At 35.9% G+C, this 72,089-nt stretch overlaps 5 protein-coding genes across 5 annotated transcripts in view; 2 read left to right on the top strand and 3 right to left on the bottom strand.

The window, feature by feature from the left end:
- Positions 1-3,229, top strand: part of LOC103958830 (protein trichome birefringence) — a 3,338-nt gene extending 109 nt beyond the window's left edge. The window contains exons 1-5 of the mRNA XM_009371151.3: positions 1-1,147; positions 1,430-1,622; positions 1,742-1,935; positions 2,032-2,190; positions 2,484-3,229. The exon at positions 1-1,147 is cut by the window's left edge and continues 109 nt beyond it. Coding sequence (XP_009369426.2) covers positions 174-1,147; positions 1,430-1,622; positions 1,742-1,935; positions 2,032-2,190; positions 2,484-2,853 — 1,890 coding nt within the window. The 5' untranslated portion in view covers positions 1-173 and the 3' untranslated portion in view covers positions 2,854-3,229. The remainder of the gene's footprint in view (positions 1,148-1,429; positions 1,623-1,741; positions 1,936-2,031; positions 2,191-2,483) is intronic.
- A 10,388-nt stretch (positions 3,230-13,617) lies between these two features.
- On the bottom strand, positions 13,618-16,665 carry LOC103958842 (homeobox-leucine zipper protein HOX11). Its single transcript, XM_009371160.3, has 4 exons — positions 16,217-16,665; positions 15,388-15,710; positions 15,156-15,235; positions 13,618-14,211 (listed from the first exon to the last, which is right to left on the bottom strand). Exons 1-4 carry the CDS (start codon positions 16,512-16,514, stop codon positions 13,878-13,880), a joined length of 1,035 nt encoding a protein of 344 aa, XP_009369435.2. The 5' UTR covers positions 16,515-16,665; the 3' UTR covers positions 13,618-13,877.
- A 29,091-nt stretch (positions 16,666-45,756) lies between these two features.
- LOC125470849 (ORC ubiquitin ligase 1-like) lies at positions 45,757-47,991 on the bottom strand. Its single transcript, XM_048570518.1, has one exon. It carries the CDS (start codon positions 47,390-47,392, stop codon positions 46,154-46,156), a length of 1,239 nt encoding a protein of 412 aa, XP_048426475.1. The 5' UTR covers positions 47,393-47,991; the 3' UTR covers positions 45,757-46,153.
- A 1,259-nt stretch (positions 47,992-49,250) lies between these two features.
- On the bottom strand, positions 49,251-52,718 carry LOC103958862 (peroxidase A2). Its single transcript, XM_009371182.3, is given in 5 exon segments — positions 49,251-49,462; positions 49,464-49,795; positions 49,890-50,055; positions 52,130-52,324; positions 52,425-52,718. Coding segments are annotated over 5 exon segments (1,017 nt in total). The 5' UTR covers positions 52,662-52,718; the 3' UTR covers positions 49,251-49,375.
- Positions 52,719-61,015: 8,297 nt separating this feature from the next.
- Positions 61,016-63,527, top strand: LOC103958871. The gene is made up of 4 exons (XM_009371195.3): positions 61,016-61,534; positions 61,745-61,833; positions 62,358-62,428; positions 62,587-63,527. Exons 1-4 carry the CDS (start codon positions 61,238-61,240, stop codon positions 63,324-63,326), a joined length of 1,197 nt encoding a protein of 398 aa, XP_009369470.2. The 5' UTR covers positions 61,016-61,237; the 3' UTR covers positions 63,327-63,527.
- Positions 63,528-72,089: the final 8,562 nt, after the last annotated feature.

The raw sequence follows: 72,089 nt of genomic DNA, 5'->3' as shown, positions 1-72,089 counted from the left end.
TTCTCACACAACGCAGACTCTCTCTCCTCCCTCTCCTCTCTCTTTCTCTCTCTATAGGGGGCACCATTTCTGTCCACTCTCTTTCTCTCTCTCTCTCTCTAAACTCCCAACTCGCCCACTTTTCCCACATCTGCCTCCACATTCCACAAAAACCAAACACAACCACCGCATTCATGGCAGAGGTCACAAAGCAGCAGCACCTCCCCATCAACGGCGGAACTCTGATCTCTGACCTCAAGAGCCTCTTCTCTCTCTTCAAAACCAGAAGAACTGCGGCTTTTGCATATGGCTTCATGTTTGCTTTCGTCGCCTTTACTGTTTTCTTGGCCTTCAGTCCCTCACCCAACTACACTTATCCATGGTTCGCTAACATTTTCAGTACTTCCACTTCTACTACTTCCACTACTGGTTCCAGTTCTTCGTTTTCCTCCGTCTTCTTCCCCAACGGTACTTCTTCATCTCCGCCGCAGCAAAATCAATCCTTTTTTTCTCCTCCGTCGCAAACAGAGCCGTCTAGATCTGCTAACACCACCGCCGCCGCTCCCGCTGCCGCACAATCTGCCTCTGTGAATAAACAACCGCCTGTTTTGACAAACCAAACGCAACCCACAATTTTGAACCCAAATCAGACCTCAATTGTCGAGCCAAAATCTCTAGTCACACCCAAGAATAGTACTACTTCACCCGAACCGACAACCCTTTCGAAAAACCAGACTGACAGCACCCACAATTCTGATAAGGCCACGGTTTTTACGGCCAATCAAACGGGAAACACCGCCCCCAAAACCCCGGTGGCGGCTGGGAACGGAAGCTCCGATTTGGTGCCGAAATCGGGTTTGGAGGACAAGAGCGTTGCAGAGAAGGGTGTGGAGAAGAATATAACTGCTTCCCTGTTGAATAAACAGAGCAATGAAACGAAGTCCGGCGTGTCGGTGGAGCAGAGGAAGCCGGGGAGTGATGATTTGGTGAAGTCTTTGATGAATTGTGAGTTGTTACATGGAGAGTGGGTGAGGGACGATTCATACCCGCTGTACAAACCGGGTTCTTGTCCTCTGATTGATGAACAATTCAACTGTATTCTCAATGGTAGGCCTGATAAGGATTATCAGAAATACAAATGGAAGCCTAAGGATTGCACTTTACCAAGGTATGTGATCAATTTGTAACTTTACATGTTGGAAGTTTGATTTTTTGACCATTTTTTGAGTTTGAATAATATGGTATTTGAATTGCGTTTTGATCTACCTGAGATGCTTGTTGGGTAACTAGGTTTTGATTAATCGAAATTCATGTTGATCTGTTGTCGATTTTCGGCTTTAGGTATTGGAAATTCGGTTCTGATTTTAGCATTGAAAATGATCCATGACTCAGTCTTATAAGGGTTTTGCTTGACGAAGACTTGTTAATATGAAATGGTTTTTATGACCAGGTTGGACGGAAGTCATATGTTGGAGTTGTTGAGAGGAAAGCGCCTGGTATTTGTTGGTGATTCTCTGAACAGAAATATGTGGGAATCTCTGGTTTGCATCCTCAGAAACTCAGCGAAAGATAAGAGCAAGGTTTTTGAAGCAAATGGGAGAACCCATTTTCGTGGGGAAGCTTCATACTCCTTCATATTCAAGGTAGGATAATTCGATTAAGCATTTGTTCAACTTATTCTTATATTAGATGGAAGCAACATTTCCTCAAGTTAGTGAAACTTATGTGCTCCATTTCCTGTTTGGAACGAATGGATTGGCAGGATTATAACTGCACAGTGGAGTTTTTTGTGTCTCCCTTCTTAGTTCGAGAATGGGAAATGCCGGAAAAAGATGGATCAAAGAGAGAAACACTTCGTCTTGACTTGGTAGGGAGATCTTCTGAGCTATATAAAGATGCTGATGTCGTCATCTTCAACACCGGACACTGGTGGACTCATGAGAAAACCTCCAAAGGGTGAGTTTATTACTATTTTGATTCAAATTTTTTTTAGCATCTTAATTTGTTGTTTAAACTCTGGCCATTGGAACTAAAATAGCATAAAATTTGCAGGAAAGACTATTACCAAGAAGGTAGCCATGTCTATGGTGAACTGAATGTTCTTGAGGCGTTTCGGAAAGCATTAACTACATGGGCTAGATGGGTTGATGCCAAAGTTGATCCGAAGAAAAGTATCATCTTCTTTCGGGGCTATTCTGCTTCCCATTTCAGGTAAACTTGACGCAATCATAGTTTAACCTAGATAGTGTAGTGATAATGCGTTGCAGTATATCTTGCCTTCTATGATTTGGTTCAACTTCAAACTAAAGAGATTAGGCATTCTTATTTTCGTGCCGATGCTTAATTGCTTATGATATTTCATCAACATTACCAATTGAAAATTAAAGAAATGTGCATGAATATGTTCATTGCTGTCTCCTTCGAGATTTGTTAAAATTCAGCAACTCTTCAAGCTTTACGTACATGAAAATAATGGAGACTCGTATTTATTTTTCATCCTACAGCGGTGGGCAGTGGAATTCTGGTGGCCAATGTGACAGTGAGACAGTTCCCATCTTCAATGAGTCGTATCTGAGGCCGTACCTGCCCAAAATGGTGGTACTGGAGAACGTGTTGAGAAACATGAAAACCCATGTCACATATCTCAATATTACAAGAATGACAGATTTTCGGAAGGATGGGCACCCATCAATCTACCGGAAGCAAAAACTGTCTGAGGAAGAAAGGAGATCACCTACAAGCTTCCAGGACTGCAGCCATTGGTGCCTTCCTGGTGTTCCAGATGCTTGGAATGAGGTTCTCTATGCCGAGCTCCTAGTAAAGCTGTACCAAAATAAGCAGCAGCTACTGCAACAGCAGAAGAAGAGAGCATAGGTAAAAAGTTACAAAACTTAAAAAAACCACATTCATACATGCTCAAACTTTTGAGTGATCTAAATCACACTCAGCAGTATACTCTCTCTTTTTCCTGCCCTTTTTCGACGACATTATCGATATAAAAGCATCAAAGCATCCGAGGAAGAGTAACTTATTGCACAAATTATGTGATCAAAATACCAAACTTATTTATTTATATGAATGAAGAGAGCAAAGGGAAGAGAGAAGAGGGTAGGGAGTTATTTTGGCCAGTGATGCAATTTTCACTTGTAAATTTCTTTCATTTAGACTTAAAAAATCACAGGCTTGGAGAATTGTACATGTCTATACCCTATTAATTATTTAGTTTATTTTATTTTAATAATCTTGCTTATTCTTCATGTCATCCCTTATAACTAGTGAAATGAAACCCGCCCACTCTTTTTCTCGCCCTACACCTCCTGTTTAATTTTGTTCGTTGTTATCTTGTTTTTATATATTTCCTATTTTTTTTTTTTTATAGATTTAGCATGTCCGTGATGGATGTGATTGTTTGTATCTTAAAGTTGCAGTGTGTTTACTGCTTTTGAAGAGGACACATGCTATATAATTAATCTGTTAATACGTAGTTAAATAGTTGATTAGGTTTATGCTCAAGAACTGTTCCTAACATGTCACATGGGATGTTTGACCATAGATCAACATTGTCGTCAGGCAATTTAGGTTTCTTGTTTGAAATCTAATTTCTTAGCTGTTGACACGTCTAATTATATTATGGCTACCATTGACCACCAGTGTACGCGACAAATAATTTGGCTTCAACAAATATTAAGAATAATTTTCAACCTAATTAATGTTATTAATTTTATATTAACAGAACGGCCATGGTGGCTTTGTATATCTTCCCTCCCTGTCTTATGCATTTGGAGGGAGAATTTTGCCGAACCGCTGTGGCCCCTTTTATCTCTCTCGCACATGCCCAAAGTTCCATCTCGCCGCCGCAGACTACTCCTTTTGGTTGGGTCAGCGCTTTTTCCTCGTTTCTTTTTCTAGTAGTTATGCCCTTGGCCTTTTCTTCCGTCGCCCATGGCTGTCAGTTTGAGCGGCCACGACTTGCTTTCCTAGCATTTTTTGCCACTTCGTGACATTCTTCGCGGTTTTGGCCTTTTCAATCCTAATCCTTGTCCTGCAATCCTCCTCTTTCAAACCCTATCACTCATCTTCTTCCATCTTCTTCATTTACTCATTCTGATATCCCTTCCACAACCTAGCTCAAAGCTAGGAGTTCCCCGCACGGCTCTGCACCGAGCTGACGTACTGAAAAATTGGGGCCAAGCCCAAAGCGAGGGTGTTTTAGATGCCCCCTTAGCCCCATGTCCTTTCCTGTGGTTTTGGTTTTTGACTCTACTTGCCTGGGCATGTGTTAGTGGTTCATATGTGATGACTCTTCTCCAATGTGACGGTTTTGGTGCTAAAATTTGGTTGGATAGATCACTTTGTTGCGGGTTATAAAATATTATGATGCAATACCTTTGTCGACTTCAAAGCGGAGTTGGTTTTCTACGAGCAACTACCCATGTGGCCGCTGGCGAGGTGGTATTGTTTGCGGCAATGGCTGCATTTTGTCTGTACAGGATAAAATTTAGGACTTCTTTTTATTTTTATTGTTTTACCTTTTTGTTGAATGGGCTTTGGCTGTCTCCAATTTTATTGGGCTTATACGTTGTACCTGAAATTGAGTCTTTGTCTTCCAATGAAATCTATGTTTTTCCACCAAAGAGGAAGAATTTTGCCATTTTGAGTTTTGTCATGGCCGACTGTGGGGGTTCATTGGCAGAACACCTCTTGGTCGTAATTTGTTTTATTCTTTTCACAACAATAACGCCGCGGCCGAAAGATTTTTGGCCAATTCACATACTGATCTAGATAATCATAACCAGGTCATTCGTTAGTGTCTAAAACTTCATTTGTGTGCTGCCACTTATTACTATGGTCTAATAGTATTCCTCTTTATTTGTAAGTGAGAGGTAAATTCGATTCTTACCAAAGACAAATACCACATTATTGCTAACTCATTGTAAAGTTAAGCTCATCATTCCACTTTTAGTATAAATAATATTGTTTGTTAAAAAAAAAAAAAAAAAAAAACACTTCATTTGTAATTTTGTATGCTTGAAAATTATAAAATATTAAATTTTAGTATGAGTATGATAGCAGCAGTCACCCATGGCAACGGGCCTATGGACTATAGAGCTTCATGGACTATAGGGCCATTACTCGAACTTCTAGCAAATTTGGTTAGTCTGTAGCCAGCTTTACCAGCCATGCAGGAGTTTAAATGGAGAGAAGATCTTTGTCAGATTTTCTTTGTGAGGATTTTATAAATCCTTCAATCAAATCCGTTCATCGTACATTATGCAGTTAGTTTTCATCAGGTATTGTTTATATTCAATTTTAAATAAAAAAATTTACAATGATTTCTGATCGCATGATGTACGATGAACTGATGTGATATGAGAATCCTCGGGATTCTCACAAAGAGAATCCTCATTCGTTTAAATGCATCCAAATCCAATAAGAAACATAAATAGGAAGACATGTTTGCATCTAGAGACTAGATTTGGTGTAGAATTAATCAATTGAGATCCATATTACGTTTGTTGTTCTTAATTAATGATAAGCAATGACACCAAAAAACGGGTACTCATGCGTAACCAGAAAGCGATGAGTAAATCCTTAAATGTGCTACACTTCTAAGCAAAATCAACAAGCTAAGAATGAGTTTGATAATTATTTCGTTTTCAGTTTTAATTTTGTTTACACTTAAAAAAAAAAAATTAAAAACTTGTTTAATAACTATTATCAATGCAAGCCACTTTTTGTTGAATTTTATAAATTCGTCTTGATTTTAATTTTTTGTTATCTAAAATTGAAAAGTGAATTAGTTATTTAAAAAACCCTAATGATTGAACATGCTCAAGACCTACCCATTGACGGAGCTACCATAAGCTCAAGACCTACCCATTGACGGAGCTACCATAAGCTCAATTTTGTTGTTGGGGGGGGGGGGGGGGGGTGGGGGGCAGATGCCCGCACTCCCCTTTTTTTTTTTTTTTTTTTTTTGGCAGAAAAAGAATATTCTTGTTAATACTAACACCACCTCACCCAGGATTAATGACTACCCCACAGCCCACATACAAAGACCCAAAAGAAATTATAGAATGATTGTGAAATTAGATGGAAGATAAATATGAATGTTCACATGGTTACATACATAGGTAGACGTATTTGATGATATTGATGGATTGTCTTCAGTTGCCTAAACTATTGAGTAGTCTGACTTTTATCCATATTCATTAGATCTTTTTTATCACTGTACTATTTGAACATGCCCCCATTCAACAAAATCTCTTGCTCGTCCCTGGACCTACCCAAAAGTCCTCATACTACCGGTCTTCATGAATCAGTAGTCATGCTTTGCTTGTCTTGTAATTTAACCTCATAGATAAGGTGTTTGACTTGTAATATAACCCTAAATGTCCATGCCGACTATCATATCGTCCTTGCTAGCATTCTGTATGGGCTTTGCTGAGCACATTTACAGCTAGCTATGATTTTCCTTCATTCACATATCAATTTAGTCACCCATCCAACAGCGGTTGAACCAAATTTCAGCGAAAATATGTTTTCCATGTTTAACTTGCTTTTCAAGCATTATTATATGCGGTATTATATGGTCAATTTCGATTGATTTCTCCATGTTCGTATGCCTAACTTTCCTTGTTTAATTCTTCAATCATTTTTGGGTTTCATGCATATTTACAGGACTTGTATGTTTAATTCACTCTATACTTTCAACCTCTCCATCAATCTTTCTTCTTACAGGTTTTACCCGTTTGTCGTAGACGCCACCAAACTCGGGAAGAAAATTTTAGTGCAGGTAAATGTCACATCACCAAGTGACGGAGTCATAAACCCATTGCAGGAGAGGCTATTATTTCAAATGAAATAAATTAGAAAAAATAGTTACAAGCATTATTAGTTGGAGAACAATCAAAGGTTTTATTTTTTACTTTGTATTGTCAGAAAATTTCAATCAAGCAAGTTGATGAAGCTGTAATATTTGTATGAAAGTTTAGTATTGAGATGATTATATCAAAAGAAACGAGTTTGTTTCGAGCTTTAATAAAAAATGGTTAATTAGATTCCAACAAAAATTTAAGATCATAGCTAGCTTAAAGCTATTACCATGAGATTTTTATTTCAACATAATTTGATTTTTCTCTAGATTATATGGATCTTGTATTATATGAATTGACAAGAAAAAGTTGGTTTAAAAAAATCGAAAGCTTGTTGGTATCAGAAGGCTTCTATGGTAAAATAAAAAGCTAGTTAAAACATCACTATATAGTGTTATTAAAATATTTGTTAATTATAACACGTGTATTGATTCTTTAATACTATATATTCTCATGTCCATTAAGTATTAGTTTTGTAGCTCACTTATATTATTAAACATGTATGTATTAGTAACACTACGTAGTAGTGTGATGGATATCGTCAACCAAACTACAAATTCCATGTAGTTTTCTTCAATCAGGGGGCTCAATGTGCTGAGGAGGGTGTTTTTTTTTCATCTACTCACAACAAAATTATGATACTCATGTAGTTGTTTCATCCTTATCCCCAATATATTGACCGAGAAAGAAATCTTTATCCTCCAATAAACCATAAATGACAAAAAGGTGTTGATTGATGTAAATATAAAAATGGAATGAGAGAAAACAAAAGAGCATGAATCTTCTAAAAAAGGAAAATAAATAACGCTTAATTGTAGTAATGCTGGTCTTTGAACTTTACCTCTAATTTAGTCTTTAAATTCTCATATTAATTTTTATAGTTCTTAAAATTAACAATGTGTTGCACCATTGATACTTTTCACTAATGCCGTCTTTCATTTTCGTTAAATCTAGGGATGTCTTAGAAATGTCAATTTAAAACTTCAAAAAAAAAAAAAAGAAGAAGAAGAAGCTAAAAAACAAATGAAAATTAATAAATTAATATCTAAAACTTAAAAGAAAATGAAATTTGAACCAAAAATACAAAATGAAAAAGTTTGTACTTTAGCAACTTGTAAATATTAGGCAATGCGATTTAAAAGTTGATAGGAAATCGAATTGTGGTTGAACTTAAACAACTATAAAATCACATATTGATCTACAAAAAAATTTCTTATGTATTCAATTTTCTTACTCAAAAAAAAAAAAATTGATTTTTTTAGGTTTTTTCTTTCTCATCTTTCAATTCATTTTTAAATTTATTTTTAGTGATGTGTGACGACCCGTCCCGAATTATTATATATTTTCTCCCCGAGTGTGGAAAATGATGATAGTGCCCTTATGGTTTAGTGACGTGGATGTACGTATTCATATTTAAATTGATTTTCTCGCTGACGTAATTAAATCGTACTCGACGTCACAAGCGCGTTGATGCAAATTAGGGTCGAATAGGTTCCTTAACGAAAATGTTACAATGATTTTAGAGCAAGACTTGGTAGAAATATTATTTTGGGCTGGTTTTATTTATGTTTGGGCCACATTTCTCGATTCTTCTCTATCCGTACACCCAAAACCCTCACACATACACACCCACTTTCATCAAAACGCCTCAAATCGAACATAAACTGGTCATCATTGTATTCCTTGTGACCTCACGAGTTTAACCGTACTATTAGTTCGAAGATTAGATGTCAAGAACTCGAGAAACCAGAGCTTCGGCGAGGGGTCCAATTTCCTCCGACGTGATCGCGAAGGATTTATCTGGTTTTGAGACTTAAGAAGGTACTCATCTAACTTCCCTAGTATTTTGGAACAATTTTGGAGTGGTTTGAATGTTGAAACACTCGGGTTCGCGAAGTTGCAAGTTTAGACGGATTTTCCAAGCTTTATTCTGATCTTTTCCTGTTGATTTTAGGACCTTAACAGGTAAGGTTATGTTCTATTATTCGAGGGTTTCAAATTCATATAAAATTTATGAATTTTGGTGGAGAAATAACAAAGATATTGAAGTTTGAAATTTCTCCAGTTTTCGGCGTAACAGATGGTGGCTGGTGGCAGCTCCGGTGAAGCCACCAGAGAAGGAAGGGAATATTCCATCAACTTTAACGGAATATACTGATGACGTCAGGTAACTCTATTAGGATTTAACGGAATATTCTTTAACGCCATTAGGGATTTCGTCAATGTGCCAGGCACGTGCATGCGCTTGGCCGGCGCACAAGGGCTCGTGTGACATCCAAAAAATTTTCTAAAAATATGGGGGTGTTCGTGTTGTCAAGTAGATCATTTTGGTATATTCAAACACCTCATTTGAGCAGCGTATGAGAAGTTATTCCTAAGGTTTGTGTATGTGCTTTAAAATTAATGTAAAATTAGTTATTTCGCATATAGGTGAGACGTACCTTGAGGACGAGCGTGGACAAGTGAAGCTAGGGGCTACGATCCTGCTACTTATCAGTGAGTGGGCATTTTTCTTTCTATATATATATGAGTTATGCCTTGAATGCCATGTCATAAATGAGTTGCATTTTGAGTATTGCATTGTTATAAAATGAGAATTATATTGTTTGATGCTGCGGAGATTCAGGTGAGTATTATGCGATTGAATGGGTTGTGTTGTATTTGTATGCATATATTTATTTAGAGCTCATTATGGCTACACTCGGTATTAGTGCTCCTGCTCGGCGATTAGGGCCAGCCTTCACGTGATCATTCACATCCCGTATCGCACATTCACCTTGGATCCAAGTCTAGTGCCAGCCTGTCGTACAGACCTTGAGTGTATATATCACACAGCCTTCACGTGATCGTAGCACTTGAGTGTATATATTTATACCTGGCCTGTCGTACTGGTCACATCAGGTGACTCCGACTCGTGTGCTAGCCTAGGTTGATGAGCTATAGTTCGAGTCGTACAGGTCATATTAGGTGACTCCAACTGACATGTTATTTTACATTGATTCTACACTTGGCTTGCATGATTTAAACGTTATGACACGTTATATTTTGGGTTTCACTGCTCTTGTGCGTTGTTTTATTTATATGTAGTATTATTTTATGGAAACTATACAGGTTTTACAGTGAGGGGTTACTATGTTTAGAAAAGATAAATGTATTTTCAAACGCTTTGTTTTTGCCCACTCACCCTTCTATTTTGTGCCCCTCTAGGTTCTAGGGAGCTGATCATCTTTGGTGGCTTACGAGGACTTCCGGGTGGTTCTGACATTTCCATAAATAAGTTTGTAGCTTGACTGAGTTACTTGCACACACTTGGTATTATCTTTAGTATAGCTAAGTTTTAGTTGGTTTTTATTAATTCACCTTTTCTTATTATCGTATACACTTATATTGCGCACTTGGCTACGTCACCCTTACGTGATGTCTCGACTTCGATCGGGGTGTGTCAGATGTGCGATGAAATTTGTAATATATCCCTAAATTTAATTGGAAAATAGACGGAGGTTAGTGAAAAAAATCAATGGTATAACACATTGTTAAGTTCAAGATTAAAAAAACTAATATGAGAGTTTAAAGACTAAAATTAAATTAGGAGTAAAATTCAAATACCATGGCTACTATTAAGCCAATAAATAGAGAGAGAGAGAGAGAGAGAGAGAGAGAGAGAGAGAGAGAGCATGAATAGCGCATCTAGTGGCTTTGTTTGTGGCAAAGGAAGGGGGCTTTCATAGTTTTAATGGTCTTGAACCATAATGATTGTTTAATACATTGGTGTCTGGAATAATGGTTTTGCCAACGTCGTTCATATTAGAATAAATTCCTTCATCTCAATGGCATCTAATCAACAAATAATGACGAGACAAAGCACAAGGAGAGATAGGATGACATTAAATTGACTAGTTGTAGATGAACGATTGTTATGGTTGACAAAGAATCTCATTTAGATAAAATTAAATATAATAAAACTAACATAAAAATATTGACTGTACTGATGACTTAGCAATCAACTAATGACATGGCAAATTTACAGTTAAGGATTGATGACTTGTCATTTAGTTTGTTGGTACTGTTGTAACTAATCCAGCTTGTTAGAATTGGTTGTTAAAGTTAGTTAGCACAGATAAGCTATATAAGCTCATATGTTGGTGTTAGATTCATTCATTCAAGTGTATCATTTTCTTCAGAAATACAAACTCTCTCTCAATTCATTGCTTTCATTCTTCTTCGATTCTCTAGTTGTTCTACATTTCATGTTTTCTTAGTTTTGTTATGATGGTATCATCGCCGAGGTGCAATCCATGGTGTATCTTTCACTGTGTTTTCTGAAGTGATTGGTGTTCTTCGAATCCAGGTCCAGTAATTGAGACGTGGTTGTCCAAAGACAATCAAAGAACATGACATCATACAGATTAGTTTTGAATGTTTATAATTTCAGAGTACATGTGCCAATCAGCTGCATATGATTTTCTGGAGTTCAATGTTTGAACTGATCCTGGTAGATGTGAGGATGCTGGTAGCGTAAAGACTCAATGTGATCACTAAAGAATCAGTGTTGTAATCGGCATATTATTTCAATACAATGATTAGTTTACGTTCAAGTGGGAGAATGTAAGAAACCTGATTGGACAAAATTAAATTGTATATAAGGAAGAAATGCAGTTGCCAATTGTCAAACTGGTGGGAGTTGTAAACGTGTAAAACTGCTTCCTATAATCAAGGAATATGTGGTGATTGTGATCAGGAAACAACTTGCAATCCGAAACTACAAATAATTGTAAAGAACCAATACTCCACGATAGATGGAAATTGGCAAAGGTTATACTTATAAAAGGACTCCCTCCTCACAAAGAAAAGGTTCTAAGTTAAGGGTTCTATCACCATCAGAACATTGAGTCTCGAGTGAGTAGAAGACTTCCTTTTGCTGAGATAATGACTGCTCCAAGTAAGTCTCTTTACTTCTGTATTGATAGTGATCTAGATAGCATGCTAACATTATTTGGGTTGGGTCTTACACTGAGATGATGGAAAGCGAGACTATTGCTCAGTGAAAATTCGGGGAGAGGTTCTGAGCTCCAAAAAGATGATGAAAAGTTGCACGAGACTATTGCTCTTTAGTTTGAAAAACCTCCCTCTTTGTTTTACATGGGGACTGTAATCTAATTGGATCGTAATTTTGACATTCATCATTTTCTTCTACTCATTGATCATTTGTGTTCCCTTATAGATTTTCTTTTGATTAATTATTTCTTAACGTTTCATAAAAAATGCGTGAGAAGAAAATAGAAATGCCTAAACTACATCCGATTATTGTCCCCAGTAAGATATCTTCTCGAAGGACATGCCAAGCCAAAATCTTCCACAAACATGAAAATATTTGTACGTGCAGTCATCATATCTCAAAGCAGGATCTTTCATATATTTGTTAACTGTCTGGCAAAGGAAATCTTCGGTTATTTATTGATCTCATGCAAGCGATCAATGGGAAAACGTGGAGCCATAAATGTAACATATAAATGAAAGAGAAATGTACGATCCTCTCAAAGAGCAACTCTCTATGGACTCTTTGGTTCCACCTCTAACACAAATGCGTCAGCATCCAGCGCATTTATCCACTCAGTGAACAGTGATAGACCCAAATAAATAGTAATAGGCCAAATGCATCTCCACCCCTAACAAAAAATAGCCTAGTCCATTTTATTAAAATATGATTAAATAAAATGCATCTACAATTAGACATTTAAAATAATAACCTTTTCCCTCTCATTTGACTGGTTCTCTCTCTTTTCTTTCCCTCTCTCTTTCCCTCTCTCTATCTATTTTCTCTCCCTCTCTCTCTCTTTTCCAACTCACTCATGTGAGCTCTCCTTCTCCTTCCTCTTCAAAACCTTCAACAAATCAAACACAAAATATTATTTTTGTAATCCCTGGAGCTCAAGGAACCCAACCATGGCCTTGCATGCGGCATCGGTGCATGGTGCGAGGTCCTACCATTGAAGTCGAGAGCTTGAGCTTTCAATCTCTAACCCAGGTGATGTTTCTATCATTGTATTGTGTTCTTGAGCTTTAAATCGTGTTGTGCTGCAATTTTTGTGGTTAATTCAAGGGCTTAATTCCCCGCATGTGATTTCGACAAAGGAAAATGGACAAACTCCGACGAGTTCAAGGTCCAATTCTTGGTGAAATCTTGCATTTCACCTGAGTAAGTTCTCAATCCTATTCTTATGGTTTCTAACTTATAAATCGTGTTGGAAACCTTTGCGTTGATGCAAACATTCTGTCGATGCATTTTTTTTCAGATTTTCCGACGAACTCGAGCCATCACTTTCAGGCGATTTGCCTTCTCCCTATGTGGCTCTTTCCCTCCTGATACCCTCTCCTGCCTCGATCAGCTCCGCTCCTCAACCTCCACAACAACTCCCTCTCTGGCGCAAAAACAAGAAAGAAAAAAAAAAGACTAACGTCAGCCTGAGTCATGTAGGCTGTCCCATGGGCTTGTTGCTTCTGGGTCGATCTCTTGCCTGGCTTGGACTGGATGCCAGCCTATCCACTGGGCTGGAGTGCAAAGCCTAGGTGCAAGGCCATTTTTTTTGCTAGGTGCCGGCCTATCAGTTCCCCGGTGGAACCGCTCTCACATAACATAAATTCTCGTACCAATATTATAAAACAATCCATAGAATCTCACTTTTGTGTGAATCACCTTAGCATTTCTCTAATTGGAAAACGATCATAACAAATATATAGAATTCCCTGTCAAAACACCATAAAATAACCCAATACCAACAAAAAATGCTTTTCTAGCAAAACCGTTTCTAGTTTCCTCTTCAATAACCAAAATATACCATATCACCCTTTCAGTCTCTGGCTTCTAAAAGTTATAAGAAAGAAACCACGGAGACAAAGATTGGGACAACCACAACTAAAATAATAAAGAGAACAAAAGAAAAAAATAATTAAAACCCAACTCCAAGCCAAAAATATATACAAATGGAATGGAGAGTGCATGATATCAGATTCTATGTTGGCATGTCATGCAGCAGCACCTTGATGCTGCTGTATGTGGACTTGAGCAGCAGTAAATGGATTTAACCTTGGCTTGTTGTTGTTCAGAGCAGACTTTATGTGGTGGTGGTGGTTGGTGGTGGTGGTGGTGGAGGTGTTGGCTGAGGCGGTGGTGACCACGCGTTCACATGAGGGGCACATGGTGAGTGTGGTGGCAGGCAGCTGCATGTAGAAAGGCTGAGAAGTCTTCAAAGCTCTCAAGTCTTGCAGTTCCTTCTGTAACCTCCTATTCTCTTCTGTCAGTGTTTCACAGCATCTCTTTAAGTACTCACAATCTACTTCTGTCTGCTTCAACTTTGTCCTGCAAAATTAATCATCATTTTTCCAAATAAAAGTCAGTAATTTGAAGAAGGCCAACTAATTTAAAACATAGGATCAAAATGTCAAGAGTTCGTCCACTTTTTTCAATGGAAAAACAAAAGAATAAACCAAAATATTTTTAACATGAATCACATTTGAATTTATGCCAAGCGAAATAATTTCAGCACATCTCCACCTAGTATATTTCAGCGTCTTTATTTTCATTTGTTTTTTTTTCATTCAGAAATAAAAAATAAAGAAGGATGTGCAAAACGGAAAGAGGGTGCCAAAATCACTGTACTTATGCGAAATTTGATTTATCAGCGGATACATAAATTTTGGTTTATAATAAAATTTCATGATTGATCACAAGTGGTTACATGAAATGAAGCAAGAGTAAATTGTCGATTTGCCCCTGAACTATCACCTAACTTTTGATTTTCCTCCTAAACATTTTAATTGAAAAATTAAGGACTTAAACTAATTTTTTTGGCCAATTTCCCCCTACCGTTAGTTTTTCATAGATTTCATCCAAATTAACGTTAACTTTTATCATGTGCAAACCACGTAACTCTCATTTGTGGACAAAAACATCACTTGACTAGACCTTCAGACACAAAAGCTATAGAATCACACATATTTGCATAGGTTTATATTTTAGAAATCTAAATTTTTCAATTATTTTAAAGAATGAAGCGACCGAACTACCCAGACATATTGTGCACATACTTCCATTTAACGGAAATTTGGATGGAATGAATAAAAAATTAACAGCAGAGACAAATTGGTTAAAAAAATTAGTTTAAATCCTTAATTTTCCAATTAAAAAGTTCAGAGGAAATCGAAAATTGGGTGATGGTTCATGGCGCAAACTAGAAGTTTACTCAATGAAGTAATTACATAACAGAAAAAATAAAATAAAATAAATAAATAAAACAAGCATACCTTGCTCTTCGATTCTGAAACCACACTTCCACTTGCCGTGGACGAAGATTCAACTGTTTAGCCAGAGCAAGTTTTTGCTTCTGCATATATTAAAAATTTGACCAACAAGCAATCAGTAAAAATTAAAATTTGGGATTTTTTTTTACTCTAAAAGTTCTAACAAAAAAGAAATTTGTACTTCAATATTCCTTTTTTTTTTTTTTTTTTTTTTTTGTTATGTTTCTTGACTCACAGGATTGAGAGTGCTGTGCTCTTTGAAGCTCTCTTCAAGAAAAGCCGATTGATCTTTAGAAAGCCTGAGTTTCTTCCGAGTTGACCCGTTCTCCTCGTCATCACTCGCTCTGTCGGCGTCAACATCCAAATCTCTCTTGCTCGATCTTCCTCCATTTCTCATTCCAAAATCCATCTGAAACGATGAAACCGTGCTGTTCGGAGATGACAGCGGAGCCGCCGCATCTTCGGCCTCCTCAGCCGAGGCCAACACTCCCGGCATCCGGTTCACATCCAACCCTATTCCCGGTCCATCTGATGAACCGGCCGGTTCAGACACAGCCACTGTAACAAAGTTAACCCAATATAAGAAAATGATCACATAATCCAACATGAAGTAAAAAGTTGGGTCGTGCTCGGATTCTAAGAAAATTAACCAGACGAAAACAAAATTTAAAATTTTGGCGAAGTGGGTTTTAATTGGAAAATACAGCTTAAAGATTTTCTTTTCACTTTCTAATTAAGTTTGGGTGTTTAGGAAATCAAGCCAATAAAACAAAAAAACGAAATTCTACCAAGTGGATTTTAATAGAAAGTACAAAATTTAGAATTTTCCCTTGAGTTTGTTGAGTTTCTCAGCAACCAAACACGAAACAACATAGGAAAATTATTTGAACATCCCATTTTCATTCCATGCAAATTTATTTGTGGCCTTTAGATCGAGTAAATCAAACAAGAATCAAAAGACAGAAATAGACAGATGTGTACGGGAGAAAAAAGAATGTTTTAGAAATCATTTTCCAAAAAACATATAACAAAATAATAAAATCTCATGGTGAAACGGATCTTACGATTATCAGTAAGCCATGGGAAGCGAAGCTGAGAAGAAACGTGGCTACGAGGAACTGGAGCAGAAGGCAAGAGATTAAGCTGAAGAGGTGGATCTGATGAAATCCTACTTCTTCTCTCATCCTGATCATAAACTTCATAGGTACTCTTTCTGCTACTCTCATCCGATCGTGCAGCACTGAAAGCAGCAGTCCCCAAGCCCATGCAAAACCCTATATCCATGTTGCCGCCCATCTTTGGAGCTTTGTCGAGAAAGAGAAACGGCTTTGAAGCATCCCCTAAGCTCAGAGCTAGCTCCATTTTTAGTTGTGGCTGAATAATATTTGGTGGAAATGGAAGCGATGAGAGGGGTTTAAAAAGAAGCCAAAGGGAACAAGTCTAAAAGACTAGCGGTAGTCTTCCAGTCCAAAATCTTCTGTTTTTATTGTGTAAACACGGGGGGAGAGAGAGAGAGAGAGAGGAGGGCGTGTTTCTCTCTCTAAAATACTCTTTTATTCCTTTTTATTTGTTTTCTGGTTTGAGTAAAAGAGTAGGATTGACCGACAAATCCACGTTGACAAACGCACGTGAATCTATTAAATTATACAACGGTTCATACACGAGAGTAGAGAAAAGAGAGGGGTCGGACGAAAACAGAGCACTAACGCAATACATATTCGGTATAGTCAAATATATTTGCGCATACATGTACTATTTGTATGAAATGTTCTTCCAATTCTAACTGCATTTTTTTTGTTAGTTTGCTTGAATCACACTAAAAAATTTGTTTGGATAATTGTCATCGTCAGTCTAAAATAGTTCTCTAACGTTACTCTGAACAAAAAAGATATAAGAAAAATAAGTATATTGTTGAAAAGTCTCCATTTCAGTTGGTAATGTTGAAAAGTCTCAATATCAGTTGGCAATGAATGCCCACAAAGCAGAAGTCTTCTGCATGGGCAAAGTTTTCAATGCCCATGCTGAATGAAAGTGTCAGACGATGCGTTTTAAATTTCAAGATGCATTAACTGCATCAGTTCGAGTTGCTCTATAAATAGAGCACTCGCATGTAACAGATGATAGATGAAGAAGAAATACAAGAGAGAAATATCAATAACATCATATTTTCCTCTGCCTTTTATTATCTGTCTGTGCTATAGTTTTTGTGTGGCATTTTACATCTACCTTGCACCTACCACTTAAAAGGTTATCTCTCAAACTTTAACCCTTTTATAACACGTTATCAGCACGAGCCTCTAAATATATTTATTCTCTCATCTCTCTTCGCCGAACGAACGAAAGAAAAAAAAAAATGTTTCCTTTAAGGTTTTTACTGTTTATCTTCTTCCTCTGCCTCAACTGCGCCGTGTACCCTCGCGACGAGTTGTTTGCTCCATGCCTGCTCATAGTTCTCCAACTAACGGTTACATACATCTTTGATTACTTGTTTGGTGTAGAGATTGATTACTAACCTAGTATTTATTTGTGTTAATTCTACTGCAATCCAAGATGGTGCGGTACAATCGCCCATCTTGAACTGCAAATTTTATCTTACTGCGATCCAAGACGGTGCGGTATCATCGCCTATCTTGAACTGCAGATTTAATTTTACTGCAATTTTTAGGTGGAGCGGTATAATCGCACACCCTACCCTGCATATTTGAATTTACCTGCTGTTTAATTTCATTGCAATTTTTTTTATGTGGTGCGGTATAATCGCCCACGCTGCTCTGCATATTTAAATTTCCTGTTACTTGAGTGGTGCGGAATAATCGCCCATTCTATATTACATTATTTCAATGAGAATGGTGCGGTACAATCGCCCTCCTCATTCACCCTGAAAATCTCGAGCCAGAAGTTTCGAGTGCTTATCATTTTGGCCTGAAGATCAAAATGAAAAATTTGTAAGAACCAGAAGTTCTAACATCATATTCCTCCAGGAATACATATTATTGCAAGTTCTTACACATCTCATTTTCTTTCAGAAAAGAAAATGGCGAACTTGGCGAAGCTTGAATTTGCTGCCCTGGATATTACCGGGAAGAATTACCTGACTTGGGTACTGGATACCAAGATCCATCTGGAAGCAGGGAATCTTGGAGATACCATCAGGGAAGAGAGCAACTCATCCTCTCAAGATCGAGCAAAGGCCATGATTTTCATTCGCCGCCATCTTGATGAGGCGCTAAAGAGCGAGTACTTAACGGTTGAAGATCCGTTAGCTCTCTGGAATGCCTTGAGAAGCAGATACAATCACCAGACAACGGTGATTCTTCCAAGGGCCCGCTATGAGTGGACTCATCTAAGGATTCAAGACTTCAAGTCAGTGGCAGAATACAATTCTGCATTGTTCAGAATTACCTCTCAGATGAAGCTCTGTGGGGATATTATTACTGAGGAGCATATGCTGGAAAAGACTCTCAGCACATTTCATGCCTCCAACGTGCTCCTGCAGCAGCAGTATAGAGCGCGAGGCTACACTGAGTACAACCAGCTGATATCTGTGCTCTTAGTAGCTGAACAGAATGATGAGCTCCTGATGAAAAACCATCATTCCCGACCTACTGGATCTGCACCATTCCCAGAAGTGAATGCTGCTTCCCTCGGAGTGAACACCACATCCTCTGGTGGTGATAATCATAAACGAGGACGTGGTCACAAGCGAGGTCGATGGAATAGGAAAGGCAAGAACCATGGAGTTCAGTTTCATAACCAGGTTCCCAGGAATAATTCAGGCCCGAGCTTCAAAAATGTGAATCGCCACAAAGGCAAAGCTCATATAAACAATGCTCCTAGAAACTCTGAAGGAGCCTGCCATAGGTGTGGTGGCAATGGGCATTGGGCGCGTACTTGTCGTACCCCAAAACATCTAGTGGATCTGTATCAAGCATCCCTCAAGGAGAAGGGTGTCGAGACTAACTTTCTCGACGAGGCTAGACCAATGGATATACCTGATCCAGTGTTTGACTTATCAGGGCAGTTGAACACAACTCATCTAGATGTTTCAGACTATATTGTAGAAAGGGGAAATGAAGTATATCGGTCCGATTGAATCATTAATGTACTTTTATTATGCTGAACTTGTAGTATTCTCAGATTCAATAAAAGTGGCATGTAAATTTTCTTGTTATAACTTGCTTTTAATTCTGATTCTCTTACTCAGAGAGCATGGATAAAAACTGTGGTTATTCTCAGAACATGAGAAATGGTGGAGATATTTGTCTTGCAGACAGTGCAACCACACATACAATACTTCGTGATCGAAAGTATTTCTCAAGCTTAATACCTACAAGAGTAGGGGTAACAACAATATCAGGACCTTCAGATGTAATTCAAGGTTCAGGGCAAGCCCAGATTATGTTACCAAATGGAACAATATTGTCCATACATAATGCATTGTATGCTACTCGATCTACTCGAAATTTGTTGAGTTTCAAAGACATACGTCTAAATGGATACCACATTGAAACAAAAAGTGAAGAAAATGTGGAGTATCTATGCATTACCTCCAATGATACCCAGAAGCGTATATTGGAGAAGTTGCGTGGTATGTCGAGTGGATTATATTATACATACATAAGGACAATTGAATCACACACTGTCATGAACCAGAAGTTCATTGATTCAAAGGTTTACATGCTTTGGCATGACCGTCTGGGTCATCCAGGATCTACCATGATGCGTAGGATCATTACCAACTCTAATGGACATCCATTAGTGAGCAGACACATTGCTGCCTCAAATGATAACCCTTGCAAAGCTTGTTCTCAAGGGAAGTTGGTAATTAGACCATCACAACTAAAGGTTGATGCTGAATCCCCATCATTTCTGCAAAGAATTCAAGGGGATATTTGTGGGCCTATTCAACCATCATGTGGACCATTTCGATATTTTATGGTTTTGGTTGATGCATCTACCCGATGGTCACATGTTTGTCTCTTGTCTACTCGGAATGTAGCCTTTGCGAGACTTCTTGCTCAAATAATTAAGTTACGAGCACAGTTCCCAGATTATCCTATTAAGTCAATCCGACTTGATAATGCTGGTGAATTTACGTCTCAAACCTTTGATGATTATTGCATGACATTGGGCATTGATGTTGAACACCCTGTTCCTCATGTCCATACTCAAAATGGTTTAGCAGAAGCATTGATTAAGCGGCTTCAGTTAATAGCTCGCACTCTGCTCATGAAAACCAAATTGCCAGTCTCTGCATGGGGACATGCCATCCTACATGCTGCATCATTGGTTCGATTGAGACCTATAGCCAACCATCAATACTCTTCAGTACAACTCGTGTTTGGACATCAGCCAAACATTTCCCATTTACGAGTTTTTGGTTGTGCTGTTTATGTGCCTATTGCACCGCCGCAACGCACTAAAATGGGACCTCAGCGTAGACTGGGAATTTACGTGGGTTTTGATTCACCATCTATCATTAGATATTTGGAACCCTTGACAGGTGATATGTTTACAGCTCGTTTTGCTGATTGTCACTTTGATGAGACAATTTTTCCGTTGTTAGGGGGAGAAAAGACCGTTCCAGAAGAACGGAAAGAGCTGACATGGGTTGTTCCCACCTTGTCTCATTTTGATCCTCGCAACATTCAATGTGAAAATGAAGTGAGAAGGATCGTTCATCTTCAAAGCATTGCCAATCAAATGCCAGATGCATTTAATGATGCTATGAAAGTGACAAAATCAAATATACCAGCTGCAAATGCACCTGCAAGAATTGATGTCCCTGTTGGACAAAATAAAGTGGCAGCAAATGATTCATCTGGTGCACGCCTGAAGCGTGGTAGACCTCCAGGTTCAAAAGATTCAGCTCCTCGAAAGAGAAAGTCGAGGGCACAACTGAATCCAAATGAAATCATTCAGGAAGAGAAAATGAATGATACATCCACAATTCATAATTCTGGACTTCTGGAAAAAGAAAATGTCTTTGATGAGACATCTGTCCCTGAAGAGACAGAAGTACATGAAAGCAAAGAAATCTCCATAAATTATGCATGTACAAATGAATTGTGGGATCGGAATGAAATAATCATTGATGATATGTTTGCATTTGCAGTAGCCACTGAAATCATCTTAAGTGATGATATTGAGCCCCGCTCTGTTGATGAATGCAAACAGAGACAGGATTGGCCTAAGTGGAAAGATGCAATCCAGGCAGAATTAAATTCATTGGAAAAGCGGAATGTTTTTGGACCAGTAGTCCAAACCCCGCCTAGCGTAAACCCCGTGGGTTACAAATGGGTATTCACAAGGAAACGTAATGAGAAAAACGAGATCGCAAGATACAAAGCACGACTCGTTGCACAAGGTTTTTCTCAAAGACCTGGAATTGATTATGAGGAGACATACTCTCCTGTAATGGACGCAATTACGTTCCGTTACTTAATAAGTTTAGTGGTTTCAGAAAGACTTGACATGCGACTTATGGATGTCATCACTGCGTATCTATATGGAGAATTAGATACTGACATCTATATGAAAGTCCCAGAAGGACTTAAGTTGCCTGAAACAAGTAATAAACCACGAGGTATGCTCTCGATCAAATTAAGGCGATCATTGTATGGTCTGAAGCAATCTGGACGAATGTGGTATAATCGTCTCAGTGAGTATTTGATCAAAGAAGGGTATATCAACAATGTTATTTGCCCTTGTGTGTTCATTAAGAAATCCAATTCTGGATTCGCTATAGTGGCAGTATATGTTGATGATATGAATCTTGTTGGGACTCCTGAAGAGCTCAATAAAACTGCTGAATATCTGAAAAGCGAATTTGAAATGAAAGACCTTGGAAAAACAAAATATTGTCTCGGCCTGCAGATCGAGCATTGTGCTAGTGGAATTTTGGTCCACCAATCAGCTTACATTGAAAAAATTCTGAAGCGATTTGGTATGGACAAGGCTTATCCACTAAGCACGCCAATGGTTGTTCGTTCTTTGGACATTAAGAAAGATCCATTTCGTCCAAAAGAAGATGATGAGCTGGTCCTTGGTCCAGAAGTACCATATTTGAGTGCAGTAGGTGCTTTGTTGTATTTAGCACAATGTACTAGACCAGATATAGCTTTTTCAGTTAATTTGTTAGCAAGGTATAGCTCTGCTCCAACAATTCGCCATTGGAAGGGTATCAAAGATGTATTGCGATACCTTCGTGGGACAACAGACATGGGTCTCTTCTACTCAAAGAACTCCACAGATGACCAGGTCCTTGTTGGATATGCAGATGCTGGCTTCCTCTCTGATCCGCATAAAGCACGCTCACAAACTGGATATGTGTTTAAGAATGGAGATACAGCAATCTCATGGCGCTCAACCAAGCAAACATTAGTTGCTACATCTTCAAATCATTCAGAAATACTTGCTTTACATGAAGCAAGTCGTGAATGTTCTTGGTTAAGATCAATGATCCATCATATCCGGAATTCATGTGGTCTAACTTCGAAGACAGACAATCCAACTGTCATCCATGAAGATAATGCAGCCTGTGTTGCCCAAATGAAGGAAGGATTCATCAAGGGCGATAAGACTAAACACATATCTCCAAAGTTTTTCAGTGCTCATGAGCTTCAGAAGGCTAAAGTTATTGAAGTCAGACAAATCCGTTCAAATGAAAATCTGGCAGACTTGTTCACCAAATCTCTACCAAAGTGCACATTTCAGAAGTTAGTGCAAGGCATCGGATTACGTCGACTTACCAAACAGCTAAATTTGAAGAATGCGGAATCAGGGGGAGATACATATCAGGGGGAGTATCCATGATACATGCTTGTTGTACTCTTTTTCCTTCGATTAGGATTTTTCCCACTGGGTTTTTCCTATCAAGGTTTTAACGAGGCAACATAAGCATACTTGACACTATATCAACGATCCAGGAAAAGTTGTACTCTTTTTCCTTCGCTATGGTTTTTTCCCACTGGGTTTTTCCAAGCAAGGTTTTAACGAGGCAACTCATGTTGATATGTGGGCATCCAAGGGGGAGTGTTGAAAAGTCTCCATTTCAGTTGGTAATGTTGAAAAGTCTCAATATCAGTTGGCAATGAATGCCCACAAAGCAGAAGTCTTCTGCATGGGCAAAGTTTTCAATGCCCATGCTGAATGAAAGTGTCAGACGATGCGTTTTAAATTTCAAGATGCATTAACTGCATCAGTTCGAGTTGCTCTATAAATAGAGCACTCGCATGTAACAGATGATAGATGAAGAAGAAATACAAGAGAGAAATATCAATAACATCATATTTTCCTCTGCCTTTTATTATCTGTCTGTGCTATAGTTTTTGTGTGGCATTTTACATCTACCTTGCACCTACCACTTAAAAGGTTATCTCTCAAACTTTAACCCTTTTATAACATATATATATCATGGTTGTTTCGTAATACTAACAACATGTTTCATTCTTTATTTTGAGATCTAGTGGCATTCTTTATTTTATATACACTGTGAAATAAGGAAATCAGGTTGTGGTGAAATTCTAATTTTTAACTGGTATGAGATTCAATTCAAATGATAAACATTTTATTAAAAAAGATAAATTGGACGTAATTCAGTATTAAAAAGAAGAATTCACCACTATAATTTTACAGAGTGTTGAACAAGTAAACATTTTCTAATGTGCTAGTGGTCTCCAACAAAACCATTTGTGATATAAATAACTATCAATTTTTTTTCTTTTTCTTTTTTTTTTGGAGAACAAGTAACTATCAATTTAGTGTGGGAGAAAAATGTGTCAAGCAAGACTTAAAAATTGGATCAGATAATCAGTTTGACTTTACTGCTGATACCATACTTAACATTTATATATTTTTTCTTTTGGTCAAGATATGTAACCTCTGTGTGTGTGTGTGTATTATATTATATATTTGGTAGAAGCCTAGAAGGCAACAGATTGTTTTATCCAACAAAATAAATTATTGGCAGTATATATGTTGCTTGCAAACAGGTTTGTTTATGTATGTGATTACTGTCGCCCACAGACTACATTATTGTTTTCTTACCAAACAAAGGGGGAAATTTTTTATTGTGATTGAAATACAAGTGATACATTACGTATTTTTATATAAATAGTAAAAAATTTCAATATTTAAGTTTTTAATATACATATCTTATTATTTGTACAGTAACATATGATGTACTACTTTATGTTCTAATCACAATGAAAAATCTCTCTAAACAAGGGTCTTGATTATTATGACATTAATATATGAAAAGCAATTATTTAAACATAATAAAATTCGAAGGCTCGGATGGTGGGCTAGAAATATCTGTCAATTGAACGTAACAAAATTCGAGGACAAGTCGCATAAGGTCTTATTTTACGTATTACAGTATAAGTACACGATTCGATATTATATAGTCTCAGTCCTACTTTTTGTACATATTAATAAAAATAAATTAATATATTATAATTTGAGATGATACTATTGTTTTCTTTGCTTCTTTTAGCACTCACCTCATTAGAAGATACTTAAATCTTTGCATATTATAATTTGAATGAAATAATTTGATCATGTGAAAATGTTTTGAGTATAGAAAAATATGGACAACGATACTTTTGTGATTCAGAATTCAATCAATTGTATCCATTTATCATACATTGTGGAGCCAGTTTTCGTTAGATATTATTTATATTCAATTTTAAATTAAAATTTTAAAATGATTTTTAACTGCACGATATACGATGAATGAACACGATTAATTAATCCTCTGAATCCCCACAAAATGAATTCGGAGAAAATCCTATTTCAAAAAAATATTAGTTCATGATAGAGGCATGTAGGTTTGTTTATTTTTCGTTATCATGATCATCATCACGGTAATATGAGGGGAATGATGCGTGTGTTCTTACCAAACACAAAAACACACAGAATACACAAAGATATTTGTTAGGCATGCACTGTTGGGGTTTTGTTTGTATTCAAATGATAGCCAATTAAGCTTAAAGTGATTTTTGCAGTTTCCAAGTTTTTTTCTTTATTTCCTTATCATCAGTGTCGCAACTTGAAATGAAATGACTCTGCCTCTGGTGGCTTTGGACCGCTGACTAAACAACCAGGGCTTCCAACAGCTGCTGATGCAACTTTACCTACTTTTTGTAGACGTATCATCCACCCAAGCCTAACACTGTTCTTCGACGACCAAAGCATGCTGGTTTGATAGGTGAACGGATACGAGCAAAACATTGGGACCTTGGGTGGATTGGTCAGATTGATCGCACAAGATTTCATTTGACTTGCATGCTCTTTTTTTCTTCGTGACTCGGTTAATCGATATTGTCGCCCACAAAAACTTCTCTTCTGCTTTACTTTAGATTGATCAATCACAATGCAAATAACTATTAAGCGAAATAATAAAAAAAAAAAAAAAAAAAACTCAAAAACATTGTTGATAACAAGAGTTTGGCAATGGAACATTATTCGTCATTAGATAGAGCCTGGGGTGATTCTTTTTAAGTGACACAGAGGGCACGTACACTTACGTTTTTGGCTTGAAAAAAAAAAAAAAAGCAATCTAAGCAAGAATCAAGACTCTGCTTAAATCGTAGTCACATTCCGTCACTCAATACAACGTTGAATCGGACTATGGCGAATAATAATTAACTCGCCACCACTAACCACTCTATCACTCATTCCTCGTCCAAAATCGTTAGGAGGCTGATGTAACACAAAAATGTTTAGTTGTAGAGTTGATTCTGGCAACTGATGAAGAAGAATTCCTCCTCCCATACGCCTATTAAATTTGACATCTAAGCCCTATACATATACACAATATATATTTGACCAGTATAACAATATTGACCCTAAAAATACAATTAAAATGGCACATCGTGTATGGATGTATGTTGCACACATTGGGTTTATCTTGGCCAAGTCCTCAACAAAATACCTCCTTTAAAAAAAAAAAAAAAAAAAATTGCCGTTGCGCGTGCTCTTTTTGGAATTCCACGAGGGCATGCATTCACAATTGCTTAGTTGTGCCCCTATAAATGTTATTTCTAACTTCGCCGCTGAACACAGACTTTGTATCCTTATCAAGTGACGAGAAGTGACTCGAACTTTGTAGCAGGAAAGCCTCATAGTCGAATTATAAGTACTATGTACCAGAGAATTATTAATTTATATATTATGTAGGATCTATTTTATAATGTATTACCTTATAAATTTAGCGATTATAAATTTAGCATTGTTATCTCCCAACAAGATCCTCTCCGGATCCTCTTTGTGAGATCCTGAGGATTCGTGAATCGTGTTCGTTCCTTATACATCGTACGGTCAATTTTTGTCAGATACTATTTGAGTTTAACTTTAAATAAATAAATTTAAAATAATTTCTGACCGCGCGATATATGATAAACGAACACAATTAACGGATCACCAGGATCCTCATAAAGAGGATTCAGCGAGGATTCGGATTCTTGTTATCTCCAAGTCGCGTCCGTCATAAAATATTATTTAACCGAGGTTAGTAATTTATCAAGTATTAAATTATCAAAAAACTACTTTAACGTATTTTAAATTAAATTCGTTTAAATTACAAAATATCAAGAGAGATGCTAAGGGGACACTCTCAAAAGTAGACACTCTCAAAAGCAGGACTCTTTGCCACCTCATGTTTTGGTACAATGTTTTATAATGTTAGCACGAAAATCATCATTAAATTGTTAAGGTGATAGAGAGTCTATGAAAAATCACACTTTGAGAGAATCTCAGTATTTTTCGAAGAGTAATGTTAGGGAGACTAAATTTGTAGATAAAGTTTTGAAAGCTAAAAAACATATAAGTTGATGATTGATTTATTACTTACACATTGATAAATATATTTATTCATATTAGTAACACATAATTTAATTTGTAAATTTAATCTCTAAAGTTGATCTCTTTAGTATTACACTTTTTCAAATATCAAAACCTGAGTGTAAACAGATAATCACACTCCTTCAATCAACTTAACCAATCACACTTTTCTAATCAAGTTGATTAATTTCCATGTATAATTCAGAGGATCAACGTGTTAGACAAGCATATAAAGTAGACATTAGTCTAGCTAGGTTTGACTATTATAAATGTGTTTTTGTGTGTAGCAGACAAAGTGACCATCTTTTACCATTCCAAGAGAGAAGCCCTTTTTCGTTAATTGCTTTTTCGTATAGTTTATGGGGGCAAGCTGCTTTTGTGTCTTTTAAGCAGCCCCTGGTGGTGTGGTCATAGCTTTTTATAGCCATCAAAACATTGAAACTACCCTAAAAAAAAAGAGGTATCCAATGGAGTGTCCATTATATACGAGATGTTCCTAGCTGACTAGGGTTTTCTTCAAATACAAAATCACCAAATTGTTTGGGTAATTCTGAGAAAATTCTCTCAAGATAAAAGTCTTTATAAACTCTATGTCACTTCACAATTTAACATTAATTTTTATACAACATTATAAAATATTGAGATGTCTTAAAAACACGAAATATCAAAGAGTTTATGAAAACTGAAGAGTATGACCTTTAAGATAGATTTTCTCTCGTTTGAAATGAAGGGGATGTATTCAATTGAGAATTTGAAAGACTTTAATGAATTTATAAATCCATTAACTTATATGGAGTTTAATTGATTTGTACATATTTCACATAAAATTTTGATTTAATTCTCTCGAAATCTCATAGGAAGAGGTGAAATTTGTAGATGCTTAAAATACATTACAAAATATCTCCAATTCTCTTTAATTCCTCAACTTTCTCAAATTCTTTAAAATCAATTTCTAATTGAATACACCTGAAATATTATAACATTTTTTTAAAATTCTAATCGAATGGACTTGGATTTCTAAAGATTTTAATAAATTATTTTAAAATTCTAATTGAATACATCTTAAATTTCAAAGAATCACTTAAAATCTTGATTGAATACCTTATAAATTCATTAAAAGGGTTAAAATTCTTCAAAATTCCAATCGGATACACTCCCCGAAATGTGTACAATGCTTTTATTTTTCATTTTTTGGGGGGTTTCGAGTTTTGTATTATGGTTTCAATTATTTCTGATGTATTTTTTGGTCCCACACGCGTGGGTTAGCTTTAATAAACAAGTCGTAATTAGAATACACATGGAGAAGATGTGAGCAGGTCAGATATGTCATGCTTTTGGGATCATTGCAATAATTGAAAGTCATGCAGGCTTTAATGATAGGTCTCCGAGAGAGGTAGATATATGTGAATTACAGGGTGGGACCCTTCCTACTGAGAACCGTCGCACAAAATAACGCATGACTCCACGGTGAAATGTCACACAACGGTAGAATTTTCACTATATCAGAAAGCCGATTTGTTATATTAAATATAATAATATAATTAATTAAAATTTTGAAGAAAGAAAAATCAACCTCTGCATTCCTTCCCGTAATCACCAATTTGACCATTTTAGTCATTAGGTCAAGGATACCCACTGGTTTTTTGCCACGTGGTATTATTGACTTATAAATCATCAATCATATTAACATGACACCTTTCGATTAGGATTGTTGTTGTGTTGATATTTGTATGCGGAGACTACTGTGTTCTTTGTGACTTAAGTGAAAATCAAAATTGTTTTAGATCATATACTGAGTCGCCACTAATAAGGTAGCAAATTAAACAAAATTATAAAATGTATATGTCATACATGTAAGTTGAACTTGATACTTTTTACTTTTTTGTGTAAAAGAATATTATTAAACCGTAGTACTAATTAGTAGATAAGAATTAAACTTAAGATTTAAAAAAATAAATAAATATCACTAAACAAATAACTAGTTAATCATAATTACATATGTATCAATTTAGAAATATATCACTTGATTTGCAGAGTTGATATGAAAATAATTGAGTTTACTTGATCAATATGTCCACATTTAATGGATCCTAGACAATTTAAGTGAAATACATGAGAGAATAATCATCATATATCCTAGAGATGAATGGTAAGAATCATCATTTATCCTAGAGATGAATGGTATTATGTTATAATTAGTTAACCACATTCTGTGGCTGAGCATGATTTGATAAACAAAGTCAAAACATCTGCCGTTGTAAAACTATATAATATGACAAATGATCACGACCATAATCAAAAAGAAGAAAAATTGGTAAAAGCCATAATTGGCATCTCTAGAAGGACGTTTGTTGAGAGCCCACTGTGTTAATTGCTGCCGCCATTTACTTGTATTCGTCAAACGAATATGGATATTTCCCAAAGTAATATTATTAGATGATTGGTACTGTTTTTAGAGAGATTTTTTAGCGTGCCGAAAACACGATTCCGTATACTAAGTGTAATAATACAATTAGTTGAACACTTGAAAAATAAGTTTTCCAACTAATTATATTATGACACTTGGTGTATTAGGCTGTGTTCTCGGCAGACTGAAAAATTTCTCCTACTTCTAATATTAAACTTAAGCAGATAAGAAGGTAAGAAAAGAAGGTAAGAAAAGGTGACATAGTATAATGGCGTAATTTTGGGGACGCCCCTCTATTTGTGCCTCGTGATCTCTAGATCTACTAATATATTCTTAGTTGCTTAGTCAGATAAGAAGGTAAGAAAAGATTTGAGTTCAAACCCAAGAATCCGAAATGGATTTGTGTTATCGGATCGTAGAATTCAAACCTTTGATTGAAGATATAGTCATAGAAAATATTGGGTGGACACGAATCAATTGATATATAGTCAAAGTAAGATTAGACTGTTTGCAGCCCGGTCATGCAAGGCGTGGAATTTCCAATTTGCTAGTCTAAACTTGCATTCGCACTTAGCTACTGCATGGATAGACGTCTTACCGTATTTGAAAGGGAATGCGTTGTTCTTGGTAGTCAGGAATGATGTGTTTGTGAATCGAGAAAGGTTTTATAGCCTTGATGGGCAGGTGCCTGCGCAAGCTGTAGGATGATCGATACCTCATTGTGGGGTGTGATAATATCAGTGTTCTAAAAAACGCCTTAGGTGGCCGTCTTGGAACCGAGGCGATTTTGTGCAAAACAGCTAGAAAAATCGGGGTGGCTCTAGGTGGCCTAGGCAGTGCTAGGCGGCAGGGTGGTTTTTTTTTTTTTTTTGGTGAATTTTTTTAAAGTCTAAGTTCTAATTATACCTTGAAATTTTGTTACTTTTATAGAATAGGTATGTTGTGTATCAACATAAATTCCGGGATGCTAAAGATAAGTATCTTAGATTACTAAATTTTCTTATTTTCCTCCTATTTTCCATTTTATGTTATTTTAAATTGTGAACTTGTTGTACATGTGGCATCCTACAATACTCCTCACTATGGTTATATGGCATATATGTTTAATGTGTTTTTAAATTTTGGACTTGTTGGATACTCTTTTTGCATTTTATCATTCTTTTATTATCTTATCCATGGATTTCATACAAGTATAATTTTTTGTAAGTGTCAATATGCACTTATTTACAAGATATACAAGAAATTTACTTAAATCCGCCTAGGCGCCGTCTAGCCGCCTAGGCACTAGGTGCTAGCCTGCCGCCTGACTAGCGCCTAGCATTTTTTAGAACCTTGGATAATATACCTCATATCATGCGATATCCCACTATTATGATTTGAAAAAAAAATGTTTGTTTGACTACAATCCTTATGAAGTGTTTACATATTCGTAAACTATAATTACAATAAAGAGTTAGTTTTCGTTACAGATTACTCATGTGTTTACTAACCAAATAGGAATGAAAACACAAGACCACGCAAGTATTAGAAATCCAACTCCCAATTTTAAAGGAATTAGAGTGCTCTTGGGTGGGGGTTTTCGTGGAGAAACAACCCATCATAAATACAGTTTTTGTTTTAATCATTATATCTTTTTAATATCTCTAGTTTTCACATTAAATATACAATAATATATAGTAAACAACTTTGATTTGAATGAATTCTTGCTCAAATTTCAATTCTTCGACAATCGATTACGAATTAGCAAAACGTCATGTCAATAATAATGTTAAACTATATCTCCATGTGGTCCAGTGATGGAAACCCTTTCGGGAGATCATCATTACAAAAGTTGAGCCAAAATTGGAATCGTTAACCATTTGATTAACTTCGTAATAATTTGGTCATTAAATGAAACTTCATCTATTATTGTTTTACAATAATTAGTGTTGGAGCATAAAATTTCGGATCCTCCAACAACAATCTTGTAGCCTCGTTCAGAAAGTTATATACCAATTTTCATTTCTCATCAATTAGAGATGAGAAATATATGTAAAAAAAAATAAATACTTTGACGCTCTAACCAATGTTCGTTCAAGTTGATTGTAGTATATTATAATATCACGCCATTCCTCTCACGCCTTATGCTAGTGTGGTTATTGGCCATTATAGGCATTGAACTTGAGCTCCAAGTCCCACGTCCTCAACTTTATCTTGTTTTACAAGGTACGAGTGTAGGTTGCGTAATCATAGGTTAACTCCCCATATTTTAGGATACATGCATGTGAAGTAGCTCAAGAACCTCATTTTTCCACCCACAATTAGATGGCAATTTTCCGAGATATATTTGATTTTCTCACGAGATTCCTTTCAAATTTTGGCTTGAAAAGTGGGCGGTTTTGATATTTAGATCAAATCATGGACACATTGGTTCGTCCTAATTGTCCACCTTCTCTAATCACTACATTCAACTTGGTTGGAAATCACAATTATCACATGTGAAACTCGACCTTGAACATTAATTTTGTATCCTGTATGCTCTTGAAATTTTCTGTAAAGACTAAAGACATATATATATGCCTTAGTTGGGGCTTCTTCAAGTGAAGTGAAGCCTAAATGTGAGTTCCTTTTTCTTTCTTTTTTTTCACAAATCCAATAGAGAATTTCATTCGATTAGAATAAAATATGTACAACGAGATGTCAAATAAATACATTTTTCTAATGATTAATTTCTTAATCAGAAAATATATCGCATAAATGTATTTGTTTCTCTCGTTATCAAAAAAGACACGACAGATATAGTCGGTCCTTGTTACAAACGTACAGTACCCAAAACATGTGAATACGTACGTAGCATTATTGCATGTATCATGGTTGAGTAGGTAAATGCAGATCTGAATATGTGCCAGAAGTCACGTGACTTCCGCGTGAGGTGGGGATTAATGATGGGAGATTGGGTCAGAGTCAGTGTAATGACGTGAGAGGGGAGAGGGGAGAGAGAGAGAGTTTTAGGTCAAAGCTATGGTTATGGGCGCGAGGAAGAATGAGGAGGAAGAGCCAATGATCAATAATGATGGCGGTGGGATGGAGGGATGTTGGAATGGGACCTACTCACTGGAACCCATTGCAAAGTCCAAAGGAGACAATGCATACAGCAGCAATCATTTGTACGTCGGATCTTATTAGGGTTTCTCTTTCTTATTTGGCTAAATTACACTTTCTTAGCTTAAGTTTATGATCTATTTCAATTCTTTACATCTTCAAAACATTTCACTTTTATACCATAAGTACTATTTTATTTCAAAATAATAACTCCGTTACATTTTCCATCCATTGATCCGTTAAGTGCTGATTTGGCTACCACATATTTGCCACGTGGCTGTCAAATGTCTACCACGTGACAAAAATAATAATTTTTTATTTTTTTAAAAAAAATCTAAATTTCTCAACACAAAAAAAAAAAAAATAAATAAAAAAACTGAAACATGTCTTCTCCCCGCAACCCCCAAACCCATCTCCCCCGTCTTCATCTTCTTCTGTGCAACCTAGAAAGAAGAAGAAGAAGAAGAAAAAATAAAAAATAAACCTGTCTTCACCCCCCCCGCTTCTCTCCCATCTTCATCTTCTTCCCCCGACCCCCTACCTGCAACTCATAAAAAAAAAAAAACCCAGGGTTGCGGGGTCCCGGGGCGGGGGGGTTGCGGTGCCGCGGGGTTGGGGGGGGGATTATTCTGGGTTTTTGGTTTTGAGAGGACAACAGGGATTGGGGGGGGGGATGACGGGAAGGTTAACTTCAGTTTTTTTTTTTTTTTTTTAATAAATTAATATATTTAGAAGATTTAGGGTTTTTTTAAAAAGAATTTTTGCCACGGTCGGATTATATTTATTTGATACACTGTTGTCAAACCCTTATAAAATATAAAAAAAAAATGCATTACCTCGCTAGCACTTAACGGATCAATGGATGAAAAATGTAATGGATGTATTATTTTGAAATAAAATAGTACTTAAGATATGAAAGTGAAATGTTTTGAAGATGTTGTAAGGAATTGAAATAGACTCAAAACCTGAGGTATGAAAATGTAATTTACCCTTCTTATTTTTTATTTTTCATTTTTATTTTTATCTTCATCGTTGTTTTGAATTATTCTTACTTTTAATTGTCATCCCCTCTTCACCAATGATTGTTCTTGTGTGGTCCCTTCTAAGTTGTTTTCTAAGCATTTGGATTTGGCATTCCAGTTAAAATTTGACATTTCTTACATGATATAATTACGAATCAGAAATTAGTTCTCGTATAACCACACGTATTTATTTTTACCCACACAATGAGTAGAAGAACCTTACCCTTGATAGAACTCCCTTTAAACACGTCATATCCAGCCAAAGGTTATAAGCCATTTTTAGCCAAAATTTGTGCAAATTTTGTCTTCCGTCAAGGGTAAAAACGTTACCAAAGCGGACAATATCGTGCTACGGTAGTGGAAGCGGGCCCGGGAAGTGGTCCACCCAGGGCCGGGATGTGACAATTTGGTATCAGAGCCTATCCCTGGCCGGAAATGTGCCGACGAGGACGTCGGGCCCCTAAGGGGGGTGGATTGTGACATCCCACATCGCCCAGGGGACTGATCCTTATATGTATATTCCATCTCTACCTAGCACGAGGCCTTTTGGGAGCTCACTGGCTTCGGGTTCCGTAGGAACTCTGAAGTTAAGCGAGAAGAGGGCTAGAGCAATCCCAGGATGGGTGACCCACTGGGAAGTTGCTCATGAGTTCCCAAAAACAAAACCGTGAGGGAATGGTAAGCTCAAAGCGGACAATATCGTGCTACGGTAGTGGAAGCGGGCCCGGGAAGTGGTCCACCCCGGGCCGGGATGTGACATTTATGAAAAAAGAATTAAGGCTAATAATAAGGTACATATAACAAGCCTCCAAATCTATCAATTGATTCCAACATGTGCATCCCAAACGAAAATAAAAAGATTTTTCCTTTGCATGACTTGATATAGCTAGAAAAATTTAGATTTATAATATGATTTAAAATATTAATTTTGGAAGGGGCTAAAACATAGTCAAGGTTATGTAACCTACCTTTGGCCTTCAATGATTGAAGTTTGGAGGTGATCTTGGTAGCTATTGATTGTATTATGTATACATATAGATACGGTAGAAAAGTATACATAATTTGCATCCAACTTTCTTTATAAGAAAAGAAAAAATCATAGATATTTGCCCAGAAATCCGCAGGCTATAGAGATGCTATGATCGCCATAATATAAATCGATTAGGGACAAAATCTAATGGAAGATACTGGTGTTGTAGTGGATCTTTATAGGACCTGCAAAGATTTTTTTTAGGTCGCAATGAAAAAGGCAGATAAGCTACAAGTAGCTTGAGAATTCGAGGCACCCGTTAAAAAATGGCACTGGAACCAGCAAAATTATTGGTGGTTGTGGAATTAAAGAAGTTTCAACCGCGTAGATTTGCAGGTGATGAATTATACTAATGAATAAGATCTTCGTCTGGACTTATTGCGTTTTAAGTTAAAATTTGTTTTTATTATAGTTCAAGTATAATTTATTGTAAGTTATCTTATTGTTTATAAAAAATAAAAACTGTAGTGATTTAGGTTGTTTTGCCAAGGTAGTGAAGTGTCAAATTTTTTGTAATGATCATCTGAATTCTGAAAGGGTTTATCAGCCCTGTGAGTTTGTTTGCGTGGAGAGTCCCATACTACGTCCCTTTTGATGCAAGCTATCAGGCTCACGTCCCCTTCTCCTACAACCTCTCCCAAGGCAAGGGACCCCGTCTCTAGTTTTCCCTTTCTTCAAAATTCAAAATGAACGTTACATAGTAATGAATGATATAAAAAATAAATAATTGAGATTTAAAATTAAAAACTAATTAGCAGTTGTGAAAATCAAATTTAACGATTAAAACACGAGAGATCTTAAGTTTGATTCTTGCTAAAAGTGAATTTGAACCATATTATTGCTAGCCTATGTGTTCTCTCACTCTTTAGCATAGATAATATCGTTTGTTTGAAGAAAAAAAAAATATTTGGTTCATATATGAATAAATCAAAGGCGCAAGTTGGATTGAAATTTCGGTTTAACCATTAAAACTTTTCATTTGGATCTCAAAAATTTGGAAGCTGAATTTTTCTAAAAGATTGGATAATTTTTATGCAAATAGAGATTCTAAAATTTGGATTTCAGATTTGAAGTTTTCCGAAATATTTCAAACTTATTCCTATCCAAAAATTCTGATGTAATCCATTTTTTTATTTTATTTTATTTTTTATAGTTATTTACTAATATTATGTATTTTGTAATCGATTTTTGTATTTTCATCATGTTCATGTTAGTATTGGGTACATTTTATTTATAGTTCTTATATTTCAAAAAACTTTTAAAACTTAGTTTCTGTTTATATTTTGAAACTCCAATCTAGAATAATTCGAAAATTTCGATCCAATCCGAAATTTTAGAATGAAATAAAAAACATTGTTTCTGATTCGATTTGTCCAAAAATCACCCCAACACCTAATAGTTAGTTGGTTTTTTGCGTTCACCTTGAGTTGCTTGTATTGATAGAGATGGCACTAAAGTTATGATGGTGAACAAGTAATCGAATGTGTTTTAGTCAACCAAATCTTAGTTAAAATGCTAATGGAATCACAATGACGATGTTAAATGTTAATATAACAGTGACTAGTATACATTAACACTGCATCATTAGTTATGTAATAATTTCTATTGTTTCGTTATCATTGAACGTTCACAACGAGAAAATCCTAGAGATTAGTTGTCATCGAGTTGAAAGTTGAAACCCTACAATTCATGCACATGACATCGTTGACGTAACTATATAGAGATTCCTGAAATGGGGTGAGCTGCACGCTGCAGCACAGGTCAACCCCCTATGGTTCGTCACGGCATGATTCTAATGTGGTTGTGGAGATTTATTTCGTTTGTGTTATTAGATTATTAGTTAGAATGTTGATTCAATAAAGTTATGAGTTATCATATTACGATTCAATAGTATTTTTCTTTAGGGGTGTGATATTCACACACTTCATTTTACTTCTCATACACCTTTTTAATTTTTGATCGTCAGATCGGATGAATTGAAGAAGATCAACAGACAAAAATTATTAAGGGGTGTGTGGATAGCACACCCCTTCTCTTTACTAGTAAGTGAGAAATTTCATATTTAACTCACATAGATGGTAATGACATATTATATTAGTGTTGAGTTCGATATTGATATAACTCCTTACTTTTATTCATGTCAATGAAAATCAATAGAAGTGATCCCTTAGTTTGTTTACTGAAAATTTTTCTAGTCAATCTCATTTACCATTTTGAATAAATAAAAAATCTTACAAATATATAGTGTTTTCGCGTTCATGTAAATTTATATCTCCTTTGACAAAAAGAATACAATACTAACCAAAAAGCTAGTTGGACATTGCTAATTGGAATTACTAAGAAAGTGATTTATTTTCTTGAATGTGGGACTTACATTTTACTAGTCTATATAATGACATAATATGCCGAACTATGTAAAATATAAACATTATGATCATATTAATATATTACATAATTGTGTAACATGATGAGTTAAGTAATTATGATCGCATTGTTGTTCATATCATTTACATAATTGCACACTCCCTAATCCTATGCTATAAAAAGCACTTGATCACATCAAATAATTGTTATCATCAGAAAAGATGAGATGATGAGAGAGAGCAAAAGAGAAGACACGGAGGCATGCAACCCTGGAAATAGAAGGATCTTTGTTCCCCCCTTAGACATCATCATTAGCCATTTGTCATGCTTTTCTTTCATTATCTTAATCATCAACATTATCATCACCATCATGCATCCTATGTCCCTTCTCAGCCTGGGATGCTGTGTTATGTTTATGTTGGGAGAAAATGGAACACAAAACCCCAAAAAATTGCTTTTAAACTGACCTGAATGATAATAAAGATTATGACACACTTTCATTTTTTCCCTATAGTAAGATTATTGTGTAAAAATAATAGAGCAATTGAGTTGCATATTTTTCCCTCTACTAAAGTTTGAGAAATAGATCACAGCCTGTTTTAATTTTTTAGGAGTGCGTTTGTTATAACGGATTATTTTGAATTAGACTAATTTTAGGAATTCAGCTGAAATAGTTTAGAATAAACTAAGTTGGACTGACTTAGTGAAGCTGTTTGATGCTAGTGTTGGTGCTAAGCAGACATACCACTTAGTGAAGCATTTAGTTTACACGAGTCAGACTTCGTCTCATTAAAGTCAGTCCTTTTTGGGGAGGGGGTTGTTCTCGCTATGACCACTTAGTGAAACATTTAGTTTACACGAGTCCGACTTCGTCTCATTAAAGTCAGTCATTATTCACACCAAACGTAGACAAATAATGCTAACTAAGCCTATCCTGACTAAGACTGTCTAACAAACACACCCTACGATAATTAAAAGCACTTTTAGACAACTAAAGAAGAATCTGACAAAATTTGATATAGAAATTTTAAAAGTGTTACGAACTTAGATTTAAATTTCTTTTAAGAAGCATTTGAATTTTCATTAAAAAATTTGGATGTGCTTCTAACAAAAATGCTCTTATGAGCGTAAGTGTTTTTTTTTTTTCCTTCTTAAAACATGTTGAAACGGAGCTTACTCCAATTCCATAATTTAAAAAATGTATATCTTTTTATTTGTTAAAGAAAGATGCTAGGAAACATAGTTTGTTGCTGACATACAAAGGCTTCCATGAAACAGTAAACAATCCACACCCCACTTTGCTTATAAAATTAGCATGATCAAAGTCTTTTGGGAGTGGTTTTGGTTGCTAAATGCTAAATTTTAGGTTTTAACAAACCTCCATTAAACATAGTCTTATCATATAGCTAGACAAAATGGAAGCACAATGCACAAACAAAATTCAGAAACAAGGTTAAAGGACAACTGCAGTTTAGGTCACTTCGAACAATTGCAACTAATAAATAATAACATGCATTTTACTTTAAGAAAAGTTGATTTTCATAACTTAACATGTATAGTTATCTCTACTTTGCATTTACAGTAACTCAATAATACTAATCATTAAGGTTTCTTTCAAGAAAAACAATCATCAACTTTATTTCTCTATATCTCTTATTTTTCAAAAGTTCATGATAATTATTAAACTGTAAAAAAGTTGTATGTTTGGGTAAGGACGAGCCAGGATTGTTGACCATTGCCACCAGGGGAAGGGGATGGCTTAAAACACACTCTCCGTGTTTACAATCATGGCCTTTGCTTTCTCCAATCATTTTGCTCCCATTCCCTTTTCTTACGCTTTCCAGACTTTAGATGTCCGACATCATATCCCAAACAGTATCTAAGGCTATATATAATATATGTGTGTATATATATATATATATATAATAAATAACCCATCTATATATAAAAATTCCAATCGAACAAAAATGTGTCGTCGTCTTCATCATCAAACCAAGCAAGTAGCAACAATACCATTTACCTGTATCAATGGGACCTGCAATCCCACAGATGTTAGTCCGCAGAGTGACAGAGTGGATTTGGAGAATCCAATTCCAATAGATTGATTGGTATATCTTTAGTGTCAATAATCATTTAATGGAAATAAATCCAATAGAATGTGATTACAATAGGAAAAATCCTATACCCTAAACTCGTCGATTTAACGGATACAAACACGTTTCCATTAATATGCTTATTCGCACTCTGGATAAAACTGCATTTTACGTACTTACCATTTTGAAATGAGTAATTTAATACTCAAGGAAACAAATATACAGAACTGTGCTAGCATCAGTGATGCGTTTCACCGAGATTTAAAATTTGAGATGTGAAAGATTGATTGGACTTTGTTTTTGGTTTGCAGGATTTTCGTACTGCCCTACAATTCACTACTACTAATCTACTAAGACCTGGATTGTCTGCCCTCCCATTCCATATTCTTCCCATTCCTTTTTATTTTTGTGGTCACGGTTAAGCGACTATGACTTGTGGTTATCTTTGTCTGTGTATCCCATTACAAACATGGCCGATCATGACATCAAAAGTCAAGATTGGGATGCCATAGACATAAGATAGCTGAAGCCACAGAACTACTACATCGACACGGCTAGTCATGAGTCATGGGTAAAGCTGCAGTTCCAACCAAGGGATAATTGATTAGAAGGCATGTGATTCTACACTCCTATGGCATATCAAACAGAACCTAAATAATTTTCTGCATAATTTGTAAGAACGAGCAACGGTTGTTTCCAAGGAATGCGTGCAATAATTAGATTAGAGACGTGATAATCCCACGTTGGCTTTGGAAGGATTAGTGTATAAATGATTAGGCCTCTTCTAGGTTTGGTGTCTAGTTATATATTGGATTAGATAACTCATTAAATTTTCTTCTGGGTTTGGTATCTAGTTATGTATCCATTCTGCCTTGATAGGATTGAGGTTAAGTTTTCTTTTACCTTTAACATGGACAAGATTTGGAGGTTGCTGTTCATTTCTTCTTTGATCCAATCAATATTACCAGGCACCCATTGGGCTTTAAAATTAACATATTCATGTACACGTTGGCGGATTCAGGATTTTAGCATTGGGTGGTTCCAATATAAAAACTTTAAAAGAATTTTTTCTGCAAGTCATCTCGAGGCTTTCAAACGCATCCAAGCAATTGGTATAGGTATCCGATTTATGTCATGAGGATATTTGTGATATGGTGAATAATTGTCTGGGGTTAAGCTTAAATACAAATACATAGTTGAAACATTTATTACTGTGTGGACCATGGGAGACAGGGGAACTCAAACAAGTAATAGAAGAGAGGAACTCTCTTTCCAGAAGAGGGATTAGTAGTAAAAGTTTTCTCAATAAAACTACTGTCTCACCGGCGAGTACAAGCTTACTTGCCCAGTCCCACCAGGTGTACAACTCAAAGACATATTGAAAAAAAAAAAATCGATAAACTACCAACTTTTCATTCATAATCTTTGAACAAACAACATTACAAGCTACAAAGACTAAATTAGTCCACGATGAGGTTTCATACTCCGAAAACGTGTTATGATAGTTTTATTGTTAATATAAGAAAAAACATATCGATGATGATTTGGAACTGTCCAAAATTAGAGTTGAACTATTTGGAATATGATTGTTTGAATTAATCGATCTTGATTTTCACTTGCACTATCATTCCATACTTCTAATTTCTACACATATCTATTAGTCAAACCAAAAACCATATCAATTGATGAAGCTAAAACGTGTGTGTGTGTGTGTGTGTGTGTATGAACTAACCAACACATGATCCAAACAATATAAAAAAATCGTAACAAATTAACAATAACTATAATCTATTATGAATTTAAATTTTCCATCCAATACACATCAATTTTAACATCATGTATAATTAATTTAGATTGGTGGTGGCTCAGGGATCGGTTGGGTAGGGTTAAAGGAAAAAAGGGAATTGAAATTGAGAATTACGCAATTCAAGAAAGTGAATGCAAAAGAGAATTAGGTAGAGATCTCAGGTAGGTGGAAAAGAATAGATTTTTTTTTTCCTAATTAAAATGGGTATCCCTTACGTGGCTTAATAAGGAGACTTGCATATAACTATTTTGTTTTAAGGTCATCTCCAATCGAGGACTGGTCAGAAGGCTTGTTTTAGCACTCTGGTCCTCCAAGAAATTAATATTTTAATGAACAGTACATGGCTATATTTGTCTCCGTCTCCAACCGAGAGCCAATGTAAGATCCCACATCGTCCAGGGGAGTGATCCTCCTTATATGTATATTCCCATCCCTACCTAGCATGAGGTCTTTTGGGAGCTCACTGGCTTCGGGTTCCATAGGAACTCCGAAGTTAAGCGAGAAGGGGGCTAGAGCAATCTTATGATGGGTGACCTACTGGGAAATTGCTTGTGAGTTCCCAAAAACAAAACCGTGAGGGAATGGTAAGCCCAAAGCGGACAATATTGTGCTACGGTGGTGGAAGGGGCCCAGGAAGTGATCCGCCTTGGGCCGAGATGTGACAACCAAAGGGCTATAGGGCTTGTTTTAGCCCTATCACAAAAAACCATCTCCAACCGAGGGCCAAAGGCCAAACATAATTTAATATTTAAATTTAAAAACTACAAACTTAAATTCAAATTCAACAACTTAAATTTAAAAACTACAACGATAACTAGCCCAAAAAACCAAAAACATTAGAACTTAAATTTAATGAATGGTTTAGGTATTGATAATAATAATAATAAAATAATAAAAGAATTTTTTTAAGAATTTAAAAAAAATTGGCCCAAAAAAAAAAAAAAAAATTTGAATACAACGACTAGCTAACTAGCCGTTGTATTCAAATTTTTTTTAAGCAATCTCTATTTTCTAGCCAGCCCTCTAGCCCTCTCGATTTTGTGGGCCTTCTGAGATTCCCCAGCCCTCTGACCTAGCCCTCGGTTGGAGACGGTTTTTGAGCTATTTTCGGCCGTCTAGCCCTCTGGACCCTTCGGTTGGAGATGACCTAAATGGCTTGGCCCAAATGGATGTCGTTTTGGCCAAGTCTTCTAAAACACAGAATAGTTTTCTTCTCATTTGTTAAACATTTGCAGAACCTCAGCCACTTGTTCGTAGCTGCACTCTTCTCCTCCACCACATGCCCAAACTCGAGTAGTCCTCAAAGGTCTTCACAACCACTTATCCGAGTTTCTGTGTGGCCCCATACCACCTAGCTCCCTTAAGGCCATCTCCAACTGAAGGCTAGTCAGATGGCTCGTTTTAGCCCTCTGACCCTCCAAGATATTAATATTTTAATGAACAGTACGGAGCCATATTTGCCTCCATCTCCAGTCGAGGGCCAAAGGGCCGTAGGGCTCGTTTTAGCCATGTCATCAAAAACCATCTCCAACCGAAAGCCTAAGGGTCATAGGGCCAAGCATAATTTATTATTTAAATTTAAAAACTACAACAACTTAAATTTAAAAAACTACAACTTAAATTTATGTTGTATAATTTTTATGTTGGTTAATGTTATTTAATGTTGTTTCATATTGTTTAATGTTGTTTCATGTTACTTAATTTAATTTAATGTTGTATAATGGCTTAAGAAGTTTTAGGAAGTTATAGGAAAAAAATGGAATTTAAAAATATGAAACAAATTTTGTAAAATAGAAGTTATAGGAAAAAAAATAGAATTTAAAAAAAAATATGAAACAAATTTTGTAAAAAATATGAAACAAATTTTGTAAAAAATATGAAACAAATTTTGTAAAATAGAAGTTATAGGAAAAAAAATAGAATTTAAAAAAAAATAAGAAACAAATTTTGTAAAATAGAAGTTATAGGAAAAAAAATAGAATTTAAAAAAAATATGAAACAAATTTTGTAAAATAGAAGTTATAGGAAAAAAAATTGAATTAAAAAAAATATATGAAACAAATTTTGTAAAATAGAAGTTATAGGAAGTTAAAGAAAAAAAATAGAAGTTATAGGAAATTTTTTTTGTAAATAAATAAAACTATAAAAAAAAAAACAAATTAAAAAATGACAGCTAACTGACGTTAGTTAGCCGTTGTATTCAAAATTTTCCCAACTATTCGTATCAGGTATAACCAATACTTTTGCTCTTATTCATGTCGATTATATCCGATAGTTTTAAGCAAAAATTTTGACCAGCCTGGAGCTGGCTGACTGGCTGGAATGGGCTAGTCCTTTGGCCCTTTCAGATTTAGTGGGGCCCACGAGCCATTTGGCCTAACCCTCGGTTGGAGACGATTTTTGAGCTATTTTCGACCCTCTGGCCCTCTCGACCCTTCAGTTGGAGATGGCCTAATGAATCCTCCACTTGTTGGGCAATCTGAGTGGCCGAATTAGATGGAGCTAGCGTTTGGTTCGTCGAGATGCAGATTGCTGAAATAAGTAGCATCAACGCGAATGCAACGACTTGGACAGTTTATGTGGACTTAAAAAAAGCCCAATTTCATTTCTTTTTTCTAAGTCAATGCTCAACCTTCTTTTAAGACAACTTTGGGTTCAGCTTTTCCAAGAACAGTCTGGGCTTGGGTTTAGAATTTTATTTGGTAGAACAAACTTATGGATCAAAATGTGAGCCAGACAAGTGCGATGTAAGAGTAAAATTTATGATCGGTTGCTGAACTTTCATCCTAAGTCGTATTTGATTTTTGAGCTAAAAGTTTGTTAATTGAGATTCCCGAGTTTAATAAAATGTACATTAGTAGTTTCTTCGTGAGATTTTTCGTCAATTTGATTAGATGGCAGAACATAACACCTATAATAAGTGATGGTGGGTTTTAGATTCCATGATCAGTCACCGCTAGAGCATAAGATTAGTGTATTTTCCCATGCAAAACCTATATTCTCGCATTTGTGTTCAAAAGTGATGGTGGGTTTTAGCTTTCATATTTTCTCCTCCGACGAAAAATTTAAATTTGGTTTTAACTTTTAACAATGAGGTGTGTACATTTGACTAATTAGCCTCTAGCCACAGGTCATGTTAAACCAATGCGTGCAATACACCAGTGTCTAAACAGCTAGAACGAGACTCAAAATCTAGTCATGCAAATCCAGTCAACCAATGTGTTGATGAATCTCATATACCTGCGCATTGTAGAATTTTAATATATAAGACCGGGATTTCGGTGATTGATCTGAAGGGTGTGCATCTGTTCAGTTGTCACTCAATTGTCACTAACTCAGTGTTTACCTTGGAGACAGATTTCCAACCCATTCAACCTTTAGCCGATCTACAGTTTCAAGTTCTGGTCAATTACAATGAGAGAGGTAAAAACTTTTACCCCACAATTACTTATGATTTACTTATTTACTTTTTAATCACATCCCATATAAAAATGATGCGTACTTTCTATCAACATAAAAAAAAAAAAAATGACCACAAGATCATCATCTTACAATGAATTTGGAGGGCTAGGATTTGGGAAAGTGGAAAAGGATGTTAAAGAAAAAAAATGAGACGATCCCTAACCAAACCAATGCTGGGAACAAAGATGACGGAGAAGAATAATGAAGAGGGGAAGGAGGACCAAATAAACGAAACTAAAGTGTAAACCGATTCCAAGATAATTGACAAATCATTCTATTAATCCTTTCAGTTTCTAGGATTCGGATTCATTCCACTGCTTTGTGAAATGAAGCAGCTCAATTGATAAATTATGTTTGTCTAGGTCGCTTGTGGAGAGATTTTTCAGTGTCTGGAACACGGGACAGAACATCACATTGTTAGGTTTTTCCAGCCCATGATAAATTGTCGTAAGTCTATTGGGAATTAATAGTCTTCGAGGATTAAATTGTTTTCCCAATTGGAGTTAGTTTCTCAATTGGAGAAAGATTCATAACTAGATTCCAATTTGAATTAATAATCCTTATTTAAGAAGACTTTTATTATGTCTATGTAAAGGGGCTCTTGTACTAGTTTTGAATAAAGAGCAAAACAATAAATGGTATACCACCCATGGGATTAGAGTACGAGAGTATTGTAAAGTATGCGAAAGAAAAGAAAAGAGAGAAGTGTATTTCTTGTTCTTGTTTTTTCAGGTTTTTTTGTCAAGTCTTAATTATGGAAACTTGGTAAGATTATTGATTATACTCATTATTGATATAATGAAAGATTGTTGTTGTTGTCTCCTGTGGACAAAGGCACATATTGTTGAACCACGTAAATTCTTGATGGTATTTTATCTTGCTTATTTGTTTTCGATTTCTTGAGTTTCTCATTCTTAAACACGATATTCTCAACACACGTCATTGTACAATGGGAGGAAAGATTTTTATTTTTTCTTCAAGTGTCGCTCCAATTGTATAATAACATGGGATGTTCCGCTTCGTGTTCCCATCACATTGAAAAATCTCTTTCGCTTGTGATGCCTACAACATGAAAAGAAGCAAAAACGTAGGAAAGGACATGATTTTTGATGCAGAATTCATTACCTAGTCCCTACTTTCAGAGTCTGACAAGACAGTTCTATAAACAAAATACGAAGGGTTTAATACACATCTATACAACTTGGGCTAGATTTAGAGTTTTTCTGGTTAAGCATAGAAGCAGATCTAAAGGGTTGACAATAAAATGAGTACTATGTACTTTTCAACGGTTGAGGGACCTGGTCTACCATGAGCATCGCTGATAACAATTTCTTCTAGTTACACATGATCAAAGCTGAAAAAGCTGTATACCCCAATGTCAAGCTTTTGAGCGTTGAATCGAACTGACAGGGTTGGGAAGCAAGGGCAGTTTATATGCCTGGATATCCAAAAAGAAAAGTACAAGGTATGCAGGTTTTCCACATAATTAAAGGATTAACAGAGGCAAGCAATCTTATAGAGAATTATCCCAAATGACTGCTAGCATAAGAAGTTCACTAGTTTATTTACAATGGAACTATGAAAGCGGCCTACTATTAGTACAAGTAGTGTACAATGATTTGCCATGCAAATTGAAAGCCTACGATCCTTCGGTTAAGGGAGGATCATTATACTGAAAATCTAAAACCAAATAAATCAAGCACATAGCGGCGGAAGTTGCATAATCACACCTCAACAAAATCAAAGGACAAAGGTTACGGCAAAAGGTGAATACTTCCTAGAGTCTGCACTGGGAACGGCATTTAAAGAGGGGGGGGGGGGGGGGGGGGGAATAAAACAAAAGTTACAGAGCACATACAAGATTGTGTTTGGTGAACTGAAGAAGATGCTTTCAGTTCAGTCTTCTTCTTCGGTGGGCACGAGAATCTCCACTGTCCATGTCCGAAACTCTTGACGAATCATTTCTTCTTCTGGAAGACGAAGTGGAAAGGGAAACCATGGAATCAATTTCCACAGCTGTGTCCAGTTGGCTCTCTGAATTTATAACTGCCGCAATACTTGAGAAAGAATCTCTATCATCAACTGGTGCAGGCTGCTGTTCTTGATTTCTACCTGGAGGTGTAGGATGGTTACGATAAAATGACTCAACTAACCTTTCAGCAGAACTCAATGCAGACGAGAGAGAAGATAGTGTTGCTCTGTGCGATTGTGTCCTTCTAAGTAGCAAGGACTGAAGTTGGTGGTTTTCCCTTGTTTCAAGGCCAGACATGTTGCTTTGCGTTATATCCACAACATCATCTGCAACTGCCACTGGATTTTGCTCTCTGCGCAGTCCTCGAGATGTCAGAATCCTATTTAACAAATTAGCTCTTTCTGCTGTTTCCCGGGCATTCTCAGGCTCTGATGGATGAATAACATCCCGAGTCAAATCAAATCTGTTACCAAGACGGCGAATCATCTCCTCTACTGGAAAAGTTAATGCACTCCTCTGAATGCTTTGTCTCAAACTTTCAACCCGACGTGCATGAGGCCTAAGAGGGATCTTAAGATTTGAGTCGTCATCTGGCTCACGCACATTGTTTCCACGACCATAGATTGGGGTGACATTCTTCATTGTTACCTCTCCCTTACAAACAGGGCATTCCTTTGCATCTTGCACATGTAACCAACGGTAAATGCATGGCCAACAAAACAAATGACCACAACAAGTTACAATAGGGTCCCTAGCCAAGTCCAAACAAATATTACAATCGAAAAAGCTCCCATCACTGCCACCGCCCTTTTCAACATCATCCTTATTCACAGAATTCTCATTTTCCAAAATCCCGTTGTTATTTTCGCATGTCTTGGAGGCGTCACTCGTTCTTTCTTCTGCAGTAACACTACCCTCACCAGGTTGTAATGTACTTGAATTACCAGAATTGACCATCAGTTCATTCAACTCCATGGAAATGTTCCGCCCTTCAGGTGGCGACCATGTCCACTGCCGCCTCACAGCTTCAGCAATTCTGTGAAAAGGCGAATCAATCCAAGTATCCAAATTTACAGGCTCATTCAACATCGAGCCGACATCAGGACCAGGAGCCAGATTCAGGTCAAGGTTCATTGCATCAGATGTCTCCTCACCCATCACAAATAGACCCAAAAGGCTTATTAGATCACAAATTTAACAAACCCAGATCAGAAACCCTAGCTTCATCACAAAACTGAAGAAACCCAAATCACAGAACCACAAAAAGTACCCAAACTGAACAACATTTGGCGCACAGTTCAAAAAACCCTAATCGTAATTAAAAATACGAACAAATCCGTATGAAACCCCATAAAATTGAAGAAACCGAGGTGGGAAAAAACCCTAATGGGAGCGAACCAAAATCGGAAACTTCATCCCCAACATAGAAATCAGCAAGTCAAGTTACGATTAGGCCATCAAGTTGGCGACTTTGATGCATTTCTACCATGCTATCAATTTCTAGGAGGTAAATTTTAGGGTTTCAGAAGCAAAGAAAACGAAATACTAAAGAAAATAAACCCCTGGGTCATGATTAAACACCTGGAGTGAGCTCGAGAGCGAGTTGGCGACCGCCTGAGGTGAGTCTGGCCCGAGTCGACTCGGCATGAATGACCCTCTTTTTCTAATCAGCGATCTAGTCCACAGAGAGAGGGATTAGATGGATAAGTGTGGGCAATGAATTTAGGACCGGGCACTGGGGCAGGAGAGAGAGAGAGAGAGATGATCCTTTAGAGTCAAGGCTTTGTTTGGGAAGTTGATGATTGTGATGAACGGCTGTGATGGAATGTGTGGACCAGCTTGTCCTGCAAATTCCTTGCGTTGGCGTTTAGAGTCAAGGCTTTGTTTGGGAAGATGACGATTGTGATGAACGGCTGTGATGGAATGTGCGGACCAGCTTGGACTGCAAATCAAGTGGCTCAAATTGAGTTTCCACTAGGCATTACTTTGGGCACCAGAATGGAACTTTCAAGTTCCTTCAACTGACTTTGGAACAACTTAAGATGATCATGTCTCAGGCATTATAAGAAAATCAAATGAATTGAATTGAAGAATCGAAGAAAATCAGTTGACAGAAATTAAGAAAAAATGTGTGAAGTAAAAATATATGTGTGGATAGCACACTCCCTTAAATAATCCCACCCAAGTCATTTCCAGACATTGGGCTAAAACAACCATGGGGTGAAAATAATTATTTGGGCCAAATTGCACCTAAGAATTAAGCCTGGCTTAATTCACTTGGATCCACCCATGTGCATGGACATGCGCGTCTGACCCCCAAACGCCCCACACTCAAACGCAGGAGACACGCCGCACTCCAGACGGAAGCATAGTAGGGCCCATGTAGTCAGGCATGTTGGCCACTCTTGAGTAGAGCCACCGACTCCTTGGTTGACCAACGGCCCAAATAAAATATGAATGTTGGTTGATCCAACCGTTATATTTCCAATTCTTTTATTTATTTATTTAGGGTATTGTTATTAGCATTTTAAATTTCTCATTTTACACTTCAAACTTTCTATATTTAGAAAGAAAACTACATTTGTGAGGAGTGTAGAATGAGATTTTTGAAGTGCTAATAACACTTCCCTTTATTTATTTATACTTATAAGTCTATGGCTGTGATTGAAGGAGATCAAATCTAATAGTTAAAAAAAAAAAAATTACCCAGTGACGTAAATTTTAATCTAATAGCTAAAATCATCTAGCGACCAATTATTAGAAACACTCAACAAACAAAAAAATAAATAAAAATAAATAAAAAGATTTAACCAATTATTATCCGAATGGGCTCGAAATTAGTGCAACCATGGATCAAACGTGGACACCGTTGTCATGTTATTGGATCGTATAGTTGGGCCATATGTAGGTTTTACAAGCCTGGTAAGTTAATAATTGGTTAAATTATTAGTTACCACTCCTCTTTAATTAAAAACAAAAAAGGAAAAAGGCAAATATTACGAAATATGCTTAGATGTGCTCCACAGTGTTTATATTATTGCTTATTGGATCGTATAGTTTGTAACACAAAACCTTCATCTATCAAATATAATTATGACCCAATTATGGAACTAGATGTGCTCCACTCATGCACTCATGACTTTAACCTCCATTGACATTCTTACAATCCAACCTAATCTCCCCACTGGTTCCCACTAGTGGACTGATATTTCCCATATTGATCATCGACCTGAGCAAAGCTCTCAAAGAAGGCGCTCTGGTTGCTACTAAAGCTATTAACAATGGAAACTGTGGCAGCCCCTGCCGTCGAAAATAACTCTTGATCGGATTGCAAAAGGCCTTGATTGTTTTGAAGGTTTGTGAAGTAGTTGTTGTCAAACGCATCTGGAGTGCTGAGATCGAGGTTGGCTAGAGCAGTTCCGCTCCCATTTTGTGGACATGTTTGTTGGAGAGTGGTCAAGTAAGATGAGTTCAGTGTTGGATCGGGGTTTCCTGTGCTGTTGAAGTTGTACAATCGATTGCTAAATGTTCGACATTGAGCTCGTCCAAATGTATGTGCCCCTGCAAAACATGATGAAGTATTAATAAAGGGTTAATTAACATGTAATGTAAATAGTAATTAAGTAGAACATTGGTGATTAAGCAACATAGTTACCAGATAATGCAACGAGGTCGTTGGTGTTCAGGCCAACAGCAGAAAACTTGGAAGTAATGTTTGCTAAGCTTTCAAAAGGTGAAGGAATAGAGGTATTGGCTCCAGCCTGGTTTGCTGTTAGGCTGTCTCTTCTCCCTAATAATACATTCCATGAAGGGCCTCCTGACTGCAAAGTAATTACGTCATTCTCATGAACTACGGACGTACTATAACATCTATGCGAGGCCATTTGATTAGCTCAAAGGGTTTTGGTTTATACTCGATTCTTATTCACAACCCTAGCGGTGAATAAGATAACAATTCAATTCTCTCCAATGTAATTGAAAAAATTTCGACAAAAAAAATGTAATTGAAAAAAAAAAATCCATAAAGACTCCCCCCCCACCAAACTCATTTTCTCTAGCGTATAACCCTTCATATTATATTTTTTTCGAAGGATAATGCTAGAGAGACCAAATTTTTTAAACTAAATTTGCAAACCAAATGATGTGATTATTGATAATTGAATTATAACTTAACAGTTGATTAACATGTTTATTTTTTATTTGTGACACATCATTTGGTTAAAAAATTTGGTCTCCCTAGCATTACTCTTATCCGAATTAAACCTATTGATAAGGATCTAACTAAGCAACTTTCCAAATTAAGTTTGTGTGTTAGTTTTTATATTTTTTGGATCCCTAATGTACCCCCATCTAAGCTAATGTGGAAAGGTCTTGTAATTACGTTTTAACTGAACATGTGCGTTGAATTTGGCAAGGTCTTGTAGCCATGAAATCTGGTTCTAGATGTACAATTTAATTTTTTTTTTTAATTCCAACATTAAATTTCAATTTGAATATACCTAATTTAGTGTTTAATTTCAACAATATCTATTGTTTAATATTATAAAAAAAAATTACGTAGAGTATAATTAATTATATGAAAATCATTTACCAACAGCATAATTATATGAAAATAATGTATCTACTATGAAATTAACTTACCTTCTGTTTAATTATTATGAAAATAAAGTACCTATTTTTTATTGTTTACAAAGTTAATGTATGTACTTTTTTTAATTTTTAAAAAAGTTACTTTACCTAATTCACTTGTAAGTAAGAAGTTTAGGTTCAATTCTCGTCAAAGTAAGATTTGAACCACATTATTGTTAGCTCATTGTGAGGCTAAGCCTGCCTCCTCTCCAATTTAGTGTAGATAATATGGTTTGTTAAAAAAAAAAAAAATTATCTACGTCATTTTATGGTAGTAATAATAATAATAAAACATAAATAGTACCTAACGAAAACTGACCACACAATATACGACAAATGACTAAGATGTGAAGATCCTTAGGATTCTGGATTTGGAGAAGATCCTCATCCTTTGGGGAGTTCACACAAAATCAAAATATATTAAACAGATTAAATGTTTGAAAGCACGAATAAGAGATTTGGTGGCATGATTTTGTAAATAAACACAACTTCATGGACATCTTTTATCTAACATGACATCATATTCAAAATGCATTTTAGCCAATAGTCCCTGAGGTTGACATAACTCCTCACTTTGATCCCTGAAATTTGAAATCAATAGAAGTGATTCCTGAGTATGTTCACCATCAATCACCTTGGTCATTCTATAAAAAATCTCTGTCAAATAAGGACCGAAATAATAAAAATACCCTTAATTTAATAAACAATGGGTCAAAATGATTTGACAAAAATCAAGGGTACTTCTATCCTTTCCCTTTACTTAATTGATATTTTTCACTTAATGACCAAAATGATTGATGGTGGACAAACTCAGGGACTAGTTCTATCAATTTTAAATCTCAGTGACTAAAGTGAGGAGTTATGCCAATTTTAGAAATCATTTTGACTAAAAAAGCCTATTCAAAATTTGAATTTTACATAAAAGTGATATAATATATGTGAATTTTTGTTTGGAGTTTATATGTGAATTTTTGTTTGGAGTTTAGGAGTTGCAACGGCCTAACGTAAACAACCTCAATGAATTTCGATTTCCCCTCCAGCTGTAGTGAAGGATATTTTGTTTGGTTTCCTTATTTAAAACGCAACCCCCTCTAGCAAATTGGATGAGCTTTTAGTTTACAACCGAAACACCTTTGATCAAGACATATTGGAAGGGTTTCAATTTCTCTAAATGTGCAAATTGTGAAGTCTTTTTCTTAGGAGCTACACACACACACCCCCTATTTATTAAAAAATGGGCAACATATATATGCCTTACTGACTCACCAAAGAAACAGAAGCTTCAGCCGCAAGCGCAAGAAGGTCAGCACAAGATACAACACCTGGGCATGAATTTTCCAGAGCAGTCTTGATATTGTCAACCACATCAAAGCCTCGAGTGGAGTTGGTGTTTGGAGCTGCATCTTTCTCACTCTGTTGTATGGTTCCATTTTTGTCCAATAAGATTGAAGCATCACAACCCTGAAATCACATCACAAACTAACAAATTTGAGTTCTATATGTATAAATTATTGCTACAAGTTTTGAGAAAATTTAGTACTATAGATAGTATGATGTTTACATTGACGAAGCAATCATGGAAATGGAGACGAATAAGGCTTGCACCAATCCTCGAATCAGATTGCAAAGCTTGTTGAACCGTACTGCGCACAATGCTTGTCACGTTTGGACAGGTGGTGGAGTAAAATGTAGAGTTCAGTTGAGCATTATAGTTAGGTACATGTAGCAGAAGTAAAACTACTACATATGTGGTTGCTAATGCCAAGGAGTGAGTAGTTGAAGAAGAAGAAGACGACATTTGATTTGTGTGCTACTTAATCAGTACAATGGGTTGCAATATTAGTGGCTAATAAGGCAACTAATTTATAGAAGAGTGTGACATCATTTAAAATTAATTATAGACAAGAAAGTCAAAAAAGGTGATTAAAAATGTTTAACGGACACTGAAAGTCACCTTGCATGTCGCCTTGCACGTCGTGGAGCTTCAATCAAATCTTTGATAGGAGTCAAGATCTACGTTTCTAATATAAAAAGCAAATGTTGTCTATGCTTGGTGGAAAACAATCACGTTTATGCATCATGTGTCGATTCAATTTCCTCTTAATTTTTCTTTTCTTAACACTTTACTGTCTAACCCAATAATGCTATTAATCTACTAAAAATATATATAAAAAGCAACTACTACTATGTTGATATGGATTTACTCATCCTTATTTATATTTATTTTGTTACATATACATTAGTTGCTAGTTTACTAATTTATGGTTACAATTGAAGTTGTTTATTAAATTTGTGGCATTTGTGTATATTTTAGTTCTTTGAATGAACTTTGCTTTACCAAAAAAAAAAAAAAAAAAAACTCTTTATTCTAAGGCATAGTTTTATATGCTAGTTAACAGTGATGTTGAATTTTAAGAAATTATGTGAGAGCATTGCATTCTCCTCCTTCTTTCTCACAAAGAATTCAATTCATCCAACATGAGGAGCTGAATTCCTTTTTCCTTGTGAGCCCCACTTTCGTTTTGATTCGTCCCTAGTTAGTAAACATAGAACACTCTGTGATCAAAATCTAACTCCAATTTTGATTTTGATTACAAATTAATAAATTTCATCATGTGTGGATAAATTTTAGGGGATGTGACTTTTATAGATTAGGATTCTTCCCCCTCCTCTTTCTATCCCCTTTCATCCCCTCATCTCATACTCTCTATTTTGTATTTCTCTTTCTATAAAAAATTAATATAAGATATTGACGTAACTTAATCGTGACCGTTTAAATAGAAGGAGAGGAGAGAGAATCTTTCTCCGACTTTTATATTTAATTGCTGGCAAAAAAGTGAAATAATCCCCACTGTGTTAATTGATGCATGTTTGACAAATGAGAGGCTGGAGAGCCGCTTTGACTGTCGGATGATGCTTAATAATTCTCCGCGATCAGAGCGACGTAGGGTATATATGGTGGGTTCATTCCTACCATAATTCCAGAACAGGGAATATATTTTGCACACAAAGTAACATGAAATTAATCAAAATTCTAAGAATTTGAAAAAAATAAAAGGTTTTTAATCTCAGTCAATACCAGCTGGTCTCTTTTGGCATTATACATACACGTGGGTTGGTGAGAATTGTTATTACTTTACAGCTAACCATATTTTAATGAGATTGATTGGCCAAATTTGTCAATCAAATGGTGTTGTATATATGGAATTAAGATTCTAGCCATATTCTTTTTGTAGGGATTTTGAGAATCAATCAATTGTATTTATTCATCGTACATCGTGTATTTAGAAATCATTTAAAATTAAATATAAACTGTATCTAATGAAAACTGGTCGCATGATGTACGATGAACGGACACGGTGGATTAATCCTCAAAATCCCCAGAAAGAGAATCCGGAGAAAATCCTCATCCGTATATATGCATGTCAATGTCTATCTAGAAATATGAGGGTTGGGTAATATTATGTTTATGTGATAGGAAGAAGATCCTCGCCAGATTCTTTTTCTGGGGATCCACTGGTCATGACCTTTCCTCGTACATCGTACGGTCAAAAATCATTTTAAATTTTAAATTTTAAATTAAATATAAATATTACCTAACAAAAACTAATCGCACGATATATGATAAACGATTATAATCACGGGATTCCCCGAATTCCCAAGAAAAAGATTCGATGACGATCCTTTTCCAATGTGATAGGGTCAATGTATATATAATTATATATACAAGTACAAATAATTTAAAGTTTTTGGGAATTATAAGACTTGGCCCAATAAAATTCTAACTAGATTTTTTTACCATAAACTTGGCGGCCTAAGAAAGCAAAGGTTAGACTGAAATAGTGGAAAGCGAGGTTCCAAAAGAACATTGGTGAGAATATCTGCAAGTCGATCAACAGGGGGAACACATTGTTCCTTGTGAGGCCAAGCTTGACACGTTCTCGAACGAAATAACAATCCAACAGACTGTAGGAGGTAAAATGAAATTATGTGAAGAGAAATGGAGCATATTTTAGAATAAGATGATATTAGCACAAAAGAATGACATTAATGATGACATTAGTTGGAGTTTCTCTGGTCATTTGCCAAAAAGTTTAGGGTTTGTTCTGTATACTACTTGAGTTCAACTTTTTAAATTCAAAAACACGTTTTGAGTTTTAGGCTTTAAATTCTTGTTTGGTCTGACTCTCTCTAAAAATTAGATTCAAAACTAACTTAAAAATATAAGTTATTTCTTAAAAACACTAAAATTAAGTTTTTAGAATTTTTCTGTGTTTTTTGCTTTCTTTCCTCAAAATCCTTCTGCTTTTTCTCCTCACCCTCTTTCTTCTCTTCTCACGTCCTCACTCTCTCTCTTCTCTCTCACTCTTCACTTCTTTTTCTGCTCTCTCGTAACCCTCTCTTTCTTCTGTCTCCTCACTATCTTTATCTACTCTCTCTCATCACCGTCTCTTTCTTCCCTCTCCTCACGACCTCGCCCTCTTCCTGTCTTTCTCTCTCCTCATCCACTATTTCCTCTCAAACGATCTTCTCTCATTTCCAATTCTATCTCTCATCCAATTTCTGTTCAAGTTAGTTTGAATTCAAACAAAAAAAATATTTAAAAAAAAAATTAACCAAACAGGTTTTTGAATTTTTTATTTTAGGGCATTCTTTGAAAAATGTTTTTAAGAATAATTAAAGTTTTTTTAGTAGAATACTAAATGAGCCTAGTTTCTTGCGAAAATATGATTAAGGTAGGCTTTTTATATTATTAGTAGCATATATAGCCAAAACTTATCCTTCAATTTCAAAAAGGATTATGATTTTCACACATCATTTACTACTTTTCTCACACATCTCCATATTTTTTAATACTTAATTTGTATTCTACTATTTAATCTTCCAAATATACCCCTCTCTATTTAATCTTTCATTAATTACCATATGGAAGATTAAATAGTAGGATACCAATTAAGTATTAAAAAATAGGAAGGGGTGTGGGAAAAGTAGTTAAGGGTGTGTGAAAATCACAACCCTTTCAAAATGTCTATTTTTATAAAGAGAATTGTTATTAACACTCTAAAAATCTCATTTGGCACTCCAAACTTTCTATAATTAGAAAGAAAAATATACAGAAGTGTAAAATAAGATTTTTGAAGTGCTAATAACAATTCCCTTTCTAAAAACTATCAATTATAACAGAAATGTGCTTGAATAGACTTAAATACTCAAAACTTAAAAACCAAATTACACTATACAACAAAAATCCTTGAAGTTCCCATACTATTTGGTTGTCACCGAGAAACACTAACTTGACAACTGGAAAGTAAGCTTCACCACCATGGAAATATCTAAAATACTAACAATAGCCACCGCCTCTTTCATGGGTTCTAATTCCCCCAACTTGGTACGGGTAATTTGACTAAAACCTTTGAATTCTAAAGAAACTCCCATATGATTTTGATTGGAGCTCTTTGGCTTGTTTTACTGATGATTTCATTTAATTATTCTAACTGCTATATGAGTTGTCATTGATGTGGGTTTTCTTAATTTTCTTTCCACCAAAACTTAATCATCTTCGCGGAATCCAGTTGCCGACAATATTTCCAGTGATAAGCCATAAAATTCAGTTGCTTTGTATGTTGTATAGGTGGGTATTGGATCAAAGGAAACTTTTTACTTCTTCGCTAGCATTAAAGAAAGCTACGATTGGAATTAATAAGTTCACCGTTCATATACACCAATAATAATTTTTACTCAATGAATCCAGATCCATTCATCAGCTTACAAAAGTTGCATATTTTTTTGTTGTTGGTGAATGAATCGGCAAAAGTTGCATACTTTTGTCTCAGAGGATTCAGACTTTAAGGTTTATATTGTTCTTTATTTTCAGGGTATTTGAATTTTTTCGAATGTAGTTTCGGCTAAATTTGAAATTATTTACAAAAATTGACATTTATGAAAGAATAATATTTGACTATTCAAAGATGAGTAGGAAGTCCTACTCAAAATTTCTCAAAATTGTTCATTATCAATTTATAGAAGTTCATGTTTATAATCAAAATCGTTCATATTATAAATCACCATATACAGATTGCATCTGTAAAAAATCAATTAAAACTAAGGTCGTTTAGTCATCAAAATGTTTAAAAACAAATGAACGGTATTGGTAAAAGCATTACGAACAGTGACATCCCACATCACCCAGGGATGTGATCCTTATATGTATATTCTCATCCCTACTTAGCACGAGGCCTTTTGAGAGTTCATTGACTTCGGGTTCCGTAGGAACTTCGAAGTTAAGCAAGAAGGGGGCTAGAGCAATCCTATGATGGGTGACCCACTGGGAAGTTGCTTGTAAGTTCCCAAAAACAAAACCGTGAGGGAATGGTAAGCCCAAAGCGGACAGTATCGTGCTACGGTGGTAGAGCGGGCCCGGGAAGTGATCCACCCCAAGCTGGGATGTGACACGAATAATCTATGTATTTGCTACAATAGATTGACTAAACGGTCTTAGTTTTAATTTATTTTTTGCAGAAATAATTTTTACAATGTGATTCATAGTACGAGCGGTTATAATCATAAGCACAAAGCTCTGTAATTAAAACACTAAGTATTAAATTTTGGCCATTTATGATAAGTACTCATCTCGTACAATGCTGAATATACCCCACATTAAAATTTAATATTAAATGACTTCTATACCCTTCTATACAACAACAATTTCGACCTTCTAAAGGTTTTAAAAAACATAAAAACCCCTCTCACCCTCCTCCTCCCCCTCCCCCCCCCCCCCCCAACCAAATTATAGAACAAAATCCTAACCAATAAAACTACAAACATGTTGATTGAAAAACATTATTTTTTACTAATGGAACACTAACTCAACGTTTTAGAAGCTTCATATCAGGTAAAACTTCAAAATTTTCATTTTTTTTAGTAATTCCACCAAGATCGGTGTCCCTATATAAAGTGACAGATAATTCTTTCGATAAAGAGAATTTAGGGTAAGATCGAATTCGTTTAATGAATGCTGATTAAATTACATATACTGCAAAGAGCAAAAGAATTGCTGCGTATACAAAATACTTGCGTTATTTAATCCATACGCCTGTGTTATTTAAAGCCTTTCCAATGTAACTGCGGCCTGCCTATAGCAGGTTTCAAGGAGGCATTTCTTTTGCTTCCCAAATACCTGCTTGCGGTTCCCAGGAAACAATAATATTTATTTAAGCCTAATATCTTGAATAAGACTAAAAGTTTTAATAAGTTTTTCTGTTTTTTGTTCATGGGTTTTTGTTTTGGTACGAATTAAAATGCAGAAACAAAAACTGCAGAGATTGTTTAGCACCCAAGAGCTAGACACCTCTTCTGGCTCTCCCCATATGTCTCGCTTGCAGGCACAACTGCACACACCATTTTCTGTGGACATGATCTTAAAACAAGAAGAAGGGTACTTCCATGATCTTTCATTTGCACCTAATGCAAAAAATATGGAGTGTATATAAAAAATGTGGGATTATGTATAACATATAATGTGTAGATCGAGAGTATGGGGTCTGAGGATATATAAAGAAGTATGTGGGGTGTATTAGGATCTTTAATTGTCACCTAGTATTATAGTCTAGTGGTATTTCTCTTCACTTGTAAGTGACAAGTCTTAGGTTCGATTTTCGTCATAGACGAATGAGAACCACATTATTACAAGCCCATTGTGAGGCTTAGCCCACTCCCTCACCCTCTTAATATAGATAAAATCGTTCGTTAAAAAAAAAAAATTTTTTTAAGAGAAAAAACAAATATGAAGTGTATTAAGTATATAGGGTATATTCAACAATAAGTGGGGTATTAATACAACCCTTAAAGTAAGGTTTTTTTTTTTTTTTTTTTTGGTCAACCAATTTTTAGCTTACTGGACTAGACGTTGGCGCAACCATGGATCTCACATGGACACAGAGGTCATGTTATTGGATCGTATATTGGGCTATATGGAGGTTTTAAAGGCCTGGTATTTAACAATTAAGTGGAAAAAAGCCCAAAGATTGTGCTTCAAAGTTTGTTCTTCACTTTTTATTTTCGGTTCTTCTCCTTCAAATGGGAGTTGAAGTGAACAAGAAATGAGACCAAGAAATATAGAACAGTTACAAATACATTAATTATGATGCAATGAGAAAATCATGAAAACTACATTTCAAAACTCCACAAAAACAACCTAAAAAATAAATCTTTTGTATCGGTAATCTTCCCAAAGAATAGTAATTATAAAAGACATCGTTAAACTATAATTTTTTTTTTACAAAACACTTCAAGAACTTAATCGAAGAAAAAAAAGTACTCCTCATTTTATTCACATGTCATGCTCTTAATTGATTATTAGTTATGAAATTCTTCTAGTACGATTCCTTCGTTACAAAGCCCGTAAGACTTTTTTATTCTAAAATATTGATTTGAAGTGCTTTTTTTTTATTTTTTTATTTTCCTTTTTCTAAAACATGACGTTATCAAAGACTTGTACGTGGAAAACACTTGCAAAAGTCCAAAAATTAATTTGTTGTAGTGACTAAGTGAAGACAAAAACCCATATGTAAGGTATATCTCTCACCTACGAATTAATAGAACATAAATATATCTAGTTAGCTTTCTCTTTGTCAATAGCGATAGAGAGGGGAAATCGAACACCGAATCAATATGCATTTTATACATTCTATTACAAATACATACTACGAAAAATTAAGCTATTGTATATACTAAATATGTGGACAATCAACCATTTAGTACTACGGTCTTAGGTTCGATTCTTACCAAAAACGAGTTTGAACCACATTTTGCCCATTAGGGGGCTTAGCCAACTCTTAATACCCACTTGGTGTAAACATTGTCAAGTGGAGGGTCATGATTCAAGTATTAACCCAAGTAATTATCCTTTTGTTTCCTCCTAATTAATGTGATTAAGGTATGTGATTAGGCTTATAAAAAAATTGGCATGCGATTTGGGTTCCAATCCCAATATTGATCTTGGAAGCATAGCGGGTTGCTGTCCCCGTAGAAGTAGACTAATGACTACACCAAATACACTCAACGTCTACGCAAAGGCATGGAGCCACTGTCCACATCTGAAACCAGGAACAGAACTTTGCACATGAGCAAAAAAGCTTGTGGATGCATTGTTCTTCAGCCTTGGAAACACTACCGCAAAAAAAAAACGTTTCAAATTTCTCCATACCCATAAAAATTAGAAGAAAATATCAGACCTTGATTTTGATATCTTTAAACAAATATCTAGCGGTTAAACACCTATATATTACATTACTTCAAGGCACTGTAAAATATCCAAAAAATGAGCAAAAGAAACTTGCACAACACGAGAATAACGCTATCGTGATCTTTTGTTGATACATCATTCTTCATAAAATTTGAAAATCCCCATCTCTTTTCACTGTCACAAATTGCGCCAAATAAGAATATATGGTGGATACTGGATAGAGGATAGTAGTGGGGAGAGTTAGGAAACTAGTTTTCTTTTTATCCTCAATTTCTTTGAACAAGAATTAAAAAAATGCTTAAACTATTTTATAATATTGACACGAAAATTGACGTTAAATTATAAAATAACAAAAAATTCATAAATAATTTCATATTTGAGAGAGTTTCCTTAACATTTCAAAACAAAAATTAGAAGAAAAATCAAAGAAAGGCATCTGATCTAGGTCGTCGTTATATCTCAAAGGAAATGGAGCGTCTCCAGATCTCTTCTTTTTAATCCACCAAGTTCGGAGGTCATGGCTATTGAAATTTAATTCAACGGTTAAAGTTATTATAATTTTTAAAGTGAATCCTTGTTTATAACTGTTAGATCAAATTTCAATAGTCTGGATCCTCGAACTTTGTAGATTAGGAGAATGAGATTCCGAGAGGATCCTTTCCCATCTCAAAGGGTATATGGGACCCACCAATGCATTCTTAAAAGTATAAACGATAAAACTACCCACTCCCATCATTTTGTATTCTCTTCGTCCTCGCCCTTCCACCCTGGCAGTAATCGTCCGTACCGTGTCCCCCTCGCTCCTCTCCTTTACCGGCTACCTGCTCAGCCTGTCCCACAGGTGTGCAGCCCCTCCTCCACTCTACACCTCCTTCCAATCGACTGTCCCACACGTGCCACCTCTCTCCCTCCCTCTCCTCTCTTTGGTGCAACAAATAAAAGTTTGATACTTTCTCTCTCTTGGAGTAGTTTTTGACATGGTTTTGGGTTTTCTTGCACCCCCGCTCTCTCTCTCTAACTTTCTCTCTCTGGAACTACATCTTTTCTCTGTGTTTTTGTGTGATTGAAAGCATCAGAATCTGGCCTGAGAAAACTCAAATAATAATATCTCCTTATCCGAAAAAATACCGATGAGGATCCGGAAACGACAGGTGCCCTTCCCTCTGTCGTCTCTTTGTCCGGTGCCTTTATCAGATCCCCTCCTCCACGACCTCAACTACTCACCACCACCCGTGGTGCAACTCAACCACCGCCATGATCCTCCAAATCCCTCCAACCCAGTAGAGAAAACTACCCATGTGGGCCATCCTCATCCTCAGCCGTCCGATCAACGCGTCTCGCCGATCGGACGAGCAGGCAAGGGTTGGGGTTTTGTTGATGCTGCTGGAGATAATAAGCACAAGGAGAACAAGCAAGATTGTGGTTTGGTTAGTGAAATTTAATGCTCACAAATCACAACCCTTTCGTTGGTTTTTTTTTTTTTTTTTTTTTGTGTTAATTACATGGTGGTGCACTTTTGTTTGTGTTGATTAATTTCATGGTTCTCTCAATTTGCACCCGTCATTGGGGTTTCAATACAAGGCCACATATATGTATATACATATATAATATATATAATACCTGGTGTAATTTTGCAGGGGCGCCCATTGATATTGAAAGGGGAAGAAGATGAGAGAGAATCAAGAGAGGGAGGAGATCAGAAGGGAAATGAGGATGATGAAATCAGGTAACTAAGATAGATGGAGAAAATAAATAAAGTTATCAATTCTTTCAATATTTCATGTAATCTCTTCTCATCTTTCATGAAATTTCTTGTAGTAAAAAAGGTCAATAGAAAGGAGACTTGATTTATTTACCTACCCACCTTATTAAAAGTAAAAATAAAAGGAGTGAAAAAGAGAAGAAAATATTTTTAGTGCAAGTGGAAATACTGTTTTTATATCAGCTTTGGCTAGCCACCAATACCTTCCCATCTAATCTAATCCTCTAGCTAGCTGCTCCTTTTTATTTATTTTGTTTTATTTCCTTCCTCCTTATATTTGGCCTAACAAATGTACCCATGCGGTGCACGTTAGCATAGGTTAATATAATATGGTCCCCGACACCGTAAACTCTAAATATATATATACATGTTGCACTTCTTATTTTCTGGGTTACTTTTTCCTTTTTTTCACCTGGACTAGAATTTGATCTACGTATCGTGTGTGGTTGTTGGTCCATCGATCTTCTGGGTGTGCTTGTTTCTTTTAGGGAGGAAAGCATATTGGTTGCAGAAACATTAATGGGGTTTGCTTCGGGGTCGTCTAGTTCTTCTCACCCAGGTGAAATATTCATATTATTTCCATATATATATATATATATTATGTACACAAATTATTCAAAAAAATTTAAGTCTCTACCATTTCTTCCTTGCATTGTATCAATTATTGGTATTCATACTGTGACTGTTGGTGGTTTGCATTCATCTATGTATGTATAGCTTCTGGGAGTTGGTTTCAAGGAGAGAGAGCGTTTCCATTGAAGAAGCGAAGAGGGAGCTTCGAGAGTGGAGAGAATAATATCAGACAGACGATAATGGATGATCAGAAAGACAAGAAATCAATGAAAACGAAAACGAACAAGAAAAGTGTACCTCGACAGCAACAAGGTGAAGATGATTATCAGAAGCAAGACGATCATGTCAGTGATGACAATAGAGTCGGTAGTGGTGTTAGTGCAACAAGAAAGAGGGCAAGAGGAGGTGCAGTCATGGAGGGGTCGCGGTGCAGTCGCGTTAATGGAAGAGGATGGAGGTGTTTCCAACAAACACTTGTTGGGTACGCTCTTTGCGAGCATCACTTGGGCAAGGGTAGGTTGAGGAGCATGAATAGTGTTAGAAGCCGGTCGACGGCAGTGGCAACTACTACTACTACCACTTCTACTATTACTAGAGCTGCTTCCACTGAGACTGAGTTTAAGCAATTATCAGTATCTAGAATATTATCCTTGGAGTCGCCGCGGAAAGAAGACACCAAAGCTGTTGTGCTGCTGGATGATCATGATATCCGTGAAGGTAAAGGAAATGAAGGTGAAGAGGAAGAGAAGAAGCCATTGCTGGTTACAAAGAAGCGGATGAAGCTTGGGATTGTTAAAGCCCGATCCATGAGCAGCTTGCTAGGTCAAACAAATAGTAGTGCAATTTCAGTAGTGGCTGATGAGGATGAGGATAATAACAAGTAGGTCAAAACAAAAGGATATGTGGGCAAATAAATGGGGGATTTTATTCGTTGTAACTCAGAGAGAGAGAGAGAGAGAGAGAGAGTATTTGAGGTTAATTAATTTAGGAGTGTGAACTTGGTGCAACTAGCTTCAACTTGCAATATGTGAGAGATTCTTATATATATAAACAGCTGCTGGATAAAGTGTTGGATTTATCATTGTCGTCCTCATCTTTTTTAATCTTTGTGTTTTAATTAGTGCTTTTGTTTAGTATTAAACAAGTACATGCGATCAGGTCTATTTAATTTTTAATATATCGGAAACTATACTTTAACTAAGAATTTTATATAGAATGTGGGAACTACCTCAGGAGAGGACAGAGACCCAGTTGTTACTGTGTTCTTTTGGGATGGATTGTCTGCTCTCCTCATCCCATGCTCTTTCCATCCCCTCTTATATTTTGTGGTCACAGTTAAACCACGTTAACATTTTGTATTCTCATTATTTTTTGTTTTATTATTTCTATAAAAAAATCAATATAAAATGTTAATATGACTTAACTGTGACTACAAAAATAAAAAGGGATAGAAAGAGTATGAGATGAGGAGGACAGACAATCCAGGTTCGTTCTTCTGACCCAAGCTTAAGTATACTGTATTTTGTTTTATAGTTGTCTATATATCTCAAATGAACATGATGGTTTTATCAGTTGTGATGGATATTAATAAGATGGTATATAACACACCAACTTTTTAAACAATAGTTCTCCCTAGATTCTACTATCGTATGTGAGACCTAACTATATCAAAAAGTATGTCGGTTTTGCATTATTCTCTTTTAAATAGAGATTTCAAAATCAAGTTTCTTTTCTAAATAATTAATAACAAGCCACATAAATAACATAATTTATGTTCAAATAACAACTAATATATATACACACACACACAAACGCTTTTCACAAGTTGTTCACATAAATTACTATATATGAAGAATTCATTATGAGAGGAATGATGTATACGCTCGTTTGTTTATATCTCGAATTAATTCATGAACATATTCAAAGTAAATTTGATCATTAGTAGGAATGATTTGTGGATTAAGAACAATTAGGTCAAGTCTTCATTAAGCTTTGATTAGGTAATACAAAACTCAAAGAAACATTTACCATGTAATTGTTAAGCCCTAAGGCTTTTTTTTTAATTTTTTTTTTTATAAATTTGTTATTATTAAGGGGAAGAGGAGAGTTTAAAACTATTATAATATTTCCGTCCTCAATTTATTTTAAATTTTCACGTAAAAGCTTGAGTCGATGGTGTATTGTGTCCAAGTTGAGATCTATTTAAATCCCCACAATTATTTCAAGACACACGAAAACCACACACCAGTTTAGGCATTGCTTTTGGTTTTTCTTTTTTGTTGCCTAGGTAGTATTTTCATAAGCATGCAAGTGAAAATTATTATTGCTCACCCAAAAAAAATTTATTGAAGAGGTTGCTTCAGACATGGATCATCACCCTTAGACTCGTAAGGTTGACTAATATAATCATAATAAAGTCTTATAATTAATTGACAAAAAAAGTCTTACAATTAAACTTAGTTAACGTTAACAGAAAGATTACCTCCCATCGCATTTTATGTCGGGATTAGTACTGGTAAAGGATTAGGATAATTTTATCCAATTTAAGTAAATATTTCATAGTTTGATGCCCTGTAGTAATTAAGTTGGGTCTCTGTATATGCTAATTAATCGTACGTATTTGTGCAAAAAAACAAATTTTTGGTCAATATTTGTGCAAAGGTAAGAAGTGCTAGCTGCGATATCTTTTTCAGTTTCAATCTCATTATTTGAACTTACTTATGCTACTGTTTGCTGAAGTGAAAATATATTGGGTGAAGCTTTTCTTGCTAGCATGGAAAATGTTTTTAATTAAATCCTTTTTGGGCAACGAGGAAAACTTTAATGGAACTCATTAGATTCTTTCTACTCTACATATTTAGGGGTGGACATTTTAGTAGATCTATTGACCAAGCCATCTGATATGGGTTGGGTTGAGTTTTAAACTTTAACATTTTATTTTTAGGTAAAATTCGATCCCCGTTTAATAGATGGATTGAATTTGGTTGAACTGAAGTATTATTCACCCGATTAAAACCGAACCACCCGAATGCCATTTAATTATTTAACATATATGTACATTAATAGATTTATAAATGAAATTTAGTAAATTTTAAATGCACTAGTTTATTAATGCTTGATTTGAATACTTGAAATTTATGTATTAGTAACATTGTATAACAACATCAAATTCATATGATTTAGGCCTAGTTTAACGTCATTTTAATTATTGTCTTTCATACTCATATTAGGAACAAGAAAGAAACCAATTAGTTTTGCGCTATGAAACCCGGCCAATCCAACCCGTCTAAGAATGATTTGGGTGGGTAAGGTTGCTAATTTTGTTGAATGACAATGAATTTGAACAATTCCGACCAGAGTTTATTGGGTTAGCTAAAGGATTAGTCTAACTCAAACAACTCACTCAATGCTCACCCCTACAACATACATTACAGATCTAACGCTAATTATCATTCTATACCTAAAGACAGAAAAGTAAGTCCATCACATCCAATGGTTGAAAGACCCGACGTATGAGCATGACATTGTTCATTGTTGTATAAAAAAATCCCCCCACCCCCACTCCCCATAATAAAAACAACTCTATATCTACTTGCAATATCTTTTAAGCCACATGTATTTATTTATATTTTAGTGTTTTCCCATAGTATTTATTTAAATTTTAAACGTTTGAGTTTATAGCTTCCCCCTCATGCAAGTTAACTGTGTGTATATTTGTGTCTCTCTTAACAATTCATAATTTTTAGATGAAAGTGAAAAATCAAAGAAATTTAGCAACAATAGAGAGCGCGTCATATAATATATGTTTCACTAAACTTTAGTCAACATCAATACAGAAAAGAGGTCCCAAGTGTTGTAGAAAAGTTTGGTAGCACACATTATATACGAATGAAACCCTTGATTCCGTGGTGGTGGTGTCTTAAACTACTTTTGTAGGACATATATATTCAGACATGAAAGGTACAAGTTATCGCACTTCTATAAAATTATTCATATAAACTTTATATGACTGAAAAGCTAAGGGAAGTATAAAAGTGGTAAAAATATAATATTAAATTTTAGGTATGAAAGTAAGATAACAAAACTAAATATAGTAAAGTGCAAAATTTTGTAAAATTTGAGAGTAATAATGTAAAAATTATATGACACATATGGTAAGTATGCATGTGTAAATGGACCACTAGATGTACGTGGCAAAAGAGATTCTTACGCCAAGGATGGAGACCCCATTATCCAGAACCAAGGTTCTAAAACACGCTAGGCTCTAGTCGGACGGCGGGCTAGCGCTTAGTGCTTAGGCGGCTAGGCGGGGTCTAGGCGGATTTAGGTAAATTTCTTATATATCTTGTAAATAAGTGTATATTGACACTTACAAAAAATTATACTTGTATGAAATTCATGGATAAGATAATAAAAGAATGATAAAATGCAAAAAGAGTATTCAACAAGTCCAAAATTTAAAAACACATTAAGCATATATGCCATATAACCATAGTGAGGAGTATTGTAGGATGACACATGTACAACAAGTTCACAATTTTAAACCACTTAGACTTAGATAGGATTTTTTATTTTATTTTTTAATTTCATTAACAAAAAAAAACCGCCTAGCTCCGCCTAGCCCCGCCTAGGCCGCCTAGAGCCCATCCGATTTTTCCCACCGATTTGCAAGAAAACGTCTCGGCTCACCACCACCTAGACCATTTTTTAGAGCATTGTCCAGAACCCTAGCAAAAAAATTTCCACAAAGAGTTATAGGCAAGAATAGAAGATACAAAGACCGATTTTCAAATGAGTGAGATTCAATGTAATATTTAGCTTAGCAGAAATGTTCTCCATGGCAAATGTTTAAGAAAAACTATTTTGTACAACCAACATACTTTGCTGTATTCTAATAGGAAATTAGTGAACCTATTATTTTCGGTAGGTCTCGCATATTAGTTTGTTACTGGAAATGTTCACTAAATCATGCAACAATAGGGTATTTTGTGTTACACATGATATTATTACCCTAAGCTAAGTGATGATAATTTGAATCCGAAACTCAATGAATTGAAGAGAGAGCCCTATCCAATGCAAAAAAAAAAAAAAAAAAAAACTCTTTCCAGACGAAAGGTACTCGTTGAGCCAGATAAAATTTCGTTGCCCAAGGTTTTGCCTGACAGGACTTCGTTAGGCAATGTTCATCAGGCAAAGCTCATTGCACAACATTTTGCCCAACAAAAGTTTAAACTCCATTGGGTGAAATTACCAACGATAGTTTTGTTAAGCAAAGTGCATTGACCAACTTGACCCTACGAATAGAACTTGCCCGACGTCTGTTTTTTCGTAGGTCAATGGTGTATTTACGGATAAAAAGAACTGTTTGCCTGACCAAAGTTTAGGCAGTTGTAAAGAAAAAAAACACAAAATACATACTCCACGTATACATTGTTCATTGGGTAAACTTTTTAATTTTTTTTTCAAATTTAATTAATTAGATATATAATTTACATTAATTATATTTAATATAGTTTATATTAGGTGAACATATTTTGTGATCCTCGCCATACTATTTTACATATAGCTGTTAAATTTCAGGTAGACGAGCCGATGGCCCACTCCAACAACATTGATACTGTCCCCACTTAACCATCTGCTCAATCCGTCAGGTGTGGGGTTTTAATCCAAAAGGCCTCGGTGTTAGTTAGAGTGTGGTAATTTTATTTAAAAGGCTTGTTCTCAAGCCTTCTTTTGGCCGATGTGGGACAGAGGAATTCTAACACTCCTCCGCACATGAGACCCCATTTTATGAGTCACATGTGAAGTTTCACACATCGGCAACCACGTGGAGCCAAGTCGGGGCTCACCGTTTGCGTAGGGCCAATGGGGACCCACCCATTCACGTGGCATCTCTTGGCCTACATGGAACCAAGTCGGGGCTCACCTGTTCGCACGGGGTCAAAGGGGACCCACCCGTTCATGTAGATGTACGGGCTCGTCCCTTGACTCTGATACCATATTAAATTTTAGGTAGACGGGTCGAGGGCCCACTCCAAAAATGCTGATACTCCCCACTTAACCACCTGCTCAATCCGTCAGGTGTAAGGGTTTTAATCCAAAAGACATCGATGTGTAGTTAGAGTGAGGTAATTCTATTTAAAGGGCTTGTTCTCAAGCCTTCTAGCCGATGTGGGATAGAAGAATTCTAACAATAACCACCAACCATTGCTGAAAATGTAAAGTCTTATATCTGATATATTTGACCAAACAGAAGACAATTTATATTAGTGGTTATAGTACTAATTGCATCAAGTCTTTTATCTAAAATTCAATATTTGTTAGACGAAGAACAATCAATGGTTCCACCACTAATTGTGTTGATGCCTTTGTATAAAACTTTATACACCTATCAGACTGTAGTGGTTAAGTTGGAAACAATATTGATAGTTCCACTATAATCACATTTAGGTCTTTTATATAAATCTCATACCTATTAAATTTAAACTGCACAAGGGGTTAACTTGGGGACAATATCTATGTTGTTTGGTAGTCAATCGTTAGACCATCTCTAAAACTTTGACATGGTATCAAAGTGGGCCAATCACTTGGGCATGCTTACTTGAATTGGGACTACGAATTGAAAAACCTTGAAGTCTCGAGTTGGGACGCACAAACTGAGTCTCCGAAACCCAAATCAAACAAGTAGGGTTAGCAATGTGGAATTGATTCATGTGTGTCGCAATAGAGATTCGTTGCATGTGAGGGGGTTGAAAAATATAAAGTCCTATGTTGAAAATCTGAATGAATGGAATACAACTTATATTGAATGATTCCACTACTAATTACATCGTGGCCTTTATTAAATCCTCTACCTATTGTACTTCAAAAGATAACTAAATTAAATGTTGAAGAATGCAATTCCACATTGGAAACTTGACAAAATATATTGCTACATATAAATGAATGGTTCACTACTAGTAATACTGAGACATTTTGTGATAAAATAACTCAATACATACTACGCTATATATATTGTTAAGATAATATCATTGTGACTAGTAGTTAACTGCATGTTGGACTCTAAAATTTTGACATTGAAGGAAAATTAGTATTCACTGTACTGTTTATGAAACTTTTGACAGCCACGTAAAAATTAGGATCCCTTTCTTCTCTTTTTGTTACGCTAATGCTAGGTTTTTTCGGGTGTATACTAGAATTATTCTTAAAAGAAATGAAAATGTGAGACATCACTGTTGCATCTCTTGAGAACATGATTAACCTTAGTTGACTCGCAGGAGAAAGTTTGCTCCGGTTGGCCAAAGGTAGAGCCCGAGGCCAATGTATCATTGTCAAACTTACATACATGTAGGGCATGGTGGGCCCCAACACTAGGCTATAGGGTGGGCTGTTTACCCATTGAGAAGATAACTCCACGTTCAAGGGAAATGATCCTCTCCCCGAGTCCCTTCTAGCCAAATCCACCGAATCCCAAAAATTGCCTGCAAGCCTTGCTGGTCTTCGAATCCCTTCTAGCTAAATCCTCCGGATCCCGAAAATTGCATGCAAGCCTTGCCTCCAGCACAACTACAAAGCCATTGCAGCTTCCTCGAACAGGTTCGCAAAGCCACGATCAGAATCTTGCCTCAAACAGGACCGAGAGCCATTGATCTTGACGACGATCCCGATGACACCGTTATCTCCTCCACATCTGCGCCCCTCTCAACTCCTTCCGCCGTCAACACCATCAACGGGGATCTCGATGTAGAGGATCCGATGGTTGCTACTGCCATCACAACTTCTTATTCCAATGGCGTCAAAACGTTTCCTAACCGTTCAATTTTCTTTTAAACGGCTAAGATTAAAGGATCTTTCAGATCCAGATGGAAGAGATCCGGAGAAGATCTTATTCCCCAATTTAGTATCATAGGGCTTTGCGGGCTTGCCAATCACATATCAAACTAATATTGTAAAATCATATTAATTAAATCCTGTGGGATGTTATTGGGTTTCTATTTTCTTCCGAACCAGTTTTATATATAACCTTTGTATATGTCCTAGTATATAATCCTTCATATATTGATTTTTTTTTAATTGGGGGGAGGGGGGGGTGGTGACTCCATGTTGTATTTTAACAATATAATCGTCTATTTTTTATGTCACACCTCAAAGATCATGTTTATCAAAAATACCTAAATCTAAAAACATATGATTGTTAGATTTAATTTAGTGTTTCTTTGTATAATTGTATTCATCTATTTTTTTTTCACTACAAATAAATATCTTAATAATTTTGAATTTGTCTAATTTTTTTTATAAGTAATATATTTAAATATAAACTGTTTAAATTATTAAAATATATTATAAAATGGACCGTCTAAAATAAGTATAAATGTGGGTGTGTCTTCAAATTTTCATGGCGTCAATGTACAACCGAAAGCGACCAGCCGGCAGAAGGTACAAATTAATATTTATTAGTTGGAAAAGTGGAGCTTCTAAAAGGTTAGCTTACAGCCAGCCAGGCTGTGTTTGCGCTTGCACATCACAAACAGTAAGTATTCTTGGCAATCCAAGGCCTATCTCCCCATCACAAACAGTAAGTATTCTTGACAAACAGGAGGTATTCTGCCTATGGTGAAATCACAATGATTTGAGACAATTGCAAGCTTTGGCCGAAGATATGGAGAAAAACTTCGATGCCTTATAACAGTGTTTACAACTCTTATCATATGATTTCAAAGTACCATATACGCAATTGTTCTATATAATCATATCGTTATAAGTATTCTTGGCAATCCTAGGGCTATCTCCCCATTTCCTTATCTCATATTACGTAAGTTCATGTGATGTAAGGGTTAGGAAGATCGAGTTGTATGCTAAAAAGGAGAAGAAAAGGGTTGTGCGCCTGGAAATGTTTGATTTTGTAATCTTGACAAGAAAAATTGGTAATATTAGACCATCTTTGGGGTCTGTTTTATAAGGCTACACGTCAGTTATGGTCCGGATTTTATGCCAAGATTTAACTGTTTTTTTGTTAGAATAAATTATACAAAACTACCTTAATTAAGTCAACCACAGTTTCATACTTCATTTTAAAAAAATTTCAATATCATACGTTATTTTTGAATTTGTTGCAATGTCATACTTTCTGTCAATTTATCTGTTAATTCCTCTATTAAAAGCTTACTTGACTTGAGCCGGGTCACTTCCTATTAAAAAATTAATTAAATATTAAAAACAAAACTTTTTAAATATTTTTATAAAAAATCACCATACTCATTTCCCCTCCGCCGCCCCACACCGTCGTCGACCCCCCTCCGCTTTCGCCATCTCCGTCGTCGTCACCAAGCAAGAAACGTTCACAGAGGATTTCGAAGAAGAATCCCCGAAACCCACCTTCAATTTCAAAACCCGAGGCTATTAACTAGGCTTGGACGATGTCGTCTGTCTCCCTCCGTGACCCGATTACGATCCACGAGCGATGCAGTATTCCCTTCTCGCCGGCGGCAAGCGGGTCATCTAGTTGTCGACGACGGCGGCGATGTCGAACCCAGATTGGAGTTCGGGTCTAGAATCGAACTGGGCATCGAAGAGGTCCCAGCATAGGAGAATGTTGGTGGAGAGCTTCTTGGAGCCGTGCTTCTTCAAGAAGAGAAAGGACTTGGGTG

Source organism: the organism of the source record quoted next, unplaced genomic scaffold, assembly GCF_019419815.1.
Source record: "Pyrus x bretschneideri cultivar Hongxiangsu unplaced genomic scaffold, Pyrus_bretschneideri_v1 Contig53, whole genome shotgun sequence".
NCBI lineage: Eukaryota > Viridiplantae > Streptophyta > Magnoliopsida > Rosales > Rosaceae > Pyrus > Pyrus x bretschneideri.
This window is presented reverse-complemented; position numbering and strand designations above follow the sequence as displayed.

Bases quoted from the DNA above. Each gene is read 5' to 3' on its own strand.
- LOC125470849 (XM_048570518.1), bottom strand. From the start codon at position 47,392: ATGGGTGAGGAGACATCTGATGCAATGAACCTTGACCTGAATCTGGCT.
- LOC103958871 (XM_009371195.3), top strand. From the start codon at position 61,238: ATGAGGATCCGGAAACGACAGGTGCCCTTCCCTCTGTCGTCTCTTTGT. The intron at 61,834-62,357 runs GTAACTAAGATA...TGTTTCTTTTAG, and splicing joins AATGAGGATGATGAAATCAG to GGAGGAAAGCATATTGGTTG. The intron at 62,429-62,586 runs GTGAAATATTCA...ATGTATGTATAG, and splicing joins GTCTAGTTCTTCTCACCCAG to CTTCTGGGAGTTGGTTTCAA.
- LOC103958842 (XM_009371160.3), bottom strand. From the start codon at position 16,514: ATGGAGCTAGCTCTGAGCTTAGGGGATGCTTCAAAGCCGTTTCTCTTT. The intron at 15,236-15,387 runs GTGAGTCAAGAA...TAATATATGCAG, and splicing joins AGCACAGCACTCTCAATCCT to AAGCAAAAACTTGCTCTGGC. The intron at 14,212-15,155 runs GTATGCTTGTTT...TTAATTTTGCAG, and splicing joins TTTCAGAATCGAAGAGCAAG to GACAAAGTTGAAGCAGACAG.